The 72,089-nt window shown below is 39.2% G+C and overlaps 1 protein-coding gene across 1 annotated transcript; it reads left to right on the top strand.

Annotated features, from left to right (window-relative positions):
* Positions 1-22,794: 22,794 nt before the first annotated feature.
* On the top strand, positions 22,795-60,333 carry LOC116788088 (carnitine O-palmitoyltransferase 1, liver isoform-like). Its single transcript, XM_032690441.1, is given in 25 exon segments — positions 22,795-23,302; positions 34,567-34,656; positions 34,791-34,859; positions 34,862-34,888; positions 34,891-34,940; positions 35,941-36,080; positions 36,485-36,526; positions 36,528-36,654; positions 39,706-39,807; positions 40,487-40,624; positions 41,498-41,572; positions 42,240-42,316; positions 42,318-42,345; positions 43,379-43,466; positions 46,005-46,200; positions 47,210-47,398; positions 48,409-48,514; positions 49,650-49,766; positions 50,557-50,632; positions 50,635-50,720; positions 51,385-51,519; positions 52,170-52,319; positions 53,582-53,686; positions 55,683-55,774; positions 57,246-60,333. Coding segments are annotated over 23 exon segments (2,289 nt in total). The 5' UTR covers positions 22,795-23,302; positions 34,567-34,656; positions 34,791-34,804; the 3' UTR covers positions 57,334-60,333.
* Positions 60,334-72,089: the final 11,756 nt, after the last annotated feature.

Raw genomic sequence — 72,089 nt, 5'->3', positions numbered from 1 at the left:
TTACATATCTTTCAAAGTTTAGTGTGCTATCAATCACTTACCCAGAGTCTGTGGTAAGGAAACTCTCAGCCAGAGAAAGTTTCTCAAGGAAACTCTTGAGAGGCTCCCCTGCTCAAGGGGAGATCCTGGTGTGCAGCCTGATGATGTACAGGAGAGCTCAACTGGCCCTGGGTTGTCCACTGCTTATAAAGTAAGATTATACTCATAGTTCCATACCTGCCAGACATCTGGCTCACCATTGGAGGCAGCCCTTGGCTACCACATTGCCATCTGCCCCCAAAGCCAGAGTAAACTGGATACAGCCATCACAATCCCCACTTGTGATTATGGCTTAAGTGAGAAGTAAGGGGGATGTGGGGGGTGAGAGGTAGGGGGAATGGGGGGGCAGGAGGGAGTGACACCACCACATGTGTTCATCTCTTTCTGTGTCCCTTTCTGTGTGGCTCTGAGCACTAAGTGCCATTCTGTGTACCTCAGGGTCCTCTAAGTGCCCTTTGTCACAGCTCAGGGACCTCCACGTATTCTTTCGTTCACTTTACACCCCTCACTATCACTTTCTGTGCAGACCCAGATCTTCAAAGTGCCTCTTATTGAGACCAATGGGCTTCCTTGGGCCTTTCTATGTGTGCCAGTGTCTGTGTGCTTTTCTGGGTGGCCTTGGCTCCTGACCCTACCAACACCAAGCTTCTCCCCTTATACCTCTTCCTAACAGTTTTCCTAAACCACTGCCTCACTCTAACCGGATTCTTGGTCCAAAAGACAAAACCTTCAGCTTAGGACTCCCATAAAGAAGGGGCCGGGACTAATAGCTGTTGTTGCCCTTTGATGCTTACTCACAGCCCCAACCAACAGCAGAACTCTCTGCTTGTTCTGACACCTAGTGATTTTCCATTTTGGAGCAATGTTTGGTTCGGCGTAGTGCCAGGGTACATTGAGTTTTATAGGCAAGTGCATCACTCCATCTAGTGGTGCTATGAAACAGGGACAGTGGGAGACCAGCAAGAGCCATCTGTCCCGGCAAATTTGGAGTGGGAGCAGTGCCTGGACATTATCAATTTTGGAGCTGAGCTCTGCCCAGAGTAAATAACGTGATGGTGCGTTTAGTGGGAAGGAAAGTGCATAACTTCAGTGTCGGTTGTGCAGTTTATAGTCTTCAAGGGGAAGGTAAGGGCCAACAGTTTTCTGTCTGTGTAGTCGCTGGAGGTTTTCAATTTTGTAGCTATGCTTCTAGGTAGGTGCATTATTTCCAGAATTATTTTCTAAATAAAGCATCCCACCAACACTGGGACTGTATGCTTTCCTTCCCACTCTCATGTTTTACCACCACATACTCTCACTCTGGACAGAGCCCTGCTCTAAAATTGGAAAAGCTCATTGACTGCTCCCACACTAAAGGTGATAGGACCAAAAGCTGTTGCTGGCCCTCTGCTTCCACTTTTAATGCCCCCAACATCCCTTCCCCCTCACACTCGGCCGTGGTCCGTGTGCCCCCATCCGCTGACAGATGAACACTTGATCCAGCATCCAAAAAGGTTTTGAAGAGTGGAGAAAGTGTGCTCAGTGGTATCAGCCCACCTCACCTAAGTATAGGTGGATGATTTAGAGAAGGTGACTGGGTGTGCAGCTACAATGTGAGCTGCAGGCTGTGTCCTGGGTGAGGGAAAACAGTGAGAGATTCAGGCCAGGGACCGTGACCTGGTGCCGACCCTTAGCACAACAAAGGGCATGGGGACCTGTGGCATAGGCCAGGTGACCTGGCACTTACGGACACAGCAGGACCCAATAACACAGCAGGAAGACCTCAGACTGTTGCATACACAGACTGTAAGAGTACAAAATTCCCAGGATTCCTTTTGTGGGGTGTCCCTCCCTAGGGGTACTATCTCAAGCAGTTATTCTGTTGTTGCACAATGACTAAATTACTCAAAGGATCCAGACATCTGAGACTCTGCTATGGGAAACCGAGCATCGAGCCAATAAGGAAACTTTGTCTGATTGTGTGAGTGTGGGGTGTCCAGGGAGTCAAGTGGGGCACCCGTTGGTCACTGGAGGTGCCTGCTGTAAAGGGTCCTTGGCCCTAGCAATTACAATCCTGGAGGTGAGAGTGTAGCTGCCAGAGTGGTTCCTGGGTAGTCAGACAGGAAAGTTTCTTTACAAGTACATTTAGATGGGAAGGAAAGACCATAATGACGGAGTTTGTGGTGGAATTTATAGGCTGCAGGAGAAAGTGAAGTCCAGAAACAGCTTTCTGTCCTGGAAACTTTTATGTGGGAGCAGTCGCTGGACATTTTCTGGTTTAGAGACAGTCTCTTTCCAGAGTGATCATGTGTGATGTTTTAGTTTACAAGGAAAGTGCACAGTCCCCAGTGTTGGTGGTGCAGTTGATAGCCTGTAAGGAGAAAGTGAATGCCAGCAATAGCTTTCTGTCCCGGCAACTTCCATGTGGGAGCAGTGCCTGGTGTTTTCAGTTTCTGAGCTGGAATCTACCAAGAGTAAATAACATGATGGTATGTTTAGTTGGGAAGGAAAGCACAGTGTTGGTAGTGCAACTTACAGGCTGCATGGTGAAAGAGGAGCATCAGCTTTCTGTCCTGGCACCCTTTATTTGGGAGCAGTTGCTGAACTTTTTCAGTTTTGACATGGGCTTTGCCTGAAGCGTAAGAATGCGACAGTACTTATTTTGGGAAGGAAAGAGCGTAGCCTCTAGAGCTGGTAGTGCAGTTTGGAGGGTGCAAGGAGAAAGTGCAGATCAGCAAGAGCTGGCTTTTACCTTCCCTCGACACCTTTCAACAAAACCACTAGATGGTGGTATGTGTCTGCCTAACAATCTGAATGTACCTTGATGCTTTCTCGCTGAGCAGAAAAGTGCAGCTCCAAAACTGGAAAAGTCAGGTGAATGTTCCTGCACGAAAGGAGCCAAGACGGAAAGGTGTTGCTGACCTTCGGTTTCCCGTTGCAGCCTATAAATTGCATCACCAACACCGGAGCTACATTTCCCACTGAAATGTACTGTGATATTCACACACTCTTGACAGTTTGGTGAGAGCTCCACTTTGCAAGTACATCTTTCTTCACTCTGATGCAGTGAATCCAGGACTCGATCTCTTTTATTTTTCACAGCAGTACATGTAGTCAAAATAAGTCAATATATGGTCCTTTCCACTTTTCCTCTGGCGGCTCATCCTTCCAGGTCTGAATATAAATAATGTCTCTTGGTCAAAAGCTGTGGACAGCCACATCCAAAGGAAGGGAAGTTCCACTGGTTAAGATACCTATGCAAAGAGGACAAAACCCATGAGAAAGACAAAAGATAATTTCTCAGCATATCGTCACCTTTCACATGCATTTGATCACCTTTAGTCACCACAGTATTAATTTGATACAGTCTGCCACAGAGAATTTCAAAGGGGTTTTTTCCCCCTCTAACATGTGGGGTAATCTGGATTCATATTAAAGCAATAGATAATACATCTACCTAAATTTTTGCAATTTGTCTTTTGATAGTCTGATTCAACTTTTTCACTAGATTGTGGTTTCCAAGATGTGTGCAAATCCCATTAAACTGAAGGAATTTAGACGCTCCCCGAACCACCTCTTTGAAGAAATGTGGCCCACTGTCTGAAGATAAACCCTCTGGAATTCCAAATCTTGTAATTATTTCTTTTAGTAACATTTTTAACAACCTCACTGGTTCAACTGCTGTGGCAAGGGAAAGCCTCTGGTCATCCTGAAAAAGTATCAGCTAGAACTAGCAGATCCTTACTACATCTACGTTTAGATAACTAAGGTAAATCTATTTGCCATTATTCCCCTGAAGTTATTCCCCTTTTCAGCACTCCCACAGGGGCTTTCTTAGGATTTTAGGATTATTTACACAGCCGATTGGCATTTTACTGGTTGTGAGAACTTGTTGATCCAAAGTGTGTGATTCAAAGTTCGCAGGCAGGCAGACATAATAACCATAAACCCACACTTAAAACACAAAGAGTAAATCTATTTCTGTTATCTTGCCAACTGGGTTATCCCCAGAGCAGTGCCTGGGCAAAGGCACACAGGCAGAGACTCAGGCACTGTTAAACTTGGTCCATGCTAGAGAATCACTGGCCTGCTGTTAACTCTGCTTTATCAAGGGTTATTCCTAGCTGCAAGGTCACTTGAGCTATTGACAATCTGCCTCACCAGTCTTCTGCTTTTAACTCGTTCCTCCAAACAATGTTATCCACCAACACTCAGAACTTGTTTTCTTTTTTGAACATCTCAGTATTTCTGCCAATCAATCTTCTTTCATTCACGTATTGACACAGACTCATGTTGCTATTGTTACCTAACCATTGTTCCAGTTCTGTTGCAAATACATCACCAAACAGAGTCAAGCTGATTCATTATCCCTGTGGTTGTAACGTCCAGCATAGCTGCATCTTTCTTCCCATTGTTAGACTTCTGCTCATCCACCACATTGCAAAAGAAAGCATCTTTTAAATCCAAAACAGTCAAATAAGTGTTTGCACATTATTTGTTTGGGGTTTATTTGGTTTATTGCTGTACCAGCCTATGTTCCTGAGAACGAGGCTTCTTTACTGGTAATATAGAAGTATTAAATTCAGGTTGATGCTCTCTAAACAGCATTCAATTACCATATCCAGGATGTCATTCTCAAGCTCCTCGGTGGTCTGGTTCATTCATTAACAGATTGGAGCCTTCCATGCCTTTTTTTTTTGTGAGATTTGTAACTGTACAGAGTTTTCTGATAAAAGTTATTTGAGCATTTAACTTGCATAATAAATCACATCCTCACAATGGAATGTGTTGTTCTGGCACATATAGAAACTCATGTGTCAGTTTAGTATCTCCAATTGTATACTCCATGAGTTGCAAGAATGACTACAAAGCTCTTTTTCCCATTACCCCAACAATCAGTATTGTAACTCAGTGGGCCATTACAGCTCTTACTTACTGAATGTGTGGCTCTACTATTACCAAAAATCTATTATTTCATTCCCTAGTTTTACTGGAACTAGGGAATCTGCTGAGGATGCCCTGATGTTTTCCCCCAGTTCTGTTCACTCCTTGTCAAAAATCCTCCAGCACCATAACATTTACATTGTCTAATTTACCCTTCCTGCCTACACACACACACTGATTCAGGCCAAAAAAGTATTTGTGGGGAATGTGCCTTTCAGACCCCAGCTCCCTGCCCATTCCTCTGTTTGTCTTAAAGGTTCCTGTATCATTGGCCAAGTATGTCCTTGTCACTTCCCATATGCTCTTCATTTTTATCTGTATCCTCTTTATCTATCCCTACCCCGATGTTACATAGGGTAGAAAGGAGGGAACTAACATTTGCCTTTCCTTGCCTTCCCTTCTGGCTCATCCCTTCTGCAATGTACAGTCCCTTGCCTTTTTTCATTCCTTCTCCTCAGTATGTGGCATCAGCATAACTCCTCCCAATCCACACACAGTGGCCTGCTTCCCCCTTGTCATCTACTCAGCCACCAACGACATCATCAAAAGCTGCAGAACCCTCTTTCTGCTCCCACATAATCACAACAGAGACACCAGTGACACTGCAAACACCTGCCAAACCCATTCATATGCAAGCAGTTGTTATGTCAGCTAGGACATCACAGGATGGAAAAGCACATAGCCCCAGTGTCTGAAGTGCAGTTTATAGGCTGTATAGAGAAAGAAAAGGCAAGTAACAGCTTTCTGTCCTGGCATTTTTTGGTAGCAGATGCTGGATGTTTTCAGGTTTTATACTAGAATCTGCCAAAAGTAAATAATGTAATGGTACGCTGAGATGGAAAAGAAAGCACAAAGTGTTGGATGTGTAGTTTGTAGCCTGCAATGTGAAACGAAGGCCCGCAACTGCTTTCTTTCCAGGCACTTTTGTGTGTGAACAGTCACCAGATGTTTTCAGTTTTGGAGCTGCAATTGTGTTAGGTTAGAGAGACCCAGGGTACACTGCACTAGGCAGTTCCTTATCCCCATTGAGTTGTGTGGATGGGTGACAGGGGCAAGGCAGAACTCAGCAGCAGTTTTCTGTCCTGGTACCTTTTTTGTGGGAGCAGTCCTTGGATGTTTGCACTTTTTAGCTGGGCTCCTCTGAGTATGAAAGCATATGATGGTTCTTGTAAGTGGAATGCAATTGCATAGCCCCAGTGTTGGTGGTGTGGTATAAAAGCTGTAAGGGGACGGTGACAAGAAAACCTTTCTGTCCTAGTACCTTTCCTGTGAGAGCAGTGCTGGAGATTTACAATTTTTAGCTTTGAGTACTCAGTACAAAACACACCATAACATTTTTTCACACTCAGCAGATTACAGCTCAAAAATTGAAAGTATCCAGCTACAGCTCCCACAGAAAACCTGCCAGTACAGAAAGCTGTTGCTCACCTTCTCTTTCCCTACGCAGCCTATGTACTGGACCTCAACACTGGTTCTAGGTGCTTTTCTTCCCGATCTAAATGTACATTTTTTCACTCTTGTCAACAAATTTGAAAACATTCAGTCACTGCTCCCACACAAAAGGTGGGAGGACAGAAAGCTGTTGCTGACCTTCATCTTACCCTGGCAGCCTTTCAACATCACCTCCAATACTAGGGCCATGTACTTGTCTTGACAACTAAAGGTATGATCACATTCTTCCAATCTCACCTGAGCCCAGCTCCAAACCCAAAAATGTACAGGACCTCCTCCATACAGATGATGCCAGGTGTGTTGTTGGCCTACACCTTTCCCTGGCAGCCTTTCAACAGAGCCACCAAAAGTGGGGCTATATGCTTGCCTTCCCAAGGTTCATTCAAACTCTCTTACTCTTACCCCATCAACACTGGGGTCTTGCTCTTGCCTTACCAAATAAAGATGCCATCACATCCTTTCAATCTTGCCAGGGCCCAGCTCCAAATTTGAAAACATTGAGGGGCTGCTCCTACACAAAAGGTTTCAGGACAGAAAGCTGTTTCTGGCCTTCACCTTCCCTTTGTCAACAGCACCACAGACACTGGAGCTATGCACTTGCCTTTCCAGCTAAAGGTACCATCACATTCTTTCATTCTCCCTAGAGAAAGCTCCAAAATTGAAAACATCCAGCAATTTTTCCCACAAAAAAAGGTTCCAGGACAGAAAGTTGTTGCTGGTCTTCATCACTCTATTGCATCCTTTCAACATCTCCAATACTGGATCTATCCTTTTGCCTTCCAGACTGAGGGTTCCATTACACTCACTCTCACCAGAGCCTAGCTCTAAATTTTAAACATTCAGGAGCTGCACCTAAGCAAAAAGTGTGAGGACAGAAAGCTGTTGCTGGAATTCACTTTCCACTGTTTTCTTTCATGCAATTCTAGGATCTCCCTCTACTGCTGAAGGCAAGTGGAAACTAACCAGATATTACTTTGATCTTGTTGCCCTTTGCCTCATCCTTCTCCTTGCTTCTCTAAACATTTCTTAATATCCTCAGGGGTGAGGGGTAATTTCTTCTCAGATTACCAAAACACTGGGGGACATGAGAGGTGTCACCCAATATGAACCCTGCATGACTGGATCCCACAACTGTGTGCAGGATTACCCTGCTTGTTCTTTCAGATTTTCCTGCTCTCCACTATCTCCCATCCAAAATGGCATTTCCTATTGGAAGCCCATGTGTCATACAGTAAGGCAGTAGCGGCCCTAGTATGCATGAGCACATAAATTCTGGGAGTCCACAAGTAGAACAGACAGGTAGTCAGATGGCCATGTTGCACCCAGAAACACACTCAGAAATCCCTGGGGTGCACAGCAAGGCACTCTAAGCAAAAAAAGCTCTCAGAGGTGCCTCTGGAAAACACAAAAATTCACTCAGCAAGAAGAAAGAAGGGCAACCAGAGATCCTGAGAACAGACTGAAAAGGTCTACCCACATAAGCAATGAGAGCCAAGGATCTGCACAGAAAGACACCTGGAGGCCCTTAGGCAGCACAGAAGTGGACACAGAAGCACATGTGCTATACAGAAAGGCATCCTGAGGCTCCCTGGGTCCAACAAAATGCACTCGGGGACTTCTGCATTGCCTTCGTGTGTTGACCTGGAGCATTTGAGTTTCTTCTGAACAACTCTGGGGTCTCCATGAGCCTTCTTGTTCATGCCAGGGATCTCTGAGTACCTTTCTGTGCATTCAAGGGGACACAGCCTGTGGCCCAGGTGCCTCCAAGTACCTTTCCATACAGCCTGCTGGCCACCAGGCTGCCTTCTTGTGTGACCCTGGGTTCTCTAGGTGCCTTTCAGGATGAACCAAGCGCTTCCGTGTGCCTTTCTTTGCTCCGTAGTGGCAATGATATGTTGTGTGCACTCCAAGAGTCTTCAAATGCCTTTATTTGTATCTGAGGCCTCCAGAGGCCCAGAGTTCTTCAAGCGCCTTTCTGGCCACCTCTGCTCCTCAGTAGCACCTTCTGTGCAGCCCTAGGGATCTCCTGATGACCAGGGCCCATGTAGGCTTTTTTGTGCACCCCAGGAACCTTTGAGAGTGTTTTAATACATCTCTGAGGCTTCCAAGTAGTTTTCTTTCTGGCCCCAGGAGTTCCAAAAGCCTTTCAGATAGACCCATAAGGCACCCATGGCCTTTCTGTGTGTTCCAAGGGTCACTGTGCACATCTCAGTGAGACTTTTGGGCCTTTCATTGCTTTCTAGCAGCTCCCAAGCAATTTTCTGTATCCCAGGGCCTCTGAGTGCCTTTCCGTGTGGTCCAGGATCCTCACTGAGCAGTTCCCAGGACAATGTTGTTGAAGAGAAAGGACCAAGAGATAGGAATGCCTGGGAAGATGCCCTAGGCATGCAGCAAGTAAAGTACAACAGCCTGAGACTGCCACAGAGCTGGCTCTAGCGCTTTGCAGCACATGCCAGTCTTGCTCTTCCCATTTTTAAAGCTCGAGAGGTTTTGTCTTTAACGTGTGATATTTTCTGTGCTATAGTCAGCTTTGTTCAGTTAAAGTGAATCAAATGTTCCCGTGAACACTTAAGTACTTCCAGGAAGTAGATAACTAACCAATTCCTGTAGTCCATAAACACACCTCAGTTTAATAAGTCATCAATTAAAGGAAATTCTTGCACAATTTTTTGCCTTTGGTGCTGAGTCTGCATGTCTCACCGGAACTTTTTCAGTACCTCACACTGTTTTGCTTCTTGTCCCTGTAACTTAAATATATATATTTTTTGGAGAAAATTATTTCTGAAAATTAACTAGTGGTAGCATCTGGTAGAGAAGAGTATTTCAAATATCAGACATGCACCAAAAATATGCATTCTTTCACTTTTTGTCTCATTTGTTACTCTAATTAGTTGGGTTGGTGGCCTTTTAAGTTGAAGCACAGGTCCCACTCTCTATGGTTATATAGCAATCTAGACAAGAAAACCTAAAAGCAGACTTTAATACAAAAATTACTGCTGAAAGTACTTGTTTGAGCATGGATGTCATTTAGATGGAAAGCCTGATAATCATAAAAGTGAGAAGTTCAAATACTGTATTTTGTATTAATGCTGCTCTTATTTTTACATATCACACAGCATGTTAAGGCCTTGGTCTCCTCTGCAGCAGCCATCAAAATGAAGGTTCATCTTTAAGCACATGAACAATACCACAGAATGCACATGTAAATTATTTGAATGCTTTGTTGGATTAGAGCCAGGGACTCAATATCTCACCATATGGACTTCTCTTGGGAAGACTGAGGATCTGGAACTGGTTTTAGTTCTGTCCTTGATAAGAATCCGTCACTGAAAATGGCAAGGGCCTATCCCAAAAGTCACACAGGACTATGCTTATTTAAATGTAACCAGGATGCAGGTGTAGTAAATACAACTAAGAATTTTACTGAAATGCTGTGGATACTTTAGGCTGTGTGTCCATTATGGGCTGTAGCCTAGAAGAGCATGGATGGGCTTAAATCTGCTACTTGGCATAGTCAAGGCAATCAGCTGTCAGAGCCAGGATGTCAGTAGGTTAAATTAGCAGTCTTGCAGTGAGGGTGTGAATCTTTCTATAGCTTTTTCACCCAGCAAACTCACGCATTTCATAGAGTATCATGTGAACAGTTCACCCTGGGTTCCCAGGCCTTGCCACACTGTGTCTGTAGCTAAGAGAAATAAGTGAACTGAATTGGATTTCAAAGGAAACTCCATCAAATTGCAGATATTTCCTGTCATTTTAATGAAGATAAAATGAATCACTGCAACTTTCATTAGGCTAAATACTTCATTTAAAGATTTGTATCAGTTCTTCTCCTAATTGACTGTTTCATTTTTTCATCTGCTATATAGATAGACTGCAGATTAAAGTCAGAGGACCAGCTCTAACTCCCACAGCCTAACACTTCACTCACATTGGAATAAATGGACCTAGCTGTCCTGCAGTCATCAGTGGGAACAGTGGGAACAGGCAGGCAGTATTTGGCCATAATCAAACATCACTGGACCAACTTATCTGTGGAGGAATCCATCTCATTTAATTTTAGGTGCCTAAGAATTACTTAAGAAAGTGTAAGATAGGTGTTGGCTCCTTTCTTAGGCCTGCAGAGTCATTGTAATGCCTCTGGGCCATGTTCCAGCTGACTTGAAGAGGATATGTTGCCACTACCCACAGGGGGACCTGGGATCAGATTTCATGAATTAAGTGTCAGAGAGGCACCATGAGGTAAGACAAACTGTCATGACAGCAGATTGTGGCAACTGCCTGGATGATGGAAGATTTTCATTAAACTGAGCTGTTTGGCCTAAAGAACAACATCTTGGCTTTACATACCCTACCTTTCTAAAGTGGGACATTTCCCATTTTAGCCTTCTGAATAATCTGTGCTTTCTCTTTCTGTGGCAGAAATCATAAACTCCCCATGTACAAGAAAGGACCAGAACCCTGTTAAACCAGTGCAGGCTATGTCTAGGGCCTAGAAAAACCTAGAGACAAACCCCTGCCACCCTGGACAGCCCCCAAGAGCTGTGGCACCAGCAATGATGCTTTCTCTAGTAATTTTACCAACCAAGCAGGTTACTTCATTTTCCTTTTCCTTTAATTTGTGTGAACAGCTTAAGCAGTTGTTAAACTGCTCCCACCATGACTGGTTGGTATTTGGTGGGATTTTGCTGAACAAGATGTGATTGAGCCACACTTGTCCACCTTGTCTGTCAGCAGGCTGAAATGTAAACATCAGCGTAGGCGATAGTGTCCTAGTACCAGTATTTACAGAGAGAGAAATAAATAAGTTGCTAAACTTCCAACCATGTATCTTGTCCAGTTCAAGAGTCCATTTTGGGCAAGGATGCCAAATGTTTTTGTGCCTGTGGCCTTCTTTTGAAAAGATAGTCTGCTTGAGAAAGACTCCCTCTATTTGTCCTCACCATTTGTTTTTAAAGGCTAACTCAAAGGTCTCCACTGTCTCTTGACTGCTGCAAGAATGTGCGTGAAGCAGGGGCAGGAGTGGATAATGCGTCTACATTTTCCAAGTAAAGTCAGGTCTTATATCTGATATGTACCCTAGAAGTTCACTGCCATATGATAGCACACGTGCACTCGCACATGCCATAATAGCCATGCCTGCTTCAGGTAAGGAGTGTGGCCAACTGACGGCATCCCACACATGAAACTCCAGGAAAGGACGTCTTTGGTAGGTAATGGCCCTTTATGCAACGCTGGAATCCCATTACATTAGAGGGTGACATTTTCACCAGAAGGCTTCAGGTACAATGTGAAAGGTCAATCATGAGCTCACAGGGCTAATGATATTATCAATAGAATCACTATGTATTAGAGGAGTATTATGAAGGCATGCACCCTGTGGAAAAAACAGAGATTTTGCAAGCTCTTCTCTGTTGCATTATTATTATAGTTTCTGAAAAGTAGTGATGGATACAGTTAGAAGCCCCTCTACAGAAAGCTATAGATGAAAGGGAGTGAGGGACGTTAGCTAATCTCCAAACAGTCCAATCATATTTGCATCAATATCCATGCTGTTTGCACACTATCACAAGAAGTCCAGCAAAACTGCACACTTTTATCTCTGGAAGTCATGTCCAGCACAAATCCCACGGTAGGGGTGAGAACTGCAGATATCTGTGAGAAGCCTGCATTGCATGGGAATTTTTACAAAGATAAACATGAAAAAACAAGCAAACCCCTTCAGCTTTCAAAGGGGCTTTATAGAAGCACCTTCTGAAAAAGTATGAGAACAGAGTGACTCTGCATTTAGCTAATTTCCAAATGCAGAAATCAAGAATTTTTAAACACATCTCATGCTGGGTTTTTAAGAAGAGTGTTGACCTCCATGCAGGTATTCCTCTACTTTTATGAAAATGATGAAATAATAAAGGATCAGTTACAAAAATTATAGAATGAAAAAATTAATCCATAATTTCCTTCCTGTTTCCAAACAGATGAGCTAAAATACTTCCTCAAATGTAGAAGAGCCCAGAAAAACGAAAAAGTCAGACAACATAAGATGCACTGCTCACCTAGTCAAGTCCTGCTTGAAAGCAACAGCTTCAAAGGTAAGAAGAAAAAATTTTACAATGAAAAAAAGTAAATGTCTGTTCTGGGTAGTTTCGTTGGATTAAACCCTGAAGTGTACGTTTTCCAAGGTATTTATTTATTTATTTATCTTAGCAACAGTCACATGATGGCAGTGAGACCTATTTTCTACTGAACATGTTGCACAAAGTGCTTGTTCAATAACATATGCAGTTGATATTTGCACACTAAGGACTGACACAGTTCAGTACCTTGCCAAGTTTTCAAAGTGAGGATCACTTTGAAATCCTGAATCAAATTCAGGACTCATGAATACAAGTACATTTAGGGACCTAGTATTATGGTCTTTTTAAAATTGCTTCATTCAAGAGCATGTAATTTTCCCCCATGTATTATTTCTTCAAAGTCATTTTCACGTAATTGTTTCTAAAACCAAAATTTGACTGTATCAAATTCATTATTCAAATCATATTAGCTTCCTAGAAGCCATATAAAATTAGTCACTGGCAGAGTCATTCTCATTTTGCTACAAATATTAGGCCTGCATAAGATTTGCTGAAAAGTACCACACCACTATTTTTATAAGCTGTGCTAGAAAGCACTCTTTCCTTGCATTCTGTAACTGATGTTTTTCACTATTCTTCATTTTAAATCATTCAGAAAAGTATAGTCTTTAAAGGAGAGGTGCAATTGCAGTCCCTTCTCTGACCAATTCAATTTCTTCTATATTGTCATATAGAAGATGACAAACTTCTCAGCCCTATAGGCTTTTAATAATTCCACATACTCATGGCTTTCTTATCTTAACCATTTCCCCCTTGATCCTAAACTGCAGGTGATATTCTAGACATCCAGCAGGCCATCTGTGTGATTTTTAAATTCATTAGTTTCCCAGGCACAAGTGCAAACTAGACTTGTTCTTACAGATAATGAGACTGCGAAGCTCCAGCAGGGAGAACATGGGGCTTTTCAGTAGTCATTCCCTGGCTGACAGCATTTTGACCAGTACCCTGGCAGATATGGCTTACCTAGGAAGCTGACCTGCCTTCATGTTAGTAAATTGCCCACAGAGTCGTGTATATTATAATTCTTTAGGTCACAGAAATCTTGTTTATGAAACATGCTGATGATCTGTGCTTCCAGTCACTTTTCCTTACCTGTTCTCAGCTCTTTATGTGGTTATAATACCTATTTTAGATACATATGGGAAGCATTTGTGCTTTGTGTATGACCACAAAACTGAGCAGAATTACACTGACTAGAACTACTCAGCCACAGATATGAACAAAGTCCGCTGGATGCTCACGTCACTTCAAAGACACCGGCCAAACAGCAGCAAAGGGCTTGTGCACTTGGTTTGCTGTCTGCTGTCCATCCTGATATGAGCTGAACTTAATGTTGGCAAATGGGTTAGTCAAACATTTTGCTTTCTGTAACAATTTTTATTACTCATTAGGATGGTTTGATAAACACAAGGTCACTAAATGAGACTAAATACTTCCTTTTCTCCAGAAACTGAAAAATAATGCAGTGCTTTTCTTAGCTATTTACCACCAGAGCCAATCTTTCACCTGCTTATATTTAGGTGAAGAGTACCACAAAGTTCACTGCCTTCTGCATGAAGCGTAAACCACTTCTTCCAGACTTGCTTTGCTTTTAAGCATGTAGATACATCAATGATGTGATCAGGAAATATTAAATTATATAAACATAAAGACAACACATTTTGCCAATTAAGTGGGGAAGAAAAACAAACATGACAAATCGTTTGCTCTTGGAGAGGCTTGCTCATGCAGGAAGAATAAATACAAACAGCAGAACAGAAGACTATAGAACAAAACAACTCCCAAAGTAACTTTTGAACCTGGCATTTCTTCAGCCTTTAAGCAATTTTCCTCTTTAATAAGGCCTTAGTGGTAAAACTAGCCATTGACTTTGCTGATGTTGGTGTCAGTTTCTGATGGAGTGCAGGGAAAGGCAAAAAAACCATATCTTGCTTGATGTTAGAGATTCCATGGCAGAGGTATGGAATATTTAGGTTTCTAATTTAAGCATTTATGAGCATTTATGAGCATACTGTTTTGGCAGCTACCTATGTTTCCTCTCTTCCCAATAAGGATGAAGATTCAAAATGTCATCAGGGACATCAAAGGCATCAAGGCACAAAAGAAGCCAAAGGGGAGGAAAGTGAATGTCAGAATCCTGCAACAGCATTCATATAGGCAGAGCAAGGAACTAAAATATCTTCATGCATTAGCACCACGAATTCACAACAGAGCTGTGATATTTGCTGCTGCAACAAGCACACAGGCACACCAGAGTGTCTCATGGTGAAGAAAACCAGGTACTGAGGGTGTGGAGGGTCATGAGGCCCAACAGCCATGGCAAGAACAACACACAGAGCATCACGCCATGCTGGACACCCGCCCCCAGCAGCAGCCTGCACACCACTGCTGCAGATGAAGGGTGCCACTAGTAACCTGGATGTGAAGGGAGATTTTAAACTGCTTTCCTTCCAGTACAAACACTGTCCATACCCAAGCTGCCCCACACTTGCTTTCTCATGTCCTGATCCAATTTCTGAAGGACTTTTCCCCCTTCTAACCCACTCAGCACTCTGCTTTGCTTGAGTTGTCGGTACTATAGAAGTTAAAGGAAAAACATCACAAAAAAATTATGCTTTATTGTGGCTGCAAATATAAAAAGATTAGGAAATCCAATAGAAAAGGTACAAAGGTGGATTTTAATCATATGTGTACACGCAGCTTTGACTGAAGATGAGACTTGCATGCACTGCAAATCTATGGGTCTTTAAAATCTCTTGGTTATGCATTATACATCTGAAACAAAGTCTAAGGATTTGAGCTCATACTGCAGCCTGTTTATGGAAATCTACCCGTGTGATTTGAGAGAAACTATAGCACAGAGACTTTTTACTTTAGTATAAACATTATAATGAAAATGAGTCCTCTTTCAGAACTTTGAAGGTTAAAATATCTTTATCTTTCCTGACACAGTGGTTGGGGAACAGTCTTTATAAAGAATAGCACTGTGGATCTTAGTTTGATTGCTGTGACTATGGTGTTCAACACTGAATACTTTATCTGGTTTAGTTTGGAAATAGCTCTGAAACTGATATTAGATACTAAGAGAAGCTTGATGGGGGCAGGGTTGGTCTGATCCAAATTCCCTGTATTTTCTGGGAGGTATTCTGAAATGTAAAGCAAAAAAAATCACAATGTGCTAGGTAGAATGGAAGAATATGTCCTCACACAGCTGTACTCCTTACTAAAGAAGGTATATCTGAGTGAGCATGACAAGTAATAAGGAAAATGCCATAATGATGTGAGGATGTGCTTCAGTCACCTAGGGATGAATTGCTGACATTTGAAGGAAAAAGGCTACACTGACACAGTAATGCCATGTAACCAATAGTATTCCTAGTGAGTGTTGCAAGGCTTTGAGGTTTTGTTTTATTTTATTTGTTCAAAACCTATGAAGAAAGCGGAAGGATCTTTTAATCCACTTCAAATCTTTTAATCCACTTAGCTGGAAGCACATGGTCTTATCCTGTGCATTCTTCATTCTGTCTAAAATGGCAAAATCAGGTGAAAAAAAGGGAAGTTTTTCCTCCTTACTTCTCACTTGCACAGATAAGTTTTGCACAGCCTTCCCATGTGCTCTGCTTATCTTGAACTACGAATAGCAATGAAGAAGTCATCTGATATGCTTTGACTGGAAATTAGAGTAGCAAGAAATTGAACTCACTTCCTTCATTTTAGACTTAATCTCTAAACAGCAGTTCAATTTCCTTCAAAATCTGGGACCAGTCTGAGAATTACAGTAAAGCACATAATCGGTATAACAGAAATCAAACAAATAGACACAAATACTAAATACCAGAGACCCTGCAGACTTTGGTGGGTAGCAAATAGTTCTGCTTCTCTACAGCAGATTGCAGTAGGAAGTAGCACTTACAGTATCTGTGGCCCAAAATTCTGCAGTACAAACCCCTTCAGTTATGGCTGACATTTGAAACTGTTAAGGAAAACTATGCTATCAGTTTGAGATCAACTGTTATTCTCAGTAACAGATTTTCTATTGACAGGAGATTATTTTAAATATTTTGCAAATAGACACAACAGTATCTTTCCAAAATTATCTGCCAGATCCTCCAATGTGAACAAACAAACATCTAAATAACTTTCCAAATAATCTTTAAATAGACCTTTAGTCTTTGCCAGAAATGATGGTGCGTATTTTCAGGCCAGAGTGTTTTCTTTCTCAAAGTTTTGCAGAGTTAAGGGAGTGCCATAAACACGACCACTATTAGGTTGCAACATTCACTGTGGCTTTTTCTAATATACAGTGACCTTTAGTATTGTATTTTTTACTTGTTCCCTTACCTTAGAAAACTTCCAAACTTTCAAAGCTTGGCCAGGCTCCATGTTGCTACTGTTAACATAACCTTAGGCACATGTTGTGAGGCTTGTACATAATGTCCTTTATACCTGGGATGTCATCCATCCTCTCACCTTCAGGATGGTATCAAGAGATCCATATTCCTCACTCAATGTGACTGTGAAGGACAAAGTCAGGAGTCATAAATATGCAAAGTAAGAGATAAGAAGTGAAACACCAGAAGGAGAGAAATGAAAACCATGAGATCTAAAAATCTGCATATGGTGCAGATCTGTCACTTGCTGTGGATGTTCCTACCAAATAGCCTCTTGGGCCAAATTTCTGGGTGGAGGATCCCTTACAAACTTGCCCAGAAGGGCTATATCTTCTGCATGTCACAGCAGTACTTTCCTTTTGGTCTTCCAGGTCAATATGTATTAAAAGTAACTTGGAGAGACAGTGAATCGCCTGGAACACAGAGTATGCAGTTGTCACTTAATTTCCTTTGCACTCTTCTGCTAAAGATGTTCAGGCATTTTAGGAAATCTCAGTGGGGTGTAGTCATGGTTATTGAATTAAAAATTTAAACTTTCCAAGAAAACTCAGGTACCTGCTAAGTTGATGGATATTTTGGTCTGTAGTGTATTAGACCTATACTTATCAAATTCAAAAAGATATTCATTAGTGCTTGTGTTCTCTTGGTCCCCTGGTCATCTCTTTGGAGGCAATGTTACAGTAGATAAGACTATCTCCGTTGTTTAAAATAGTAACAGCAGACATTGGGAACATAACCGTGGCCATGGAGAATTATTAGAGCTGATTTCATTTCTAAAGCAGTAATGTATTACTTATTGGTTAAATGGCACCTGCAAGTGTTCACTTTCCAGGCAGACTGCAAAGCCTAGTTAGTTTGACAGAGCACAGAAAGGTACACTTGTTTTATTTGGATTTATAAACTCCAATCAAAACTTGTGACATGTTCTGAGTTATCATTTTGCCATTCCTTAAAAACAAAATGCTTGTCCCACTCAGGAAAAATGAATAAACTATAAGTGTTCTAAAAAGGGTATTGTTTAGAAGAAGGGCATATTTATTTTCCCAAAACATCTTTCTGCTGTTGCAATCACAGACACACACCATATGTTCTGTGCTAGGTCTGACTGCCACAGGGTAGTCTGACAGCCCTGTTGACAACTCAGTCAGGTTAGTAGTATATATTTTATCTGGTTAAAAAAAGCAGTGCAAGGAATAGCAAGACACTGTTCTGCTTAAATATCTGTTGAATTGCTCCCGTATCTTCATGAGAAAGTATTTAAGAATGCCAGCCAAAGCATTTTTAATAAAGCCTGCTCAAAGTATGAGATATTACTATGCTGACAGAATTTGGTGTTACTCAAAATAATAACACTGGATGAGATGGTTGACTCATACCAATAAGGACATGGGAGACAGGAGTGGTCTGAAACATGTAAGAAAAGAAGGATGTGGCAAGGCATGCCCAATATGGTACATGGAATCACTCAGTGATTTTCACTGGTCAGTTATGTGCACCACATAGTTTTGCAACACTGCTGACTCATATTCAACTTGCCATTGACCAGGACCCCCAAGTCCCTTTCTGCAGGACTGCTCTCCAGCCTCTTTTTCCCTACTCTGTAAACACAACCAGGATTGCCCTGTCCCAGGTACAGAATCCAGCACTTGCCCTTGTTAACCTTCATATGGTTGGTGATTGCCCAGTTCTCTAATTTTTCAAGGTCTCTCTGCAGGGCCTCTCTGCCCTTGAGGGAGTTGACCACTGCCCCCAATTTGCACAGTTTTTTGGAGAACAAATAAAATAACACTTTTCCTGCCTCATCTCTCTAAAGGTAAATGTGGCCATTTTGTGAGTCTGCACAAATGTAAGCGTGTACACTGTCAGTGCCCTGAGGATAGTCTCCCTCCATCCTTCCTGGGCTTTTGGCTGCCAGACCTCTGGGCCTCCTTAGACACAGGGTGCAGGTGTCTGGTCTTGAAATGAGCTGTTGGGAGAAGTTGCTCTGCAAGGTCCCAGTGGGACTCCCTGCTTAGCTTCGGAGTAGCTTTTAAGCAAAGGGTCTCATTCTTGGTGCACTTCTGCAGTTGACTTGCATCTGGTTGTTTTCCACCTTCACAACTTTGGACTTGCCTCATCGCTGAAGACTTGTCTAATGATGTGGTTGACCCCGTTTGCTGTCACAGGACCTGTCCTGCTCATCTTGCTCAGATGCCATGGAAAGGTGCCCTTGTCAGGGAGGGTCCTACCTGGCCTGCTTTGCTCCGCCCCGTGGGTTCCTGGCAAACAAACATGCATACACTTACCTATCTAAACAAAGTTACACTTTTGAGCTGTTCTTCATTTCACTTTCTACCAGTTTGTTTTGCCACTCAGGCTATCAGTGGCTGTGGGATGTTGACTTACCTGGCCTTACATCCTAATTATGGAAACCTTCATTTTTTAGATACCATGGGAGAAAACAGGAAGTGAAAAAAAAAAACAACCAAGTGGTTTTGGTCCTGTATAAAATGAAACTACAGCGATGTTTTCACTAGCAAGCAAATTGGGAAAATATCTGATCAAGCACATATGACTGCACCCATTAAATTTGTGCTCTGAAGGTCTTGAATAATTAAATTCCAGTAAGTAGAATAATAAGAGAATTGCTTATCTATATTAAAACTGCTCGACAAAAGCAACTTGAAAAACCAAAGTAATTAAAAAAAACAATACACCAAAACAGAGAAACACAAAATCGCACTGGAGATAACCAGGTTTCCAGACCAGATTCAGATTTAGGGTATAGTACTTTGCCAAAAAAGTACCATGACACCATGTCTTAAAAAATAGACAAAAGTAAAACCAATGAAAGATATGTACACTGAATAAGAAAAGCTGCTACAAAGATGTCATGCTGCATGTACAGAAACCAGGCAGTCTTAAAGGGATAAGATAACCAAATATATTTAGTTCAAGAATTACATATCCATTGTAGTAAACTGATATTATTTCACTCTTACAAGCCACAGATAAATGTGACCTGTCGTTGATTATTTCGATTTCTTTGGATTTTAAGGATCAGAATTAATTACTAGAAGTCTTACGGCATCAAGCACATGTGGTCTGCGCTGATGATACTCGTAATTTTCTTAGAAATTATAAATAGGTCAATTTTAGGGGAGTTAACTTTGCTGAGCAGTGCAAGATTGCTACAGAAGAACAGGCTTCTGATGCAGGCATGCAGATGACTGCACTTACAGCCATGAGAGGCAGAATCATCTTATACCCTTAGCTGAAAAAACATAGTTAGCAGAGGAGATAGAGCATTTCAGCAGTGCATGCTCTCATAATAAAAGGTGTGTTCTGATTTGGTTGTTCTTAGAGAAGTACCAAACTTTCTTCTTGTGGGTTAATGGGTGAACAGAGTCTGACCTAGATGTCACTGTCAGGATCACTGGGAACTACTCAATAGGATTATCTGTGAGGTTTACACTTGCCAGCTAAACAGAGCCAAGTCAGGTTTAGCTAAGTTGCAATCATCACAGCCTTATGTAATACAATACCTTTCATGTCTTTACTAAGGTTATCTGCAGGATACTTAATCATGTTAAAGTAAGCACTCTGTCTTGATGCTTCATAATCCATGACAGCTTGCACAATTATATGGAGAACAAACTAACTAACACCGACATATGTTCTTAGCTGATTGGTCCAGTCCTGATTTCATATGCAGTTGAAAATGTTGACTGGAGACTAAGATATATAAAAAACTACTAGTAGAATGAGCAAAAGCAGACTTGTTGTTATTTATATATACATGTATTTCAATAGTAAAAGGCACCTGTAAGATTAAATAAATATATAAATCCCTAACAAGACATTTTAGACTGCCTTTGTGCATAATGAAAAACATAGAGACGATTTTTCCTAAGTAATTAATTACCTTCTTGAAACTGTCTAAATTACATTCCTATCCACTATAGCTAAAAATATGTAGATATGAATGCTTCTACTGGGTGTAGATGGTGACTTATTCTTTGGGTTTTTTCTCCTCCTGCTAATATTAATAGATCTAAACCCCTCTTCTTTTCTAATTTTCGTCTTGAGTTTTTCTAGGCTTTATGTTTCCTTCTAAAAGAATAAAACCTTAAAATTGCATCATTAGACATACAACATTAGAAGGGGAAATTCTGACCAGAAGTGGGTTTTACTTTTCATTGACACTGCATCTTTTTAAGGGTAATGGAAAGATATAGCCTGTAGTGTCGGCGCTTCTGGATTCGGTCGTGTTTGTTTGTTTAGAAGCCTTCTGCCACATCCTGGAAATTTCAGCAGGCAGAAGTGCATGGCTGGGTGGGTTTGCACACAAGCGAAAAATGTAGGAATCCCAGCTCTTACTAGTTCGAAGGAGAGACTTCATACTGACACCACTACAGCCTGACAGGCCACAACCTCGTTTTGGGACACAGCGGTCTTCTAGCTGTTATGATGCTGAAATCAAACAGAGCATCAGATATTCCAGCTCTGAGCTCTTGGAAGGGATTAGTTTATTACAAATTCAAAAAGCAGTAATTTTCAAATTTAGTGACATTTTCCTTAGCAGTCCCTTCACAGCACTGCAAATACTGGCACTTTGCACCTGCTCTTCTATCTCCCTAATCTGAGCATTGGTTCAAAAGAGAGAACACCCAGCTAGGGCTTCTGAGTGGGAGAAACCAGGAGCAAGGGCTGTTGCGTCCCATGCCTTCCCTTGGAAACTCCACACCTACACCTGCACTTGCCCTAAGACCTAACCCTCAGCCTTCCCAGCGCCCAGGAACCTATGGGAAAGCCATTGCCTTGGGCTCAGAGAAGTAGCTTAGGGTTTCCAAATCTGTTTTCCTTGGCAGTCCATTCATAGAATCATAAAATCCGTAAAAACCTCCAGGGATGGAGAATCCACCACCTCCCTGGGCAGCGCATTCCAATGCCTGATTACGCTCTCTGTGAAGAATTACTTCCTAATATCCAACCTAAACCTCCCCTCGCACAGCTTAAGACCTCTTGTCTTACTGATAGCTGCCTGGGAGAAGAGACCGATGCCCACCTGGCTACAACCTCCTGTCAGGTAGTTGTAGAGAGTGATGAGGTCTCCCCTGAGCCTCCTCTTTTCCCGGCTAAACAGCCCCAGCTCCCTCAGCCTCTCCCCATAGGACTTGAGCTCGAGTCCCTTCACCAGCTTCGTTGCTCTTCTCTAGACCTGCTCCAGGACCTCAATATCCTTCCTGAACTGAAGGGCTCAGAACTGGACATAGTATTCGAGGTGTGGCCTCACCAGCGCTGAGTCCAGCGGAAGAATCACTTCCCTGGACCTGTTGGCCACACTCATCACCAAAGTGGTCCCCCACGCGCAATCCTCTCCCAAGGTGCACATTTCGCCCCGGGTCCTCTCCTCGCAATCCCTGGAGCTTCATTCCCGCGGACGGCTGAGAAACCATAGAGACCGTGGGACTCCGTCCCCGCTGCAACCCCAACACTACCTCCCCAGCCCGGACTTCCCCCAGGTCTGGGAATGCTTCCCTGTATCCCTGCCCCCGGCTTCCCGCCGACCGTTCGGCCCAGCCCAACCCAGCCCGGCGCTCCTCTCCGGCGGCACCTCCCGCCCGCTCTCGCTCCGCCTCCGCGGGGCGTGCAGGGGCGCGGCCGCCGTCCCATCGCTGCCTCCCGAGCGGCCGCTCCCGGCCCGCCCGCCCAGCGCCGCTCCGCGCCCGTCCCCGCCGGGCTCTGCAGGTGAGCGGGACGGGGCCCGGCCGCCGCGCTGGGGCTGCGAGCACCGGGCTCGGGCGGTGTCAGGGAGCGGGGAGGGGGCGCGGCGGGCCCCGTCCCTCCCGTGTCCGGCTGATTCACCGCGGGCCGCCGCTCCCCTCCCCCTTCAGCCGGGGCGCGCCTTCCTTGGGGCTGAGGAAGGGCCACATTGGGGCCAGGCGGACGGGCTCGGTCGGTCCGGTTTCAGCCTAATTATTGTTTCTATTAGGTCGAGCACGAAGTTGTGTGGTGCCTGCGCCAGTGTGCCGGGTGCTGCTGTTAAGCGGGGCTTGTCCTTGCTGGAGAAAAAGGTGGAAACGCAGAGAAGGTGGTGGGCGCGGTGCCGAGGCGGGCGCTGGAGAGCCGTGGAAAGGCGCGGTGTCCTTGGCATCCTGCTCGGGATTTGCCCGTGGTTTGAGGGCTAGTGCCTTAGTGCCGCAGATGAGGGAGGGGATTGGGACAGGGGAGCGGCGTGACACAGGTACACGGGGAGACTCGCTAAATCTGCGCCGCCGTGTCAACAAAGGTGACACGGGTGACCCGCAGCTTCGTGGTTGTGGCCCGTAACCCGGAGGAGTTTCACGTCTGTAGAAGTGTGCACGCGGCGCAGCATCACTGGTGGGTTTTCAAGTGTGTGGAAGCGAAATAATTGTGTGTATGTGTGTATGAGAGACTAGTCCATATTGCCCGTGCGATTCCAGCCTGTGAAACCTGTAAAAGCCGCAGTCAGTGCAAACTGCGTTCGAGCTTCACATCGAAAACGTAATACTTTGCTCAAGGCATGACAGGTTTACTGTAGGAGGACGCTAATTAGACTTCTCGTAAAAGATAGAGCAAGATTTTTGCATCATTTCAGAACTCCCTTTTCTTGCTTCATCTTTGCACAACTTCGGTCTTTTGCGCTATGTTCTCTGGTTTAAAATAGAAAACTCAACCTAAAATATTACTTCAGTTACAATCCAGTTATAACAGAGCTGTAGTAGTGTTAATGAAAGTGTAACAGGAAGTACCTTTTTTGGAAAGAGAAAAGTGCAAAGTAGGATCAAGACAAACATCTCATTCTTCCTCTTAACCTGGCAGATTGTCAGCACTTAGAGGGCAGTCGGCAGTCTAAGGGATGTTACAGTACAGAACGCTACTCATTTCCTTTTCACGTGTGTAGGAGTGTAGCACTGAAAATGGAGATCTAATGCCTTCGTTCTTCTTTCATTATGTTTTCCTGAGTGTCTGACGTGTTCAGTTTCCAGATCTGCAACCTCCTTAATGCGTTTTCTGACCATTGCAAAGGGATGTTAAATGAAACAATTCTTGTGGGCGTCAGAGGTAATTAGCAGGTTCTTTTTGTTGTTAGCATATCGATATAAACTAATAATTACCATTTTAAAATAGCACAGGTAATATTGTAGGTAAGTATTGTGTGGATCTCTGTTAGTCTAGGAAATGTAGATTTACATGATTGCACAGGTATTGGGATCTGTCATAGCCGTGACTTAGCTTGAAAGTTGATCTGAGGGCTCTTTAAAATTCCGAGGTGTTACAGCCTTGAATGAAGAGCTTTTCCCAGGAAGAAGTCATTATTCCTGGCTAAACAAAACTGTAACCTCGAACAACTGAGGCTTTATAGTGCTGAGAACCAGAATGGAAATTGTTCCGTTGCACAAGCTGAGTAACACCCTTTTTTGTTTCCCCTCCTAGCTGTGAGATGTACTCCGCTTCTTTCATTGCTCGCGGTGCTTTTCCCTGGGAACTTTTGTTTGGCGCTGGCAGCGCCTTCCCGGCGCGCGTGGAAAGGCCTGGAGCGGCCGGGGGCGCGCGGGCGGCCCGGGGCGGGGCTGCGGCGGCGCGACCTTTCACCCACTTCTCGGCAGCGGTCACGTGAGCGCGCCCGGAGCGGGGCGGGGCGGCGGGAGCGCGCCCTGCGGCGGGAGCGCGCCCTGCGGCGCTGGGGAGGGACCCCGGATCCCCGCGTTGGGAATGCAGGGGGCCGGAGACGGAGCAGCGCACGATCCCCAGCAGCTAAACCCAAACGCCGACTCTGGAGCGATCGGCGGCTCGGTGCGCACTGGACAGGGAGGGTGTTTCTGCGATAGGCAGGATGTTGAATCTCGAGCCTCTTGTTGAAAATCTTGGGTAAAAATCGACTTGGGTAAATGCTGGTATTAAAAAGACAAGCAAACAACCCTTCCCACCCCACCCCCCCCAAAACCCCAACCAAACAACAAAATTCCAAACCCGTGTATTTTTAATATTCCAAACCCATTGTCTTTGTCGTGCAGTATGCTTCATCATAGTCCCGAACTCCACATTTTCAGAAAAACAAGATCCAGATGACTGAAGAGCATCCCTCTTTCTTCAAGTCTGGGTTAACTTTAATATGAATGAGCAATTTAAATATTTTTGCGAAAGGTTTGGAACAGGTTCTTCGGTCTTTCAACCTTATACAGGGTGAAAGACCTTATTCAGGTCTTTAAACCTGGTACAGTAAAATGTCATTGAACTACTGTGAGAGCAATTAATTCAGTTTGCTTTTGGTCACCACACATTGTTGTCCATCTTCCAGGATCTCCTAAGTCCTAAAATGTGACATCTTGTATGTCTCGTAAAAGTCTTGCCATTCCAGAAATATTTGTTGTCATAGAGAATAATTCTTGTTTACTGCATAGAAGCTCATTAAGTTCAAAGGGAGAGAGAAGGGATAAAACTTGTATAATCTAAATGCCTAGGTATGTCTTTTATAGCAGTGAAAAAGAAATACCCAGATCTAGAGCCTAGTGTTTGTGGGGTGGGGGAAGTTTCTACATAGTATGATAACTGTGCAGTGTTTTAGCAGAGTATGCTTCTCTGTTACTCAGTAAGATTATTCTGGATTTCTAGAAGGTCAGAGGATGTAGTTTGCTGGGGTGTGTACAATATAACATGTAGTGCAATAGATACTAGAATGATGTAAGAGGCCTAGGAACAGTATGGTGTGTCCTACCTAGTACAGGGGAAGATCCCTAGAAATAATAAAACAGTTATACGTTTCTGTTTTGATATGAAGAATGTTGGTGGTTTGTGTTTGTTGAGGGGTTGGGGGGGGATTGTTTGTTTATTTGTTGAGGTGTACGTTTTGGAACCATCTTTTACAGGAGCGTGCTATTGGGAAGAGAAAAGAGGTCATAAGATCGAGAAACTGTAGGGATTAATATTTCTTTGGGATAGCCTAGTAATTAACACATTGTTTGCTATAGCCAGTCTCCTCTACTTTGCCTGTATTCAGTTTGATCAGGTGAGAAGACAGTTTACTAACTTTCTCCCAGAAGTGGTGCCAGTGAAAAGTCTGTTCTGTGAATATCTTTCCAAGAAACTTCGATGGCATCTGTGTTGAGTCTAATGGGAGTTTAAAGCCAGCAGGCAAACACTTGTTTGGATGTCTTAAAATGAAAGCTAAAACTAACATTGAAGTCTGGCCCCTGAGATACACTCGCTTGTCACGGTACCTAGTGGTCACAAGCTTGAGCTCTCAGAAATGACTGAGTGGGTAGCAGATGAACTTTGTCACTCCACAGTTCCTTACCATCTCAGACATGTTCAGTGTAAATGGTTTCATACAGTGTAATGGAAAATAGTGTTTGAGAACTGCTGTCCATGACTATTTTCTCCATTGGCACCAATTTTTCTGAAATCATTCCAATCTGATCTAGTCTGTCTGAGCAATTGAAAGCTGTGTGTGAATTAAAAGTTCAAACTGCTTTTCTGGACTTTCTGCTTGAGAGCTATGGCTGACTGTTTGATGTTGCTGTGTAATATCTGTTAGGAGCTAGGAGCATTGGCATGAATCTGCCTCTCAGTGTGTCCTACCTTCAAGATCCCAACTGCAATGAGCTTCTGGAACAGAAGATTTGTGTGTGACAAATAGATCTCAAGCTGGCTTTTAAGGAAGAGATCTATTCATGTATGTTTACGTTTCATTCTTTGGTCTGTTAATTATTCCCCTCTATCCACATATACCTGTTGCACCAGTTTACCACTTGGAAAGGGGATAAAGAAATGGGCCCAAGATTCCAAGGGAGATACCTGCAGAGGGTAATGAATATTCACCTGCAGGTGATCTTGGAGAACTGCTGAGGTCAGGACACAAACTGTCAGTGGGACAGCAGGTTACTGCAGACTTCTTAGCTGTTCTGATTTCAGACTGTCTGCTGTGGGTGACTTTTGCTGTACCTGGGAAAATACATGTGTTCAGTTCTCCACCTTGTCTTGAACCACAGCATTTGTTCATTTTTTTAGATGTGGGAAATCCTTAGAGACATTTGCAATTCCAAGAGACCACAGCTGTCAGGTGTAGGTGAGGGTAGGAAGGACTGGAGCCAATGATGAGCAATAAGCAAATCGGAGAACTTGTCAAAACTGAAGTGGCATGAGAACACCTGCCAGTTTAACTTTGTTTTCATCAGATCAAGTGATAATTGATTGAATGCTATGCTAATTCAACTTTTAAAGGAGGTGATTCTTTGGTTTCTGTTTTATTTCTATGCCGTAGTCATTAGGTTCACCTGAGAAGCCCTGCTGAGTGAATTTAATCCACATGACTAATTTTTGCGTGGAAATTATTTGGCTTCACTCCTTAGATTTCTCATAATGATTTTGTGTCTGTAAAATATGATTAGTCATTGTAAGATAGCTGAGTTATTGGTAAGAATTGAAAGCAGCAAGTATCCGTGTTGTCTTATATGCTGAAGCCTGATTAGATATTATTGAAGGTTATTAGGTAAGAAAGCTATTTAGAAATAGAAGCTCTCAAGTGAATAACTGTGTCTTGTTAATATTTCTAGTAAGTTCAAAAGTCAGCACCTCGTGGAATGTCACATGAGCTATGAATAAACTCTGCTCTTTCTGAGGCTTTGGTATCTCGATACCTTTTTGCGGGAGTGCAGTATATGTAAAGGTGGCATTAGCTAATAAAATATCCAAGAAATAGATATGAGAGAGACTAGACAGTCTTTTTGGTCATATGTTTAAATGTTTGAGCTGCATATTTTATACTGTTTACTGAAGATTTTGTAGGTCCAAACCTAAATTTCCTTTGGAAGTCATAAAACTCCAGACAAATTTGATGTTTGTTTAGTTTTCCATTGAACTGAATGCTTTTTCTTTAGCTTTAGTTTTAATTTTGTTCAGCTATGCATCAAAGGAGCACCAGGAGCACCGAAAGCATTTTTGGCATCGTTTTGGCATTCTCTGGTTAGCTGCCTTACTTAATCAAGCCTCTTGCATTAGAGCAGAATTGTGGCATTTGAGTGACTGCCTCCCCTCCACTGTCTGACATATGAGTGGATGGCACCTTGAGTTACTGAGTCAGCGCTGGATGCTGCTGTATAGCACATACTTTAGTGCCTGAAACTATTGCATTTGTAGCAAACTCCATGAAAACAGTTTACTGAAGTCATGTCAGTTTTATTATTGATAATACAGACATTTTTAATTTGATTGGAACAATCAATGTTTTGTCTAGGTAGGAATATACATGTAACATTAAATTTCAACCTTATTTTTTGCTAGGAGTTTGTAGAGTTTCCCACCATATCACTGCAATATACGTGGCACTTAAGGTCAGCTCCAGAAATCTACCTCCTGCCTTCAGACTAGCTATTGAATATTTGAATATTTGACTGCTACTACCAATGTAGAATTTCAAAGTATGATGTTCATTTAAAGTAACTGAAGCACAGGATTTCTTGTTCAGGCCTTAGTGCTCTGAGTTTATTTTTTAAAGCAAGTCTCTTACAGAAACTCCTATGTTAAACTTCATAAAGCATCTCTGCTATGTTAGAACTGTATAAAAAAGCAGGATTGATGGTTCAAGCCCTTAATCCTCTTAGTGGCTCTTCACTGAACTCTCTTCAGTAGTTTAATTTCTCTCATTGGGAAGCCCAGAACTGGACACAGTTCTCAAGATGGGGCATCACCAGCACTGACTAGAAGAGAAGAGTCACCTGGTGGCAACAGTGCTCCTAATGCCCTCTGGGATTCTGTTACCTGCTTTTGCTTCAAGGGCACCTTTCTGGCTCATGTGCAGCTTGCTGGAGCTTTGCTTTCCAACCAGTCAGCCTCCAGCGTGTACTAATGTGTGGGTTACTCCTCCCCAGGTGCAGGACTTTGCACTTCTTGTTGAACTTAACAAGGTTTCAGCCTGCCTGTTTCTCCAGCCTGTCAAGGTCCATCTGGGTGGCAGTGAAAACCTTTGTTTTATCAGCCATTTCTCTCAGTTTCAGTACAGGGACTGGTAAATCCATTTGCAGTTTCTTCTTTTTTTTTTTTTGCCATCTTCAAACTTTTCAATATCTTTGACAGCTGCTGCTTTTGCATCAAACATCTAAAAGGCTGTCAGATTGAGAGACTTCAGAACCTCTGCAGAATTCAGACACACTTGTTGAAGGTTACAAAGACAACTACATTTACAAAATATTTTGGAAGATTCTAACCCTTTACGTTTGTGTAATAAGAGACTCTGCTGCGTGATGTAAGTATTTGATACACTTTTGGTTTGGAGAACCTTGTTTGCATGAGTGTTTTTCAACAAAAGCAAAAATAAGCAACCTTGATCATCCATAGATTTGCATCCACTTCTGGGGTGGCTGTGTAGGTCAGTGTTGCCATTTAACTGTAGCTGGTAGCAAAGTGTGGAAGTAAAATAACATGCTAGCAAGTTACTTGAGGATGTTGGCACTGTCACTGTTGTGCTTCACTGCATATCAGTTCATTGCTAGCACATTACATAGGCAAAGTCAGCTACCATAGGGTAGTCTGAATTATTTTGTGTTGGTGGTACTGAAGGCTTGGACCAGTATATGACCATCAATAACTGAAATCTGAAAAGAAATTCAGAGTAATGCATGAGGAGATTGGATAGACATCTCAGTGTTTGGAATTCTCTTTTTATTTAGTATCTGATATGAAATCAACAGATTTGAGCATAAGCAGTTATTTACTGATTTGTATAAAACAAAACGCGTTCGTATTTTTGGCTTTTTTAGGAGAATAGAAAATACAGATTTCCATAATGATAGCTTACACAGCTGAGAGAAAATATTTGGTCACTGTCTCAGCACAAACACAGCACAGATGTCTTAATGTTTTAGTACTGGCTCTGATTTCATTAAGTCTGTCCTCAGACTCTTGGAATTCGATGATCTATCCTAAAGTGTCAAATTATTTTGTCAAATAAACATACAAAGTAAACTTTTGAGTGTCTGTTTTCTACCAAAAGCTGTAGCAAGCTCACCTTCTGAAGGGAGATCTTATCTGTGGGCAGTAAAATACTGGATAAAACTTCTTCAACGTTTTCAATTTTTAAACAGGTTTCAGAGTTGAAGTGTTTTACGAGAACTTGTGAGAACTCCAGAATTATTTTCCAGTTCTCTGTGGCTGCTTTTAACATTCAAACAGTAACTCTTACTGCTTTGCATGTTAATAGAAATAGGTTCCCTCCCTGCCCCGCTTTTCTCTTCGAAATAAACTGTTTTGGGGTCAGACCAAGAGTTTGGGATACTTGCTTGGTTTTCCAAGACCTTCTTAGTTTAAGGTGTCTAGCTTTAAATGGAAATTTTAATACGGTTTTTAAGTATGTTTGCTAATTAAAATTGGGTTTAATGTACTTTCATCTGATATTTCTCTCTCCTTCCCATCTTGAAAGCTTCCTTAAGCAATGTAACTTTAAATGATTTAGTATCATATTTCTCAGCAGTCTCTATTTCTTTTTGAAACCTGAGTGCTAAGCTAAAATTTGAAGTTTTAACTTTATTTTTATGAATGAACGAAAAATTCTTCAGGGGCAGGCTTCTGTTATGGTTTGGTTGTTTACTTGTAAGCTTGCCTCGTAGGAACTTGGCAGGAGTCAGAAGGCAGAGTCCATGTGATAAGATGCTTCTCATTGCTTTATTGGTGGTACCTTGCACCTGCATGAAGTTATGAGGACTTCCAGGTAATTGGGAATTCAGAACTGCCATATACAGGTTAATTCTGAATTCAGAGCTGCCATCGTACATGTGCTGCTGCAAGTCTACCCACCATCTATGAACACAGTGGTTTGGGTGCCAAAGACGTACGTTTGAGAGCTCTGACAGTATGAAACCTGTGTGTGGTGGTATGTAGCAGAGTGCTCAGAGAAACTGTACGCAGCAGGCATTGCTATTTGAAGAAAACTGTCAGTCCTTGATTGTCAGAGTAGAATAATTGGAGAGAATTGTTTTGTGAACTTGGTTTGGTCACTGACAGTTGTATGCCCTGCATATAAAAGCTAATCTATAAATAGATATTAAAAATCTATGAGGACAGGGTCAAACTAAATTGTCGAGGTAACTTGCAAGTGAGAGTTGTAGAATTAAGTCTCTCATCAAGGTTTTAGCTATTCTGGATCACGTGAGTAAGACTTCTCTCCAGTTTTCCTCCCTGTTAACTTACCTCCTTTCCAGGAAAAGGAGCTATAGATGTGAAAACTACATTTAAATAATATGTGTCTTTCCGGATGTTTGAACTTCTGACATGGGGAAACGGCAGGGTTCTCTCTGTTCCAGAGGAAGAGGAAATAGGGGGGAAAAGTGGATTGCATGAGGCAAGCAATGTATGGGAAGCAAGTGTTTAGGATGAATTCTGTGATAAGAGGTGACATCCTCTTAAAGCAGAGGAGTTGCTTTTTATGAAGTATAGGTGGTGACTTAACTCTTTTTAGCCCTATTACTTTATCCGTATAAAGCTTATGAAATCTACAGAAATTCATACTCAGTAGCATTTCCAAAAGTAACCACTTCAGGAATTAATACCTTGTTTTGTGCAGTGTACCATAATACATTTGTATCGTGGCTTGGTGTGTTTTAAAACGTGCATGGTAATTCTTTCACTGTCTTTTAGCCATTGTGTTCCGTATTGTGTGATTCAGAGAGACATTACCAACCAGGAGTAACTTCTTGCATGCCTGACTTAAATGGAAGCATCCTGCACATGGGGCCTCTCTTAGCTTCAGATTTCCCAGAGTTGAGGCTCTTATCTCCTTCTGTGACTGTAGGAACATGTAAGCCCTAACACAGACAGTTCAGTGTCGTAATGTCCTGAAGTCATAAGGTCTGTCAGTTAAACGTCGGGCTTTGTAGTATAAATGTCCTGAAACTGCAAAAACAGCAGCCTGAGGATGCTTTATGCATAGGAGTGTAGCAGCATAGTTTTTCAGACCATCACGACTTGGGCTTGTAGTGTGCTCTGTGTTTCTTGACTTAAAAGTGACATCCACATAGCAATAACTTGCTTACAACAATGGAAAAAAAAATTGTGCTAAGTTTTGTTTGGCTCAAGCAGAGGTATGAAAAAGGAAGAGGAGAAACATCCTGCAGCTGTTACAGCATGTTTGAATTGAAGTAAAACCAGATAAGAGCAAGGAACAGGCACCTTTCTCTTTAAATAAACAGGAAAAAAACCCCCAACGATCAATAAACCAAATTTCAGGGGCAAGGGGTGTGGTTTTTGAAGATATATTAATATTACTGGAGGACACTGAAAGGAACGAAAATAGCCATTTCAGATTACTTTTAGAATAATTGTGCTGGATTTTTTTTTTTTTCCTCTTTGAGTAAGACTTGGCCAAAACTGCTAAGAAAGTCAAAAGCTGTGTTTATGGCTCTCTGCTGGGAACGAGGTCAAGTAGCGTATGCCATACAGAAATATGTTGCAGATTAAATGCCTCGAAGTTAGAAGAAGCCATTGTTCAGTGTGTGTTAGCTGATGATGTGGGTGCTGCCTTAGGAACAGTGGCAAGGTCAAGTTTAAAAAGTCTAAGGCATGCGCCTCCGGCCTGTGCCCTTTTACCTACTTTCCTTGCAAGCACGTGGCAGCGGGAGGAATGCAGCAGAGGGGGAAGTGTACAGCGGCTTATGATTTAAATTCGCCTTGAAGGGAGGAAAACAAGTGTTCAGAGAACAAGAGACTTCAGGAAGCCTTTGGTATTCATCCATCGTAATTCAGGGCGCTCTTAAAGGCTTATGGTTTTCTTAAGTAAAGAAAAAGAATATGAAAAGAAACAGGCCATTTTATTGTTCACATCCTAAGGTCAAGCAGTGCAGTCCTAGAACTGGACTGTATTTGTTTACTGATTCGGGGATTAATTATTGCTGGATAATATTTTTTTCATTGGGAACGAGGAATATTTTCCTTACTGAAGCGTGTTTAATTTTATGAGCATGCTAAATTTTAATCATTAAAATGTCAGGTTAATTGTTCACAATTAATGCTATTTATAGTATTTTTATGTCTTCAGCAGTAAAAAGCATGTGCCTAAAAATGAGAGTTCCTGAAATTCTTTCCTTTCAGAAACAGAGAGGAGATTAATTACAAATTTCCAAGCTGAAAAGTCAGAGGGAGGTGAAGGGTAAGAAAACTAGTAGATCTGGTACTTAAGACACTGGCATTCTAAAATACAAAATTCCATGAGTGAACTGCAGAACCCCTGTTGGCCCTTCTTGAGACAAATTCAGGTGCCTGATTCTCTGTATGTGGATATGGTTGGGGTCTTATTTGTGTCTGTGGGGTTTTTTTGATCTAGTCTTAATAGTACTGCTAACATATGGTAAATTCTTAACTTTGAATACTTTCCCCTTTCACAACCCTGTTGAACCCAGGTCATACATGTATTACTGCTGCCTGTCTCTGTTTTATTGCTCTGTTGCAGTTTTGGTCTCAAGTCAGCTGGTGCTGAACAATTTAAATGAATGAATGGACAGCTGACTTTGATTTCCTCATACAGCAGGGCCCATATAAGTAGTTGTTAGTGACTGAGTCATTAAGTACTACAAATTGCAGTTGTACTAGGGCATACTGGCTTGTTTTAAAGCTTTCTAAACTGATCTTCAAAGCCGATTGGGTCTTTGTTTGTCCTAATCAGATGCTGTATGCGCATCGATCAAATTACCTACTATCTGTAGGATTACCATGAGCTTTAGCTACCCCTCTGGACACAGAGAAGCCTGATTCCCTCAGAACACGGCTTCTAAAACTTGAGCAGTGGCTGATGGATTTGGAGATCTGTGAATTACCATCAGCCAACTGTAGCAGTAGTTGTATGCTGAGGTGGATCATTGCAGGCTGGTCTAGGGATAGGCACTTTAACTATTGCAGTCCCTGTCTGTTGGTCAGCAGCCTTACTAGATGATGTGTAGCAGCACTTACTTTGTTCATATTTACCTAGTATCCTTCTCTTTTATTTATTATGCATTTGTTTCCTAAGCCTACTGTTACTGCTGCATTCCAAGTATTTATGTTCCCTAGTTGTCTACTCATACACTTTTGCACCCGTCTTTGTGTTTCAGAGGACTTTGACATAGTAGAAAATTTGCAGACTAGAGGAGCAGCACTACAGTCATAATAAACTGCTTTTGAAGTGTCCCAGCTAAACTGCGCTGGGTTAGTCCTCACATACCATTCAATAGAGGATGACAGTCTATCAGAATTTCCTCTACTCTGCATAATTTTGATTTTTGCAGTTATGTGCCAATCAGAGCTCGGAGCCATAGGAACTATATAATGTCTTATTGGTGTGAGTAATCAGCTTCAAATTAAGATATGAAAAAATTTCAGTGAAAGGTATGGCCAGAAGCAGCTTTGATTTGCTAGCTGAGGCGAAAACTTTAGATATCTTTTGTTTCAAAAGGATGAAAAAAAACCATTTGCTGAATCACCTTTATCATTAAGAGGGAGATGCTCTGTAGCCGTGATACGCTTTTTCCAAATATTACGGCTTTTTCTGCTCTGCTCTGATATTTTTTTTTTTTTTGTATTGTGTATATGCTCAATATTCAGCTTGCTGCGGTGCTGCCAAAATGCTGGAGTACAGGAGGTGTTTTTGCTTCCATTTTCAGCTGTGGTGGATAGAAGAGGGGTACCTTAATTAACAAACCGGACGGCAGACCGAAGTGCAGGCATAGTCTGTAAGGAAAGAGGCAAGTACTGTATGTAAATTTTCCTACTTGGAAATCTTCCCCAAAATTACGGTGTAGAATATATCTTTCTAGAAAGGGCTAGCTTCTAGTTTTGTTGAATGAGAAGGAAGTATTTATTTTTTTCAACTTTGTTTTTTTGACAGAACTCTCTGTGAAAATGGCGGAAGCATCAGGCTGTAGCTTTTCAATTACAGTAACTCCAGATGGGATTGACTGCGAATGAGCCATGAGGCACTCAAACAAATTACCTATCTGGTGTCTATTCAGGAAGAAAAAGTTCATCAGACTTCAAGGTATGCCAATTAGTCAAATCCACTAAACCTGAGGGTTATTTAATGCTTATAGATTTATTGGAGTTTGTTAGGCAAAACTTTTTTTTTTCCTTTATGGCAAATGAAGTTCCTCATTGTGAAAGACTTGTGTAGGTTTTAGTTAATACAAGGGATACTGAGGAAAATAGCACTGAGTAATGTTGTAAAGACTGAAAGAGTACATGTTTTGATGTATTCTGTGGAAGCAAGATGAAACATGTAGGAATTAATAATAGCTTTAATTGACTTAATTCTATTCATAATGCATCATGTAATTAATTTTCTTTTAGCTTAAGTCAAAAATACAACTAGTTGTGATTTTCAATGTCATATCTCTTAGAGGTACAAGACTACACTCTTTATTTTGGCAAAGAATATATAAAATCAAATTTGCAAATTAAGGAGAAGGTTTGCTGTTTTCAAAAAGTTACCTGAGCATCTGTCTTGTACAACTTATGCTACATAGTATTGTTTCCGATGAGGTCTTTGATATAAATCCATGTGAACTTACTGTTTTGTTCATGAGATTATAAATGATAAGTATCTGTTTTGTTACTAGCAATCTACATAAGCTACAGGCTATCTTCAACATCTCTTTCAAAAACATAAGCATGTTAACAACAGTCTTATTACAATTTTCATATAAAGCTAGCTATGAGGAGGACCATTTAAATTATATTAAAAAAATATTGATTCTGATACTCAGTGTCTTGTTCGGTAAGAGAACTTAGAAGTTCCTTTAATTCTTGTTATTAATGTGACAATTTTCTGTAGTAGTCAAACTTAACTAAATCCATTCCCTACTCCTGAGATCGCATATGTAGAAACGTTGGATGAGCTTAACTACTTGTTTAGAACTTAAAGAAAACGTTGGATGAGCTTAACTACTTGTTTAGAACTAAATGACTTAAATGTCTTTTCATGGTAATATGAAGTCAACCACTTTGGTATGAAAAAATTATGTGAAGGCTTTTCTTTCCAGAATGGAATTATCACCGGCGTTTATCCTGCTAGCCCATCTAGCTGGCTTATTGTAGTTGTGGGTGTGATGTCAACAATGTATGCCAAAATTGATCCTTCCTTAGGAATTATAGCTAAAATCAACAAAACACTTGATACAACGTAAGTAGACAGAAAAGTTACTTTTCCTCTAAAGGGAAATCGGTTTTATTTGCAGATACTGTTAAAGCTATTCCTGTTTAAAATGTATCAGTTTTGGGATCTGTGGTTGTGACAGGGTAAGCCAAATAAATAGATGTATGAAGGTATGAAATAGGTAAGTTGTTATACCAGTATTACTGCATTGTTTTCTGAGTATTTGGGAAGCACATTTGGCAACTTTTGTGGCCTTTGATCTTGATGCATGAAAAGGTGTTTGGAAAGAAGCTTATGAAAAAGGGGTAAGCAGGCATAAAGCTTGTGCAATGCCTGCCTGTAGTACCATTAAACTTAGGTTTGCCATATCAACTTCTCTTTGGAACTTAAACAGACATTAACTGGCATGTGGTGGCTTTTGTTTTAAATAGTGGCTACATGTCAAACCAAACACAGAACATCGTGAGTGGAGTATTTTGGCACTGGGCTTTGGGTTGCCCTTATTGTCACAATGCGCTACTCTCTGAAAATGCTGCTTTCCTATCATGGTTGGATGTTCTCTGAACATGGCAAGCTTACTACAGGCACCAAGTGTTGGATGGTAAGGATATGTTGTCTTCCTGTTTCATCTTAGCTTCTGTCTTATTGGTATTCAAAGCCATATTTTTTTCTCTACTTCTGTTTTCTGTATCATGGGACAGGAGGCTGTTAGGCAGCTATTTCTACTAGTTACTGTCACTCTTCTAGTGCTGTAATTAAACTATTTTTTCTGGCCTTATAGAAGGAAGAGTAAACACTTCAAGAATACTTCTAAATTTGCCAGTGCCTTGGGACCGTGTGACTGAAATACGTACTTTTTCTCTGTGTGCAAGAATTTGGCCTGCAGCACCAAAGAATCTTGTCTTCACAGAAAGTGCTACCCCAATTCTTTGTTGAAACGTTAGGATTTCTGGTCATCCATTATAAAACTATTCTTATGCTTGAAGAAAATAATATTGAGTGTCCTTTCAATTGATTTACTGGTATGCCTCCAAAACAAGTTAGAGAAGAAGCATAAGGTGGAGGTGGCTTGTTACGCAGTTTTCATACAGGGGTAAGATGAGAGTGCTGTGTCTCCTGTGGATTATCGTGGTGCTTTGGAAAAGGATTCTTAAAGGATATGATAGGAAATGTAGATATAGGTGCTGCAAGAGATGAAGTGGGGTTTTGCTGCTTGGTCTAAGTTGTTTCAACTCACTTTTGGCAGTATCGTTGTAGAAATAACTGAAGTACCATACTATGATAAAATTAGTCTCTGCAGCCTCAAAAATTAACTGGTGTGCGTTAACCTAAGCACGTGTCATGATTTACTATGAAATATGTTCAAGGACAGGTATCCAGAATGGTACACTAAAATAGAACTTAATGTTTGTCTGTTACAAACGAAATTTCTAATTGATGGTTTCTCCTGGAAGCGGTATCAGCCTCGTGACTTGAATTTGTACAGTCCAGAGGCTCGGAATGGTAAGGTTTTCTGTCAATTGCTTGAAGCTCTAGCTGCCTTGGTTTTCAGCATGTCCTACCAGATATTTTAAAGCTCTTAATATTGCCTTGTTGAACTTAAAAGAGTATGAACTGTAATGCTACTTACCATGCTTTGTTGCATATCGTATTTATAAATTTCTCCTATCATATATGTTGCATATGTATTTTGTTGTGTATTATATATGTTTTAAGAATAGAGAATGCTAAAGGTGTATGCTCAGCAGTCTCATCTATACTTACTATGAAAATTTATTTTAAGATCTTATTCTCTCTTTAACTAAAAAAAAAAGAGAAGACTGATCTTGCTAGTAAAACGGCTCCAACTACCTTAGCTTTCCATATTTTTATAATAATTTTTATAATATGGTTTTCTGTTCAAATAGTTATGCCAGTCAAAAACCTGAGCTCTGATTTCAGTCACAGTACAACATGATTTTCAGACTGTTGGAAGTCTGGGAACTTCCAATGAACGATTTCATCTTCTAAGTCAAATTTCCTGTACCAGTGGTAAGGGAAAAATGCAATTATTGTGCAGTTTTAAAAAATAAATAATATTTTAATTAATTAAAATAGTAATATCTGTGAACAGTGCAAACATATGCTAGAATGACATTATTTGCTGTGCTGTGTATGAAATCAGATGTAATGAAGTGTGTCTGTCTGTCAATCACTTTAATGGTCTCAAACTTTATAATTTTCTACTACAAGTTGCTTAAGAGGTAATACCAATGAAATCTGTTTGCTGAATTTTGTCAGTTGAGCAGGTATTCTCTGTCTGAAGGTAACTTTAGCCTTTTCTGACTTAAGAGTTCTGGAATAAAATTGTCTCCAAGTATGGAATCAGATTTTTCATATGGAAAGCTGAGCTTTTTCTTTCCCCACTGGTTTCAAATTTATCTGTCATGAAACACAAATAGATTTTATTGGGCCAATCACTGTGGTGCATCTGTGTATATCTGATGGCTCTGATACAGATCCATTTGCAGGAGGTCCTTTCTTGCTGGTAATACTCTGCAATTCTTAAGAGTTTTGTGCTGCTTGAAATAACCTCCTCTAGAAGTGCTGATCAAGGAAATTGAGAGGGAGACCAGGAGACAGAAGGGAGAAGTTTTCGGAATTTAGTAGTGAAATTACATCCTCTGTTTTCTTCTGTCTTTAGTCTGTTGGCTCATATACAATATATGATGTAATATATTGGACCAAGATTTAAAGGTTCCACTGGATTTTTGGAATAATGCTTAACCTCACTTTCATGCTGAAATAGGGTGACACTGTCAAAATCCTTTCATGTGTAACCTAGAACTTGCATGGTTTAGACTTTCAGCCTACTGTGTGCTGCAGCTGAAAAGTAGTTGTAGACAGAAATGCTGCTTCTGTTTTCAGTCTCCTGTGGAACACAGGAGGTGCTGTAATATCTGAAGCTAAGTCATCTCTGGCTTTTTTGTTTTGGGTTGTAACACAAGCATGAGTATAATGCTGGCATGCTTGCACAATTTTATATGTTCAAATCATGTAGTAGACTAGCAGAGATATACTTATGCTTGAATTAATTCCCTGTGATATCAGTCCTATTGTTGATGTTGAGCTATAACTTTGGAAAACATTAACTCATGATACCAAAGCATAATTAGTATTTTTGAAGGTGGCTATAGTTACCTGGAAACCTTGTAGAGTGACAGTCTTGATTCCTGTTTTGAAGTGCAGTACAGGTATTTTTGTAGTATCTACTATGTAGCATAGTAAAAGATCAAATGGTAGACTTGTTTTTTAATCTTTACAGAGGGGAACTATATGAAGAAAGAAGTGCTAAGTAACTGTCTTTATTTTCTACTGAGATCAAGATGTGCCATACATAAAACAGCAGTATTGTCTAATGACAAGAAATTGACCGGAAGTCAGAAATTACTATAACCGTCTTTGTCTTCCACTGACTTATTGTTTAACCTTTAGGAAGTTAGTTTCTGTCAATGCCTTTTTTATTTGTGAAACGGTGATAAATATCCTAGTCTCCTAAATTTAGTACAACATAATTTACCACTGAAGAGAACTGAGTTACATTACAGTTTTACTCTGTAATTTTTCTTTTGCTGCAGCTATAATTTGGGTGTTTATTTTTGCTTTTCTTCAGGCCCTTGTAAACTGTTCTCAGGACGTAAACCCATGTTTATACAGTTTCCAGACATCTTTTACCACGATTGCCAGTCCAGCTGTTAAAGACACAGTCAATAGGGTGTGTACATTCACTGATTTATTTTATTCAGTAACACTGAATCCATATTTAGATGGGGGGGGTTGCCATGTCTTATAGAAGTATTGCATGGCAGTGTTAATATTGTGTGATGGATTCAAACTTCTGCATAGAAATTAAAATAAAGGCTGTGACAAACCACTGAAACTGGTGACAGTTTGAAGCCAGTGTAATTCATATTGGATGGCATGAAGTCAGTTGTTGTAAGACTGTGCCACAAAGTGGGATTTCCAGGGTTTTGGAGCATACCACTTTTATTGTCTTCCACAGGTTGAACAGGTAAATGTGTGTGTTATGACACACAGCCTTACAGCAAAGTGTGTAAGTATGACAGTATGTCACAGAAACTGAAGGTTTCATTTTTAGAGATGAAAAAAAATCTGTCTGTATATCCTCCCCTCTTGAGTGGAAAATGTATCTTTAGAAAAGTAACCTCTTCCACTTGTGGTTTGCTGACAAATGTCTGGAAAAGTATCTTATTTTTTGAAGTTTGCAGCAGATGTTTAGAAGAGCATACACTCTTATTTCAGAAATGTCGTATTTGCAGCCTCGTGGGTTGAGACTGGATAATGTTTATTTGCTGTTAAAATGCTTTAGTAGAAATGGTGAGAAGCTACTTATTTGTTACTGTACTGATGCTGATTCTTTTCCTGTATTCTAGTATCTGGAATCAGTTCGGCCACTAATGGATGATGAAAAATTCAGAAGAATGGAGGGTCTGGCCAAAGACTTTGCATTTAATTTGGGACCAAGGCTTCAGTGGTATTTGAAGCTAAAATCCTGGTGGGCCACCAATTATGTGAGTGTATAAATAGAAAGCTCAATTGTTCAAATGACATTATTTGTTCCCTGTTGCCCTTTTTGGCTTAAACTTCATTATTTCTTAAATGCAAAAGAAGGAAATTGAAACTACCTAATATTTTTGTAGAGTATGTGTGAGACCACCTGATTTTGCACATAAATAATTTGTGTGATTTGGTAAACAGTGTGGTGAATGGAACTTGAAAAAACGAATCCTTATTTTGTGTTTGTTATTCTGGAGCAGATGATTTAGCTTTTGCTGTTAGGATTGCTTTTGGGGTCTGTTTATTTACTTGTTGAGCTTGATAACTCAACAATGGGTCTGGCTACCCAGATAGTTTAGAAGAGTCATTTAGGCCAATTTTGTAATATAGAGCAGCTGAATCATATAGAAGAAAAATAAAGAATTGTAATAATATTGTTGTTGCTCTGTTCTTTCTTTTTTCTTTTTTTTCTTACCAAAAAGAAGATCCAAACCCCAGCATCATAGTGAGAACTGTAACGTAATTCCTTTGTGATATATTATGAAGCATATATCTGTACCCAGTAGCCTAAGCTGTCCTGGCAAAGGCTGCAATGCATTCAGGAGATCTGATACATTTTAAAATATTATCTTGAGATCATGACTTCTTTGGAACCTTATCAGAGACCTGCAGCTGAATTTAACTTAATTCTCTCACTACTTTTTTTGCTGTTTTCCCTGAAGTTTGACAGAAATTAGGAGGGTTTCTGTTGTTTTTTTAAGTAGGGAGGCAGATTAGAAGTTTCCTTCCTGCTTCTGTACGGAGTGTTGTCTTGTGGAGCCATTAACCTAAAAACAAACTGTGGAAATTATGAGATTTTACTGCTTTTGTTTTCCTTCCTCCTTCAGGTTAGTGATTGGGGGAGAAATATCTACCTTAGAGGACGTGGACCAATTATGGTTAATAGTAACTATTTTGCAATGGTAGGTAAATACTTACAAACACCTTATGTGTCAGGCACTAACATTTCTACCAGGTGTCTTACTTTGTGATATCCTTCTGCTTAGAAATCCATTACCATTTAGTATGTAACATTCATTTTCCTTTCTTTAATATAGTCTGCAGCCAACGCCTTCACGTACATTCCGGTGCCTTGAGTACTTGAAGTACTTTAAGTACATCTGTCTTAATAACAAACCTAGCACATCTGCCACTTTGGCAAACTCATACAGTAATTTACTTACATGGTTTTGTGCTTATTGCAGCAAGCAGTCTTTCAAAAGCTCCATGTAAAACTGCATGGGTAACATAGTTCAAAGCAGATGTGTGCTCATACATGCAAATGTCTGTAAAGGAAGTGAAAAAATATGGTCTTGGATCAAGTTTTACGTAGCATTGTCTTTTCTGCTGGAATGATTAACAGCTGTCATGTATGTTTTAATCCTCATGCTGTTTACGAAGATAATGACTGCTGAACTAATTCAAGTTTCAAGTCATCAACTCGCTGCATTAGTGCATTCCATATCTTTTGAAGCCTTATATATATTTTCCAGAATAAACTTTTAAGAATGTGGATGAAAAGTACTGTCGGTGGTGTTTTCCAAATAAAGTCAGGTAATCACTAACTTATGATTCTTATATACTTCACAGGACTTCCTTTCTCTACGTCCCACAACCCTGCAGGCAGCTAGAGCTGGTAATGTTATCCATGCCATCCTGCTCTATCGGAAAAATGGACAGACAAGAACTCAAGCCAGTATGTATATCAGTTTGAATGGCTTTTGATCTCTTTCCAGTCTCTTTCCAATGACAAGTTGATCACTGTTCAGAATGGGAGAGGAGAGGAATTCTTATTGTTAGAACTGTATGTAAGATGTAACTCATTTTTGGTCCCATGTCATCTTTGTTATCTCTTCAATTACACGCAGGCACAAAATAGCAACTATCAAAAACAGGATTCTGTCATGCCAAGTAATTGCAGTATTTGAAGTTAGCATCGTCATTACCCAAAAGACAAACAGAGACTTGTATTTGCCTATGTCAAATATTCTGTATAACTGATATTACTGGTATGTGTTAAGCCTGTAATGGTACTTTTGAGCCACTGAAGGATGAAAAGTCTGTGGTACCATGTAGTGTGAGCACATGAGGTTTTGGGACAAAGGACTGGAGGCCTCTTGATGCCAAGAGTGGGCCATGGGAGCTTAAGCATAGATGGTGATAAAATTCTGTGTTGCATTAATTTCTAGGTATCAAAGATAGGCAAGGTAAATCCCATCCTGAGTTTCTGTTATGCCCAGTGGCTGTGTATTGTAGTGAACAAATGTTGTGGAAACAAGTAGTTTTGTTCAAGATCATGGCAAGGATGTGATTAGTTTATGTAACTACAAATCTGAGAAATGTGAACTTTTGTTCCTACACAGCTATAAATAGTTTTAAAATAAGAAATTAAGGGGTAATGAATGCTGCATGTGTAAGTTTTGCATCCAGACCAGCCATTGAGAGGTTTTTTGGATTTGAGATGCTAGCTAGCTTCAGTCATCCCTCCTGAAGAGCAAGCTTTTGGTAGGAAGGAAAAAAAATAGTGCTACTGGAATGTCCTTGGAATCTTCCATGTGTGGTTCAAGGAAAGAGGATAAACAGGGAGGAAAAAAACCAAAACTGAGTTGATGTATTATAAATCTTATTATTCTGCAGCCTGTCTTTAGTCAGATCCTTGCTATTTTCTTTGCTTCTTTAATTTTCTAATTATATTTGCAAAATTACATTTTAATGTACATTTGTCACAGATTCTTCTGATGGGATCTACTGTTCCACTTTGTTCAGCTCAGTGGGAAAGGATGTTTAATACTTCCCGTATCCCAGGAGAGGAATCAGGTAAGCAAGACCAGATGAGGAAAATAAATACTGTAATGGAATTCAGGGTTTGGGGTCTTTTCTGCCAAAATCCCATTTTTCCACATAAGGATCTGACTGACACAAGTATACATCAAATACTGTATTCCAAGAATCAGGAGTAGTGAATTGCTATAGAGTGCATAGATGTTTTTCATATGTTACTCCCTCTTACATTTCAAACTGCCTTTGAGCATGTTACTCCCACTCAACTACAGAATTCAAAAAAGAGTTTCTAAACAGACACAGGGATGTGCCCATTCTTTGTCCCACATTTGCTGTACTGTATGAAGTTGGACAAAGGGGAAAAGTGGCATTGGGTAGTGGATAAAGCAGTAGGTGCATGTGTTGGATAATACTTTGCTCTCAGTTCTGCTGCTGCCCTTTGCTAGTTTATTGAGAAATTTTTTTCCAGCTGTGCCTCAGCTTTCTTTTTCTGCAAAGTGAAGACAAACACATCCCTGATGTAATCCCTGTCACAAATTAGTAGTGTAAATGGACAAGCAAGGTTTTAAATCTCTGTTGGACATCTGTAGTGTATGAGCTATTATTATGTAGAGTACTTCAAGTACTGAGAGTGCACCCCTTGCCCTTCCCTATCCTCAGTAAAATACAAGGTATAAATGGTTTGCATTTAGCTTTGGATTTGGTGTTCTTTTAGTTTAAAATGAGTTTTGCATAAAAGTGTAGAAGTGGCTCATTCTAACTACGACCTGATTAAAATACATTCTGTGTGTCTTAATGATTCTCCTCAGTTTCTCCTGATTCAAGTCTTTCAAATTAACCTACAGTCAGTATCATAAAAATTAGCTTATTTTTCTCCTAAGCACTTCACATTTTCTATTTCACTTTTCCATTTTCTTTGTTTGTGTTTTTCTAAAGGGCAAAAAACTTTGTCATTCTGTATGAATATGTGAGTTGCAAGGACATTTTTCCCACATTCTCATGAGTATCTTGATTTCTTGCCCCCTGATTTCAATTTTTCTATGTATATTACAGTTCCTAAAGAAAAAAAGGAAAAATCCATAGCATGTCTTCATATTAATTGATGGTAAAATCTTATTCTGTCACTTGAGCAGTTGTTTCATCTTCATAGTTTTTAGCAAAACATACTATGGGATGACACTACTTCTAAGAAGGAAAGGACCTCCATGTCTTTCCATTCCCATTTTTTAATAGGAATTCCATGCAGCACGTTATGTACATCTTCAAATGTACCTAAATGGTTTCTTGGAGTAGCAAAACAAAAGGATTTTTTTGTTTTGCAACAAAGGTGTATTCCAGGTGCGTGAATCTGTATTTAGGCCTATATAAGTAAAGGTGTCTAAAGGTAATTGCCAGGGTTTAACAACTGTTGTGAAGTCAGTTGTTGATGTAGATGACTGGTGATCTCAGTTTTGCTTTTTACATTCAAGAGGTTGTCTTTTTTTAGTATGGACACATCAGGTACAAATAATTGCAGTGTCCTGACTCAGGTTGGGATTACGGAAAAACTTACCTCATTAGCTGATTGCTTTGCTGCTCTCCCAGCCCCCCCCATCAGGGGGATCTTCTCAATTCACAGCCCAGTGTGTTAATGCAGTTGACACTTGGAGTGATGCTTCTACCAGACCTGTAGTTGGCAGAAATGCAACATGGATAGCCAGAGGCACAATTAGCTCAGTGCTGCTTTTGATAAGTAGATTGAGCATACCTACCAAAACCTGATGGTTAACTGAGAACAGCCAAAGTAATGAACTCTTGTTTCTCAGATCTCTCAGAATCATGATTTTTAGGCTCAGCCTTTATTTTTGACATCTTTCTTCACCATCTCAGTAATGAAGCTTTTCAGATTCATAGGAATATAACAGTTCTTTTGGTGTAGTGAAGGAATTCAGTTAACAGTTTTCATCAGTTACAGGCTTTTTCTGTCTGTTTTGGAAACCTTCACCTGTGATTTGATACAATGCCTTCATGACTAAATTTTGGCTTATCCCAATTAAGCCATATAAATAATAAAACGAGGAAAAAATTGTGGTTCAGTTTTCTGCTTCACTGACATCCATAACATTAAACATTTTGACCATATATGGAGTGTTCACTCTGCCTCTACCAGGATAAATAAGGTGAACAAAACCTTATGGTACTAAATTTTGGGTCTCTTAAGACTCTTCACAGATTGTACCATGAGTTGTCTAGGACTTCAGTGGAGATGATTTAAAAGTACCTGTCCTCAGATTCATCTAGCACGTTCTTTTGCTGACTGCTTTATCAGACTACACTACTAGTGCTCAATTTTCAGATAGAAAAATGCAGGTTTTGTTGCTTAATACTAGCCTCCAGCATGGAAACTGGTGGTGCTATGTGTGCAAATGGTTGTCAGATCTGGGTATTTGACTGTTTCGTGCAGGAATATTTGTGATGAAATAACATGGGATGCTGAAATAACTAGTAGTGCATGCAGCAGGTATTTGATGTTATTTAGTGCATTAGTGTTTTGAGATCTCAGCTTTATTTTCACATAAGTGCTTGCAATTCTAGATACTCTCCAGCATGTGAAAGACAGCAAACACATTGTTGTGTATCACAAGGGCCGTTACTTCAAAGTGTGGCTGTACCATGATGGCAGACTCTTGAAACCCCGAGAAATTGAACAGCAGATGCAGAGAATTCTTGATGATGATTCAGAGCCTCAGGCTGGTGAAGAGAAACTTGCAGCTCTTACTGCAGGAGATAGGTACGGTGGTTATTTTTTAGACAAATTTAGTGCTTAGAAATAGTTACATAACATGCTAACTGAGTACTGACTTTGGAATTTTAGAATAGTCTGCAGTCAGTTGCTTGTGCATTGGTCACTTATTTGTATATTGCTAATGTGTAACAGTGCTTCAGTCATTTGTAACTACGTGGAGGTAAAGGAATTTTGCAGTGACAATAAGTAATATGGATTACTTATCTGGAGAAGTTGATTTAATTGTGGTAGTCAAAAGTGGTAACTGAAAGCTTTACAGTGCTACACATATTGAACTATTTGAGTTCAATAGCTTTATGTCTGTGCTGAGATTCATTGACATTTTAAAGAATATCTTAAAAATTATGATTGAGAATGAGAATTCATTAACTGTTATTCCATGTTCATGACTTGCACCTACACAATAAAGCAGTATGTACTCAGTTCTAGGTACAAGATCACTGAATGCAACTAAATTGTGGCAAACTGTCAAGTTGTTTCTGGACAAGCAAGAAAGAGCTGTGGATTTTAATATACTTATGTACTAGGAGTACTTCCTTTTGTTCACTTTCTTCTTTAAAACAAACAGGTTTTTTTTTCATTGGGAAAATCACATAAATTTAGAAGTAAACATGGTGCAACCATGTAGAAATTACATTGATCAGGACTTCTTTTGCTTCAGATTTGTTGGACTTATTTATTGACTTTTTTATAAGAGTCCAGACTTTTTAGGTGTTGTAACAATGGACATTAATATCTGTTAATTGCTTTCATTATGCATAGAAATGTTGAATTTCTGAGGATTAAACTTTGCACGTGTGTGATAAATTGAATTGGTTCCTAGGATTACGTTGTATGAGTATTTTCAGAACTTTTCACTGCTCATATAGCTTAAATGCATTGAAAGTAATTGTGTCAAATTCTGTAAAACTAGGAGGAATCTCACAGTGATCTTCAGGGTGAAACATTCACACGTTTATGTAATCTGGCTATAAACCAATGGTTTTTTTTACAGAGTACCATGGGCTAAAGCTCGTCAGGCTTATTTTAGCCGTGGAAAGAACAAACAGTCCTTAGATGCTGTTGAGAAAGCAGCATTCTTTGTGACATTGGATGACCTTGAGCATGGGTACAAGAAAGAAGATCCAGAGAGGTCACTGGATGCATATGCAAAATCATTAATACATGGCAGATGTTACGACAGGTGCAGTATTGCTTCTGTGGAAAATGCCTTCTCTTTTTTAGAATTTGGCTAATACATGTGAATCAGTGACTTACAAGTTGATAAATTTCAGAGTTCACAAATTGTTTGGGTTGGAATGGATTTTCAAAAATAACTGGTTCCAACCCCTCTTGGAACGGAAGGGACATCTTTCACTGCATCAGATTGCTCAAAGTCCAGTCCAACCTGATGGAACACTTCTAATGAAAAATGCACAACTTCTCTGGACAACCCATTCCAGTGTCTCACCACCCATTGTAAAAAATATTTCTGTTATGATGCATTGAAATTTACCCTCTTTCAGTTTATATCTGTTACCATGTGTCCTGCCGCTATGAGCCCTGGTAAAAAGGCTTTCTTAGCTTTTCTTTTAAGCCCTAAATAAAAGATATTGAAAGGCTGCAGAAAGTGTTCCTAGAGCCTTCTCTTCTCCAGACTGAACAACCCAACTCTCAGCCTTTCTTCATGGGAAAGTATTCCACTGCTCTTACCATTCTTATGACATTTTTCTGACCCACTCTAACTGGTCTGTGTCTGTATTTGCTGGGGACCCCAGAGCTGGAGTCAGTGGTCCAGGTGGGGTCTCACCAGAGTGGAGTAGAGGAGAATCACTTCCTTTGACCTGCTGGCCATGCTGCTTCTTAAGCACAGCAGGACATGATTGTCTTTCTGGGCTGCAAGTGCACGTTGCCAGCTCATGTAGACTTTTTCATCCACTGATATCCCCAAGACCTGCTGTCAGGGCTGCTCAATCCATTCATCCCTCAGCCTGTTGATAGTGGGCATTGCCCTGACCCAGGTGCAGGCCTCATATTTGGCCTTTGAACTTCATGAGGTTCAAATTTAGGTCTATTTATTTAAATAAAATGTTTAAAAAAAAAAAAGGTTGAGAACTAATGATTTGAATGTGAATTTTGGAGAGAGATGAAGTTACAATATAAAATGCATTTGAAATGTACAAAGCCATAAGGAAATACTGATTTCTTTTGTAGGTGGTTTGACAAAACATTCACTCTCATAATATTCAAAAATGGCAAAATGGGTCTGAATGCAGAGCACTCCTGGGCAGATGCTCCTATCGTTGGACACCTGTGGGAGGTAGGTGTTTAGTACCAAAAGGTAATGCAGAAGATAATGTGATATGTTCTGTGCAACAGTGCTGAAGATCAGCAGTTACTTTCAATCCCTTGCATTTATGTTGCTGATGAGTGATCAGGGGCCTATGTCTGTAGCAACTGTAGAATTTTAAAAATATCTCAAACCCTTGCTTAAAAGAAAGCTTTCCTTTGAAGGGCAGCATTTTAGTGAGCATAGATGTCTTCATAGAAAAGTGATACAGCTTCTAATCTACCGTGTTTATAATATTTTAAATCCATAGATTGTCGTCTCTGATATGCATTGTATTTTGTGTATATACGCTCCTGAAGCCCTTAAGCTTCCTTGTGCTGTAGAAATCTCACACTTACTTTCAAAATTTAAAGAAATTGTACAGAATTTAACTTTTCCTCTAACCCGTTGTTTGATCAGCTGCAGATTGATATGCAGTTTACATTATCTCTTGTATTTATTTGCAATGAATGGAATAAATGCACTTTGTCATATCTGTTCATCATGAGCTTAGTTTATTACTTGAATCCTATTTGAATTTTTTTTTATTTTATTTTTGAAGCTTAAACCCATAAACAGTTGCATGACTCAATCAAAACTATTTCATAAACATTAGTTCATTCTGATTTCATATGTATTTGTGCAAATAGGTCCCAGGTCTAACTTGTCCCTCCAGTAGTTTCCTAGTTTTATTGTAGAAGCACTTTCATGTCTGTAAGAACAAAAAAAAATTTTCCTTGCACTCTCTAAGGAGGGAAAAAAAGGTCAAACTTGACAATGCAGTTTAGATTGTCTCAATGAAAGAGACTTTTATTTTTTTACTTCTAGTGGGTTTTTAATTGAAACATTTTGATTAACTCAGTAGCAATTAACAAAATGCATCAGTGTAATTGAATAAATGTTTGGTGCATATCTGGTGTTCTTCCCACTCAGAACACAAATAAAAATGCCTTAAAATAAGAGGTAAAATTGAGGACTTCATTTGCAGTTGTTTTCTGTATTTGGAAGTGGCTTGTATATTGTATTTCGCTGTGTACTGAAAATAGGTTATATTGATTTCACAATGAAATCCTAATTCCACAGCAATATATATTGTGTTGCAATTCTGAAGTATCATTCTTTGCAGAATGTGATGGCAACTGAGTATCTGGAACTGGGCTATTCAGAAGATGGGCATTGCAAAGGAGATACCAATCCAAATATTCCTATCCCCACCAAACTACAGTGGGAAATTCCAGAAGAAGTAAGTACAGAAGAAGTGGTTTGAGGAAGAAGCTTCTCTTTTCCTAAGCAGTCATATCATTTATGTAATACTGGTAACCCTATAAATCAGCTATAAATTCCTATGAGTCCTGTAGGATGTGTAGGCATTACTCAGTTTACTTATGAAGTCAGGGGTTTTTTAACATCAAGCTTTCTTGGTTGGCAATATGTCAAAAAAAAAAGTGACTACCTATTTAAAATAATAACTGTATTAAAATTAAGTGTAAGTTGCTGAGATTTCGTTACTGTTGTCACAACAAATACTCATCTAATAGTTCCCTGAAACTACCTGTCTTTTTGTGTTCAAAATTCTGTATATGTGCCTAATAAGGTTTGTTTGGGTTTTTTTTTCCCTGAGTTCAGGACAAACTGCCACTGCTAGTTTTGATTTTAATTTTGAATAAAAAAAAATGGTTGATGATGTATTTAATTAGGCATGTATGGTAGCTTGGAAGTCATACAGCTTATTGCCATTCTATATCTATGGGTCATTCTTTTATGTTCTGGTGATCTAAACAGTTTTATTCTGGTGTTTTTTAAAGTGTTATTTTTGGATATACAGTGGCTTAAAACGTTTTTATTAGCTTTTTGAATTTTAACTTCCTGGCAAAAATAGCTTCTCTTCTTTCTCTAAAGGGAAATTATTTAGGTAGTGATCTTCCTGACATGCATAAAGGCAGCATTTCTTATTTATCAATTAAAAATACTTGCCATTGAATGCATGAGTGTATGCATATAGGTGTGTGTAATTATTTGTTTCTTTATTTAAGTGTCAGGAAGTGATTGAGAAGTCTCTGAGCACTGCTGTAGCTCTGGCAGACGATGTGGACTTCTGTTCATTTTATTTTGAAACTTTGGAAAAGGACTAATAAAGAAAGCAAAAACCAGCCCTGATGCCTTTGTGCAGCTTGCCCTGCAGCTTGCTCACTATCGGGTAAGAACAGACTGTTTCTGCCTTACAGAATCTCATTAAATTGGGTAAAAAATATTTGTGATTGAAACATGTGACTGGGTAGAGTAATCTTGTGCTGCTTGTGCAAGGTTATTAAAGACGTTCACTGGAAAGATAAAAACCCTAAACGGTTTACTAGCTGGAAATGACTGCTCCAAGGACACGTGGAGATTTTTTTCTTCTTCTTAGCTGGTCTATCATTGAGCATTTGGGACTTGAAAGAAGATAAGAAACTTCTAGTAGCTGTGTTTATAATCTAAACAATGTTATAGGACAACCCCTAACAGGATTAACAAAAACGCCTACCTGTGTTTTCTTCTGCTAGTTCACCTTTTCTGTAACGTGCTTTCAGGAAAAGGCCAGTATAGCAACATTCAGCTTCTGTTATAAACTGCAAAAGATTGAATATAAAATGCAAATAGTAGTCCTTGCTAGTTTGATTGTTCTATTAGTGTTTATCAGATCATGCTGCTAATCTTATTTTTGCCTTTATTAATTCAGATCGGAGGGCTAATGGTAGGCTACTAAAAACTTGAGTTTAATTTGTGGAATGATTCATATCTTGTGTGGTTAGCTTGGACTATTGATTAAGAAAGGGGGGCTTTTATTCTTAAACCTTTAAGTTCTTATTTTTCCCTTTTTCAAGGACATGGGAAAATTTTCTTTAACATATGAAGCCTCTATGACGCGCTTATTCAGAGAAGGCAGGACTGAAACTGTTCGTTCGTGTACTGTCGAGTCATGTAAATTTGTTCAAGCCATGGAAGATCCAACTGAAAGTGTAAGTCCATGGTGTTTGCCTTATACAATTGGGAGAGTAGGTTTAGATTGGATATTAGGAATAAATTATTTACTGTGAGGGTGGTGAGACAACGGAACAGGCTGCCCAGAGAGGTTGTGGATGCCCCATCCCTGGAAGTGTTCAAGCCCAGACTGAATGGGGCTCTGAGCAACCTGGTCTAGTGAAGTGTGTCCTTGCCCACAGCAGCGGGGTTGGAATGAGATGATCTTTAAGGTCCCTTCGAACCCAGTCATTCCATGATTCTGTGGTAATTCATAAGTGCATGAGTTACCACTAGACAACTAGTTACCACTAGTCCTCAAATAGTTCTTATACACTTGTAGTGATGCTTTTGTTTTTTTAGGAAGGAAGTGCAGCATAAGGTAATTGTCCACATTTTCTGTCAATACAGCAGAAATTCTAGGCCATACCAAAAGAGAATGGCAGAACTTAACCACTAGTTACAGTTCCTGAACTTTAGGAAAGTGTGATTACTTGTGAAAATTTTGTGACTTGTAAAACTCTAACATAGATTTGTAGAACAAGTAATTTCATACCAGTTAAACTTTCCTTTCTGAGAGGGAAGCAAGAATCATTCACTCAACCCGGTTCGCTTAACTGATTTTTCTTAACCTTTTTTTCATTGTTAGAATGAAAATAAGCTGAAATTCTTCCGGCTTGCTGCTGCCAAACATCAGCTCTTGTATCGTCTTGCCATGACTGGTGCTGGCATTGACCGCCATCTTTTTGCCTTTATGTGGTCCAAGTACCTTGCCGTGGATTCTCCTTTCCTTAAGGAAGTAAGTGACTTTTATTGGTAAATATTCATTACAGTAAAAAATCCTTTGTTTAATTAGTGTTTTGCTGTATCTGCTTTACGTACTTGTAGAACTCTGTTTTTTCTAAGAAAGAAGGTAGCATTTGTAGGTAGCATTTTTTCATATCTGCTGAGAGATTGTAAGTTTCATTTTGTTTGATGTATACATTTATTATATTTCAGTGAGCTTTGTAGTATAATCAGCTTGAATACCGTGTGCAGTTTTGGGCACCACAATATAAAAAAGCTATATTAAGAGAGCGTCCAAAGGAGGGCACCAAAGATGGTGAAGGGCCTTGAGGGGAAGCTGTATGAGTGGCTTAGTTTGTTCATCCTGGAGAAGGGGACACCTCACTGCAGTCTACAATTTCCTCATGAGGGGAAAAGGAGGGCCAGATACTGATCTCTTCTCTGTGGTGACCAGTGACAGGACCCGAGGGAATGACCTGAAGAAGAATTGCTAGAAAGATATAGTTAGTATTAAAAAAAATATTGTTTGCATGTGGTTTTTACATATTTTCAAGGCACACAACAGAGGCTGTGTGTTTTGTCTCAAGAACCTTTTGGAACTGTGACAAATTCACTTTAAGTTATATAAGCTAAAGGAGCTGTATATGCCATTAATGTCACAGTTTATTTCTGTGACAAATTTATTACTTAAACTAGATTTTAAGATTGGAGTTTATAAAAATAATTACATTGCACGTATTCATTTTTTCTGATTAATAAAGAATGACTTCCAGCTTGCCTCAAAATCTACTCATCTACTCACATTTGCCTGTTTGCTCTCCTAAAATGACTGGGGCTAAGTCAAGAATAAAACAACTTTCTACATATTGCACAGACTTTCAAGATACATATGTATTGTAGATATTTAGAAGCTTCTAACTTGATATAGTATCTTCTGGGAATTGAATATGGCTAGTAATGATCTTGTTAAAACAAGACCTGTTACACCTTATTTTACCAGGCTGTCGACCAGATAATCGTGTTTGAAGTAGCATTTCTATTCAAATTTATTTTTATTCTCTTTAAGAATTGGCATCACTACCTCCTATGTTATATCAGGACAAGTTTAACCCTTTCTTCTTTTAACCTTCTTAATTGTTCATTCTGTGAATGGGAACTGGAGTTATCCTTAATATTGCTTTATTGAGTGCTTTATCTTAACTAGTTTTTGAGAAGGTTGCATATTCTTAAACAGTGTGTTATACTTGTTTGCATCTCTTTTCATATCTAATGAAGGTTTTGTCAGAACCTTGGAGGCTGTCAACGAGTCAGACACCACAGCAACACATTGATCTAAAGAAGAACCCTGAGATGTTATCCTCTGGTGGAGGGTTTGGACCGGTATGTTTGCTAATATAAGTACCCATTGGAAAAGAGTTTTTAGTTTCAATATACCAGTTAAAAAATTTCAGATCTGTACTACCTTATATTGCACATCAAGGTGCAACTTACGCTTTTAAATGCATGTGTTCAATGCTTTGCCTTGATCTGGATGTGCTCAGCAAAATTTGTGTCACCTTTTTCTGGTATCTCGCTACAAAAATGGATTGTTCTTAAGGAATATGTAGTTACAAAATGTGCTGTGGGGCTCCATGGCAGAGAGATCTGATAAAAATGAGGTTTTATCATATTACCTGTGCCCAGAGCTTCTGTACATCGGACTGTCCATCACTGTGAGCACATTACAGTGACAAATGCCTCATACTTAAACTAGCTTTTAAGGTTGGTGATTGAAAAGTACTTATTCTTGACTTGTTCTCTGTATTTCCTGATGGATTAATAAATGTGTTCATCCTTTCCTTTAGATTAAAGCTGCTCACATTGTTCCTGCTTTCCTCTCCTAAGTGTGAATAGCGGCCCAAGTCAAGCATGGCAACTGTGTTCTACAACTTCTGTAGACTTTCAAGAAATTAGTGTATTGTTCGAGATATTACCAGCTGCTTACTTACTGTCATATTTTATGGGGATTTGAACTTGGCCATTGATGATCACATTGGTGTTAACAAGATCTATTAAGCAGACTTTATGGGGCTTTAAGACTGTTTTCAAAAACCATTTCTATTGAAAGAACAATGAGAGGGATCACCAGGCTGCTCTTTGTCACACAGAATTAGGGTGATAGAGTGTATTTTGGCCGATTTGTCAAGCTGGAAATGTGGGCAGTTTTTAAATTATTATTACTTATTAATCTTGTTTTTGATACAGCTTTCAGTAGTTTATGAAGTTGGAATGAGTTTGAATGCAGTATCAAGGCAGCCTAGCTATTGCAATACTGCTTATTCTTGAGAAACTGGCTTTTCCAGCAGATTATAAAGTCAGTATTCAGAATCCCCAGATGTGATCTGGCAATAGAATAAGGGTTTGGCTGCAGGAATTTCTAGCACTTTTTTCCTTTTGTTTTTGCTAAAGGTACATTATACTGATCCCTTTCTTTATTCCTTTAATTTCCTTCCTTCTGTTGTCTGCATTTCCAAATAACTCTGCTTATATTTCCCTGAATCCCTTCTTGTGTTCTTAGAAGAACTGTGCTTTTGTTTGCTGAAGTAGACAGAGATTCAGTGCATCAGCTTCTTGGTTTTAGGGGGTTTTTTAAGCATTCTGTAGAACTTATTCTGTAGTAGTAGTAGTGATGAGAAGACAATCAGACTGCTTGGCAGCAGTGGCAACAAAGAGCTGGAAGGTTGTGATCCTTTGAGTTAGGAAAGAGACAAAGAAGGGTGACAGCAGGATTAATTTGTGTTTACCAGGCGTACTTTGAATATACATCAGACTGAAACTTGGGACAATTAATGCTACTAATGGTGAAATTGGACAAGACCTCTGCTCATGATACAGGTGTTCAGAATCATATATTTACTGTAGAGTCAGATGACTTTGCCTTTGGGCAGGTTTTCATAATACAAGGCTTTTATACTCCGTATTTATGTATCTAATATTTGGTTACATTGGCAGAATGATCCCTTGTTTAGGTATACAACTGAACTATTTTATTCCTTTCTGCTTAAGCACTGAAGCTGTGTAGCTGCTTAGGACCAGACCTTGATAAGAGAACTCCTTGAACAACAAGTATTTTATTTCAAAATACCAAAGCTGGAAAATATTACAGACAACTATTCAGAAATATTAATTTCATACACTTCAGATAAGACTAGAACTATTCCTCAAGTGGAAATCAGTCTTCAAAATTATCCATTAAATATGGAGTTTTTGCTTGAGGAGAAATTGCAACTGATTTTAAAAACTACACAGTAAGACCTCTTTACTTATGTATAAGTTGATTTGGGAATGGAAGGAAAAAGAAGTTTAGAACTTGTTTTTCTCTTCTTTCTTCCCATAGGTGGCTGATGATGGTTATGGTGTTTCTTACATTATCTTGGATGAAAATTCCATTCATTTCCATGTCTCCAGCAAGTATCTTGTTCTGAGACGGTAAGGTCAGTCCTTTCCTATGGTTTAATAAATCTGTTCCGATGTCTGCTTATAAAACTGTTCTATTCATTGTCTAAAAAATTGTGGTAGAATTTGCAGCATACTGTTATGTATTCTTTCTCAACATATGCTGTTTTTCTGGGGTTTTTTGTCTCCACAAAAAATGGAACCAAATCATGAACCAAGAATATCATGTTCTCTTTCACTTATACTTTCAGCATAAAAAAACCCATATGTTTACCATGTGTAGTTCCCTGGAACTCATGTAAAATGACTTACTGTTTATGTGTCCCATAAACAGTAAGATGGGCATGTCTTGGTTTTTGTTATTACAGTTTTGCTTTGATTGTCTCTGGCTGCAGTTGTAGAGATAGAGTAAAATGTATGCTCCCTATTTAAATCTTTGTGGTTTAAATAATACTGAAAGAAGCTGGCCCATAAGTTGTAATCTGTGCTGAGAAACATAATTCCATCAAAATTTATTAGGAATAACACCCATTATTAGAATATAGTAGATGTCATCTATTCACTATCCTGCTGTTGTGGATGCCCTGCCGGAGTCAGATTCAATTCATCTTTCCCCTTTATATTTTTATGACTTTAATGAACATGTTGAGTTCGTTCAGGGTTACATAGCTGAACTAGTTTTCTTCTTTTGACCTAAACTTATCTGAGGGATCATGGTGCCTCTGGTTAATTATTAAAGATTAAGAAATACAACTTGTTTTTTTCATAGTTGACGTGTTCTTCAGATACCCGTTGACTTGTGCTTTACATTTCTCTGTATTCTTTTTACTTATTAGTCAAGTCAAGGTCCATACAGAAAGGAAGCATTTCATGTGTGTGGCCTTGATATTAGTAGGATCTTTTGTAGTAGGTCTTGTAATGTAGCTGAGAATTTATGCTTGTAATCTTAATTTCTTGTATCATTCATCTAGCATTTGGACTAAACAGAACAAGGTTCCTAGTTTGTTTACACTTAGAAACTGTTATTTTTATTTTCAATACTTTATGTACTTTTTCAGTAGCAGATGATTCATGACTCTGATAGAAACTCAAAAACGTTTTTCTGATATTTTTTTTTTTTCTATTTCTGGTCATTAGTCATACACTTTCTGAACATTCCTTTGTTTTCTGAAAATTAGCTTTTGCAAAATCTTGTATAAAAAAGCAATATCAAAACCCAGTGATTTTTAATAGTAACAGAAACCTACATATGCGTCTCATTTCAAAAGGATATTATCTCAGTTCTGTCTGTAGGAAAGTAATGCATAATGAAGAACTCATTAGTCATTAATAGAATAAACCTGGATACATTTGTATTGTATGTATGGTAAAAAAAAAGCTGAAATTCCCATGAGCTCCAAAATTACAAAATGTTAAAAAGTTTCTTCTTTTGGCCTAAAAAATAACTGTTGATTGACAGTAGAAGTATTTGATTTGGATTTTGTTTGTCTGTTTGTTTTTTAAGGATTCTCATCGTTTTGGAAAAAAACATCCAAAAAGCAATGGTTGACATCATGGGTTTATTTAACCTTGGTAAAAACTGTACAAAGTGAAACATTTCCTTGGTGCCAAGCAATCTCCTCTTGTTGGGATGAGAACTCTTCTGCACAGTGAAGTAGAGCAAGGTTTGTCAAACAGTAGCTGGCGAAGAACTGGTCAACACCTTCTTAAACATCCATTAAGACTTTAGCAGTGTATTAAATTTTTCTTTTTTTTTTCAGTAGTTTGGAAGAGTTTTTTTCCATAAAGGATGACTTTGAAATCTTGTATGTTTCTAGGGATGAAGCGTAGTATTAATGCATGAAGTCATGTATATTCTAACTTCTACAGTTTTCTCTTAATTTGTATACACTTGCTCCTTTTTGTTCTAAAATTAGTTTACTTCTTTCCAGAATCAAAGGGATAAACATACCGACCTTAAATACTAGAAAAGTTAGATTTGCTATGTATTAATAGCAGAATGTTCTTCAGTGTATCTGCTGCTTTATGTAAATGAGTGACAAACATTGTGGCTGTTGCCTTGTTTAGGTTTTTTTTTTTAAGAGGTAAATTTTGGAAAACATACCAAAAAAAATCCCTGCTGCAGCCCACCTTAACACACTAAGTACTATAAATTTTATGGTTTTTGAAAAAAACCTAAACAAACAAACAACCCAATCATTGGGTAGTAAATGTGTCACCTCATTAACAGATATCACATTTTTGATTGCTTACAGGCATGTTTGCGACACTGACCTTATTTCTGTGTAAATAAATGGACCTGTGTGCTTGTTCATGCAAGTGCCTTAGAAAAAACAAAGATCCTTAACCTAGGAAAAAAGCATATGCTGGGAGTTGATTTTACACTGTTTTAGTGGTGAAGGAAATGAAAGTAGTAGTAATGCAGATCTGGTTTTCAGATTACAAGTTAGGATGTATTTGGCATAAGGAGACTTGAATATGTTGCCATATGGTGCAGTTTGGTTTAAAAGTCTAATTAAATGCTCCCATCTTAAATATAAAGATCAGTCCCTATGAAGTGCAGGACTAACTTGTTTCAGATTTACAGATACTCACGTGTTTGTGTTGGTGAATGGTATTGATGGTCACTTGAAATAAGAGTTTGTGTCCCAGGAATTGTCAATTTAATTAAATGTCCTGTGTTGGATAGTCCTACAAAGCAAGGTTTGTCTGTGTAGGCAATTGCAATCTGCCTCCTTTCAGCCTGGGAAGGGCCACTGCTACATTGCCAAACCATCTGCATGAGAAGGGCAAACTATTAAAAACCATGGAAAAAACTCCAGAATGGGAGAATCGTGGGCGTTCTTAAACCCTTCCTGGGAGATGCCATTGATCACGTAGTTCTGACAGGATACAAGGGGAGAGGGGAAAGCTTTTCACTAAAAAAGAAGCAGTGATGTTTCCAAATGCAGAAATAAATGGCTGCTGCCAAATGGAATAACTTTGTGCATGATGCTTCTCTTCCACAGGCTTTATAGGTGTGGTAACTTTTTGCATCCCTGCGGTGTAGTAGAGTATACTTGTTAACACCACAATTTTTTTATTTTTATTATTTTATGTATAATACATGGTGGTTAGTAGTACAGTTAATGGTGCTCCAGAGCTGTGCTGAGTTTAAAAGGCCTTGGAGTGGATTTAAAACTTCTCATTAGTCTTTGAATGTTTTCTGGCCAGTATTTCTAACTTTCTGTGCATCCTCACGTTTATTTTTACTCTGATCTAGCTAATAAAATATGTGGTGGGAACCCTCAAAGATCCAAGATGCATACCTAAGCAACTGCATGCTTATAGAAATGTAGGAATCCACACAGGAATTGATCAAAGACACTCATTATTGGTTAGGGTACAGTATGTGGGAAAGGACACTTAGAAATAAGCCTTACTGTGGATGGCAGGCCTGGCATTTATCAAACTACTGCAACAATTTTACAGTGATCTGTTTTTGGAGCTGCAGAAATAATGCACTGGGGGGTTGTGGGGTTTGTGTTGTGTTTTGTTTCTGTTTTTTTTTAATTGACCAGTCTGTGCTTAAAATTACCATTAGGGCGTGATAGCTTTTAGGATTTCTTTTAAAAAGAAAGGTTTAGATTTGACTCTCAGGTTTTAAGTGTTTCTAGTCTAATTGTAGTTAGTGCAGTTATCAATGCAATTTTACATTCTTGGAGAGTAACTATAATTGGCACAGAAAGCTGTTTATTGTAACTGTTTAAAACGTTTTGTGTTGTTAAATGTATCTTTTTAAATTTTGGAATAGATCATAATTCCTAAACAGATAATATTTCATTTCTTTTTCTTTGAAATGTCAGCAGCATGTAAATAAAATATGCTTTTTGGATGTAAATCTTAGAAATCCACAGTGAATGTAGGTTATTAATAAATAATTTAAATCATGATGTTCAATATTGTGTAAATACAGTAAAACTGCTTGGGGTTTTTTTTTGCTCAAAGCCATAGGAATGTAACTGAAATTGCTTAGATTGAATGAATCTTTCTAGTACAGTGTACTTTATTGTAAAGAATATGTTCATATTCCAGTAAAACTACTAATTTGTTACTAAACCTTGAATCATTGATTCTCAATTAGTGATTTAAGAGCTCAAAGTTGAGATTGAGTTGGTGGTAAAAGTGAGGTTGGATGATAATAAATTTTTCTGTTATTAAATTGCATTCGGAATTTGTGAAATACCTAAAATGTGTATTTTTCAAAATTTATCTCAGCTATTTCATAGCAGAAATTAGGAAAGCATTAAGTCCATTTGGAGGGTACCATTCTTCAGGATTAATTCTGTTCCCAACTGAATATTCTTAAAGGCTGAGCCTTTTGAAGGACTAGGGAAGAAGTGTGTGCCTGACCTGGAAAACATGGTTCTAATTCAGCCTTTCTACCAATTGTTTTCTCATGTAAAATATATTAATTTAAGATAGAGGGTTTTTTTAATCTTGTTTAGTTACTCTACATCTGTTGTTGGTTATTTACATCCAACACTTTGTCTCTATTTTCTACTTTCTTCTGTGACTTCAAAAAATGAAATAAAATTTCACAATTACCACTACTTTGTGTTTACTGCAATGTTTAACATCTTTTGTATCTTTTTCCCAGCTCCCTTGCTGCAGTTTCTGGACTGACAAAATCATTGCTGTTAAATCCAGTTAGGAACAGTAGTAACAGACTATTGAGTTGGTTTGAGCAATGATTTAAACATGTCTTGCTAGTTAATACGGAGCGTGTTAATGAAGAATTCCTCTTTTTTGGGTTCAGTAGAAGAAGAGAAACAATGTAGGTCTTACTTTAGATGAGCTTCTTTTCATGCGATCGGGATAACTGCTGGAATGTTTCTGTGAAAGTCTGTCTGCAAGCCAGTGGATAGCTGCGGTTTGATTTTTACAGTGACTAATCCATAGAATAGGAATGGTAAGGCAGTGGACAACTAGTTCAGGCACAGAAAGTTATTATTGTGAAAACGTTATTTGTCTAGTCTATAGATTCCCAGTAACTGAAAACTCCCATGGAATTTCATTATAACTGGGGGCTACTTTGAGATGGTTGATAGGGATTTTTTTTATTACCCTTTGAAGGTTCACATGCTGATATTTAAAATGGTCTTTAATTTAAAAAATCTACAAACAAACAAGCCAACACACACACACAAACCCCACCAAATTGTTTTGTGTGATGCCCTGTTTTCACAGCCATTTAGCTTGCTGCTTTGCTGGACATTGCATCCTTTGCAATACGAAAGAACACAGTGATTTCAATTTCACACTTCATCTCTTCAATACTTTTAGTTCCTGACTGTATTTGAAACACCTTTCACCAAGACTGGATACTGAAGTTGTAAATGAGTATGTTCAATCTGAACAGAAACACCATGGGAACTTTCTAGGCACAGAAGATACTGATTTTTATTTTTTTCCCTATCTTCCCTTTGCCTGTTTTTCAGGGTGGCAAGTATAAGATGAAAGCATTAGAATAAAAAAACCTTCAACTGTTAGGTGAAACCTCTGAGACGGGAGAAGGAAGAGTAGGGATATTTTTCTTTTGTTTTGTTTTTCCCTGACTTCATTGGCTGCAGACCTGGGGCCCTTGGCTTGAAGATTGTAACAAAAAAATTGATTCTGATTTCTTCTTGGATTAATTGTGCAGCACCTTATGGATGAGAGGTAGCTTGAAATTGTTTTGGATGTCTTTAGCTGCTATGTTGTTTTTTTTTTAAACACACAATATTTCCTAAAAGTGAAAACATTTAATGCATAAAATGTAAAGTCCAGGTTCAGTTTCTGCTTTCAAGAAAAGCATCTCTTAAGTGGCCATAGGTAGTGGCCTGGTGGGTTTAGTGTGTTTTCTAACACTGAAATCTTCATGGCATCGGGGTAACAATTCCAGCATTTACACAGTGATTTGTAGAAAGGACTCTTAAGGGTAGCAACTTGAAGCCAGCTTTTTCACAGAATGGTTGAGGTTGGAAGGCACCTCTGGAGGTTATCTGGTGCAACCAGCTGGTTGCCCAGGGCCACATTCAGATGACTTTCTGAGTAACTCCAAGGATGGAGACTCCACAGGCCAGGTGAAGCCAGTGTTTATTCCTGAGTTTCAATGTTTTGTCCTGTCACTGAGCACTGTGGAAAGGACCTGGCTCCATATTCTTTTACACCACTTCTTATCTCAAGGCTGCACAGTCCCACCTCTCTCACCCTCTCCCTATAGGAGAAATTCTCCTGTTCCTTATCATTTTCCTGGCCCTGCGTTGGCCCTGAGCAGCCTGTCCGTGCCTCTCATTCTGAGAGTGCAGAGCTGGACACAGTGCTCCGAGTGTGGCCTCACCAGTGTTGCGTAGCACTTCCACATGGATTAGGACAATTACCTCTGACTCGGGACCAGGGTCCTGGTTAATCTTTGACTCCTTGCAATGTGGGATAATTTCCAAGGGAATTTAAATAAACACAGAAGGAACAGCAACAAAAAAAATCCCCCCAAACACACCCTGGTTCTTAGGCCATGCCTGCACTCTGCCATTGCCCCTGCCTGGACACAGCATTCCAGCGTGGACCCCGCTCCGTTAACATTCTGGTGCACAGCTGTCACTGCCCACCTGGGGGAAGGTGAATTGCCTGGGGTAGAACCAAGGATGTGCCCTCTGAAGTGCCTGGGATGCCCCAGGTAGGACCTGTCACCTCCCCATCTGCTCTGGACAGAGGGGTGGGGAGCGGGAGGGCATCCAAACCCTCCGTATCCCTCACTGCACAGGCCAGTAGTGGTTGATGCATATGGGCAGAGAGATCTGAATCTTTGGAGAGCTGTCGTATCCTGGCCTAGTTCAGGGCCCATGGGAACCTTGACCCTCCCAGTGTTGCCTTAGCCTAAATCCAAAAATAGTAATGATGAAAGTACAGGTGGATATTGGCCTGTCTTTTTGGTGCGACCTTGTGCTACTCTGGGTAGAGGTGCTTTGGCTTGTGTTGTTGGCAACTGGCAATAGTGACATTGAGAGTACAGATAAGGTTTGGTCTTAATGCCCTGTGTCCCCAGGGAAGTGGTCACAGCACCAAGCCTGACAGAGTTCAAGAAGCTTGGACAACACTCTCAGGCACATGGTGTGATTCTTGGGGCTGTCCTGTGCAGGGCCGGAATTGGACTTGGTGATCTCTGTGGATCCCTTCCAACTCAGGATATTCTATGATACTGACACAATTTAAAACAGTGTTATTATAGCTAAGTGTACTACATGATAGAGGGTTTTTTTGACTACTAAAGCCAAATAGCGAAATTCTGATTTAAGTCTGAATGCTGTTAATGTGTTTAACAGTTACAAAGAATGCATTCTTACGGTAAAAGCAGGGGTTTTTTATTGGTATGGTGGCCTGTATGTTCTGAAAGTTAGATTCAGAACCCAAAAGAATTCTCCCAGCGTTCTGTTTTAAAGTTTCTCAGTTACATGTTAATTAGGGTAATCTTCAGTATTATATATATATGTGTTGTTTAGTTAAGAATATTTCATTCACTTTCAGACAGAAAAACTATTCAAAATACTGAAATAGGAGATTTGTCTTTGATAAAAAGAACAAATATGACCTCTTGATAGTCTTGCCAAAGACTTTGGAGAATCAGATATTGCTTCATATAAGATCAGTAATAACAGTGGAGTCGTAACTGAAATATTTATTCAAAATAGTCCTGTTCTGAAAACTTTAATCTGAAATTGCAGTAATGAATAATTTTGTTGGGAGTAGGATTGGCATCTAGTCAAGACAATAATTTATGCACTGTAAATCTAGGAGAGACTTTGTTAGATGGCTTTAAGTATCCACTTACCATTGAAAATCAAATCACTGTCTTGAAAGTCCACAGCATAAAACTTCTTGTGGGCTCACAGGACCAAACCCACTTGCTTAATGCAGGCTATCCATGTGTGGAATACCTGTGTGTCCTTGCATCTTTGTTGATGGCCAAAGAATATCTGAAGAAATCTCCAAATTCTAAATTTGCACTGTGGCTGGCTTCTAGAGGGGCACTGAGATTTCCTTTGAGAAGCTGTCTTGAAATAATTGAGCATACCAGTTGACTTCTTTTCCATGTAAATGTTTTGACAAACTGTGCTGGTCTCAAATTTAAAAATCCAGGGCATTGAAAAAAAAAACCCCAAAACTCACAAAAATCACTTGGTTGAAAAAAAGGTCTGATTTTCCCATGCAGTATCCCCCTGAGGTGCCAGGCTGAAGCAGGTGGAAGCTTCAGGGCTGCCTGTGCAGGGAACCTTCTATCACAGAAATCATTGCTGCACTACCTAGCCCAGTGGGTCTCCTGTGTCATTTCATCCTGAGATGCTTGAAGGGTGCTGTTGACAGTTACCTTGTTTGTTTTGGTTTTGTTCCAGGTTTCTGATTATGGTTATAGTTTAAAAGTATCTCTGGCTTGGAGGTTCTTTACAACCCATGCTCAATGTTATCAGTAGTTCTTTAATAATTGAGACCTTCAATCTTTCGACTGTTATAAGATTAAAGGACTGATGGACAGCCCTAGATAATAAATATGTGATTAAGGTGTAACAGTTGCTTTCTTCAAAGTCAAGTTGAAGACAATGAAAGTTTGTTAGTCTCTGTACAAGGAGCTAATAATAAGATTTAGAAAAATCTTTCCGACCAACTCCTCCTAGTATCCTTACAGTTTATCACACTGTATGCATGTTCCCTTAATCTGACCTGTTTCTTGAAGGTATTAGAACGAAATTCTGATCAGCTTATCGTTGAAATAAAGAAAGCTGATTGCTGGCTTCTACATTGCTTGCTTGCCTTCCTAAACTGCTGCCTATATTATATAAAGAGGAAGCACAGCACACACAGGTTGGGAGCAAATTGTCAAGTTCAAACAATCTAAACTTGAAACTAGAAAATAGTTGGTTTCTGTCTTGTTCCATTTTCTGTTTGTTTGGTTTGTTTTTGAAAATACAAATGTAGGTATTAAGATCTGTACCAGGACTGTATACTGAACAGAAATAATATTCAAAGTATATAATGCTATAATGCTGAACAGGCTGGCAGCATTTATGTGCTTAATTATGTCATGAAAATGTAACTAACTTCCCATTTTCAAGGTCACTTTAAAATCGGGGGTTTTTTTTCATTCATTTGGCATTTTAAAAATGAATCATTTAATATATAGAATAGTTATAAGTAAAAAATTCTCTTCTCAAGTGTACATATCATTCATAATTCCAAATGTACATAAGAATAAATGGTTTTGTTTTGAAGACATCAAAGACTCAAACTGAAGTCTGTTTTTCCCAACAAGACTGTTACAAATAACTATTAGTATTTCTTTCACAAGAATGTAATGCTGTAGTGATGTCAAATCTTTTATTGATGGTGCAATGGAGTTCTTGATATAAAACACTAATCTCTTTCTAAATGAGACATGCTTTATTTTGTGTACTAGAATATTTTGGTGATATCTGTGGTTTACCTCAGACTAGTGCTTCTGTGTATGATGAAATAGTAAGTATGCATGTAAGATTTTGTTATTGTTGGAAGAATCCATCCGACCACTGTATATCTAAAATGGGATTTATTCGAAGTGCCAGAGGGTAAAAGGTACTTTAAAACATTGTCCTATCTGATCTCTTCACAAAAGAAAGGAAGAGAAAAATGTTACTCTGTAGATTTCCAACACTGCCACTTTATGGAGGAAGGCAAAATAGCATCTGGAATTTTTGCCTGCTTGTGTTCCTCAAGGCTCAAGTCTGCTTGGCTCCTGTCTGCCACTTGCTACTGCTGGTTCCAGTTCAGGACAGTTAGGAAGAAGTCTTCTCCTGAGGCAACCTGAACACAAACTGCCTCGTGGGACTGCACCAAATAACCTTGAGAAGCTGATTGATTTTTGAGCTTCTTTCCCATGTGCAGTGTATATAAAGGACAGAGCTGACAATGCAAATCTGGCTTTAACATTAGCATTCCCTGCCTATGGAGAGATGTTCTTTGCCACTTAATTATTCTCTTAAAATGCTTGGATTTCAAATATAAATTCTTAAATATGAGCAAAACAAATTATACAAATTCAGGTGTTTAATTAAAGACTTCTCTGAAGGTACTGGAAATTTATAAACAGGTTTTTCAAGGTTGTCCATTTGGTATTTAAAGTGTGTACCGAGAGGGGCAAGGCTTCATCTGGAAGGGTGACTTCTGTGAGGATGACACTGTAATGAGTTAATAGATTGGCACAATGGGTGAAAAATTGGTTTTCAACAAATGCCAGTGGCACCACATCTATGATGGAATGCCATAACACAGTAGTTCATTTTGGAACAATCTGATTTATAAGTATAGATGAATTTGCAGTCCAGTCTCAGATGACTGCTTCTTACTTACACTAAATCCCAGTTATCCCCCGTCAAGTTATATAATTCCAGATGAATTCTTGTTTTACATAATTTGCTGTGACTATTACCTAACTTCTTCAGGCCAGTTAGATGATGCTTGATGGTGTTGGAGACACTGAACCCCATTGTAACTGTGAAGTATGTTGCTGTTCATTGCCATTCTTCAGGAATGTTTTTACTTGAAATAGAAACAAAAGTCATTCTGCCATTGATAAGTAAATTAACTATTCTCAGTATTAGGTTTGAATGCGATCCTCACTTTAAAGTACATGATTTATGCAGATAAATTTTAAAATTTATTGTGTTTGCTTGGAGTTTAAAATACATTTTAAAGTGCGCCTGTTAAAATTTAAAACTTTTTATTTCAGGCTGAGGTAAGAGGCAGTTAGTAACATTATTGAGAATCACCAAGACACAGCAATTTTTCAGAGTTCAAATGTTGGTAAGTCTGACTGCGTTGCACAGTGTGGTGAAGGACTCCAGCTGTTCACCCAGAAATTATTCCAGCTCTGTGGTAATTATATGCTGTAACTGATAGCAAAATTATATGCTAGAGAAATTAACTAATTTGTACCACACTAGCATGGAAAGTCCCACTTAGTAAGTGCTATATTAAGAATAATAAGGCAGTCCTTTCCTTGGACTCACAATCTAAATTTATCTAGCTACTTTTCATATACATATATATATATATGTATGTATATTTATATAACATGTTGCTTTCTAGTTAACTTCTGGAAAAAAAACCACTATGTGAAGATTGAAGATTGCATCTTCCAAAGGAAAAGTCTCAATTTAAAATCACAACTAAATAAATCAAATGAAACATGAACAGTTACAATGGTACGTTGAGTAGCTACAGTGTTAGATCTCAATAGGTGCTTCAAAAAGTAGGTTAAAATTAAGGGTCAAAAAGCAAACATCTTAATGCTCAATTCTTTGAGAGATTCCAGTCTGTGACTATAAAGCTTTATAGGATAGGTGGTATTCTTATGAAAGCCTTTATATCTATATACTTAGAATTACAGTTTCTTAGATTAAAACTAATCATTATTCATTACAGGTTGTCTGCCAGTGGGAAGTAGGTACTCAAATACTGTGTATAAACAGTTGGCATACAAAACCTAAAATTAGTTCCTCTAATTCCTGAGTATCATGACCAAAATAATTATCTTCAATTAGGGTCAGTAAAAATGAAAATTATCTCTAATCTGTCATGGTATATCATAGATTCTTAATATACAATTGCATGTGTTCATGTTCTTAAGCAGCAACAGGGGGAGATGAGCCAAAGGTAATGTAGATACCACCACTTAACATTTTACTTCATTTTATAAACGAAAAATTACTAGGCCCTCCAGTGCAATAAGAATGATGTAATGGATATGTTCAAATTGTTGAAAGCTTTTAATATAGAGAATACTTTCCATATAAAACACATTTAACACAAGCTCCTGCATACATTTGCATTTACCCTCGTTTGCCACCAAGTGCCACTGTTTCTCTATAAATGAAGAGCAGCATTGAGTGTTATGGGTACACTTTGGATTTGGAATTTAGAATGTCTCCATAATATTTAGAAAACTGTGTGAACTTGAAATGCCATCGATTGTTAAAAGAAAGTGGTTTCTGAGGTCCTGAAGTTAATGCTATTTAGATTCAGTAACACATTTTCATTTTAACAGCAACAGAGAATTTGAGTGTAGTTTAGTTTTAACTTATGTAAATATTTCTTTACCTAAATATAGCTTCCACAAAATATTATTTACATGCTTATTTCATTATTTATTACTGTAATTTTATGTGGTCTTTTATTCTGATGGCAGTGCAAAACCAAAGTCTTTTAATATTAAGCACCATACAAGCACAGATACTGCTCTCAATAGCAACGGGTGCTGTGGGTGAACATCTCTGAGCAAGTGCTCCAGGTGTGCACCTTGTTTGCTTATATTTGTCAGAAAGCATCAGAAGAGTAAACCAGGCATATTCAAGTTAAAGGTCATGTTCCTGTATAAAATTCAAACTGTCATTCATGTGCTGTAATGCTAGGGAAGAATAAGCTGAGAAGGAGTGTGCTGGCATATCTTTTTCAGTTTTTATTTGCTTGAGCTTTTGTCTTTTTTAAGTAATTAAAAGTTTCTAGGGACTATTCAGCTTTAGAGTTAAGATGTCCTTTGGTTTCTTGGGGTTTTTTTTCTTTTCTTAGGTGGGAAGGAATTAAATACAAGTTTAAGATTCATCTTGTAATCTTACAATGACCGATGTTTGGTTGTTTTTGCATAAGCTTGGGTGCTCATTTATTTTCTGCAGTTCCTCACCAGGAGTTACGCAAAGACTTACTCTGACAGCTATGGTTTTTACCATGGGTTTTTAGTAATCTTTTTTCACAAGTAAAGACGTCTGTTTCAGTTTCTCTCACAGAACTATGGAAATTTGTAAAATAAAAACTCAGGATAAACATGGTTTTTTGTTTCTGATATCTCTCTTATCAAAATCTTTAAGTCTATGGCATTTGAATCTAAATGTACTTAATGTCATAGAGTAAAAGCATCCTATGCTCAGATTCCCAGCTGACAAAATGGTGGTGGATTCTTCTATTAAGGTTATTTTCCTGTGTTTAGGTTTTTATTCTTGGCTATTTTTGCAATGAGCAAAACATTTCTCATAATCGAGCCATTTTTGTTTAAGGCCTGTCTTGTTAGAAACCCAGAAGCTTTCTTACCAAAGATTGGGAAAAGGAAACTAGGAGAAATTAAACATAACCATAACAAAGGATGTAATTGCAAGTGCTCAGAATGCCTCAAGAATTATTGTGAGTGAGTCAGGTGAACTTTTGTCTTGTCAGTTACTGCCTTAACATTGACTAGATTCTGTAACTAGCAGAAGCTAAAAATAATCACTTGCCTTCCTTCTTTACATTTCTCATCATAAAACTTTTTCAACATGGGAGGCAAAGTCTTTTTCGTGTCATTTCTTTAAAGAACAGAATCTGGCTGAAGTTGATCAGCTAAAATTTTCAGGATCTGGTGCTCTCAGCCAATCCCATGTTCCAGAAGAAATGAGAAATGATTTTCTGCTGATCCTTTTTTCTGTGGTATTTTGTTATATTGCAAAGTTATCCACAAATTGATGGGAGGACTGACTTGTTCATGTACAGAACATCAACCTTCACAGAGATTCCTTGGAAAAAAACCCTGTCTTGCTTCCTTAGTTGATTGATACCGATGGTCTTGCTGAGTGCCCAAGACAAGCACATCTAGAATATGTCCCTGGTGCTATGGCTCAAATGGTTGTTCAAATGTATGTTTAATTTAAGATTTATATAAATTTTATTCTAAGTATTCTACATTTACCTGGATAAAATTATGTGTTCTCCCATTTGCAAATGAATTGGTTGCAAAAATCGTGAAGAAAGTCCAGATGAATAAAAACAGTTGAATGTGTAAAACTACATGGACCTTGGAATTAATGAAGGGAACAGCCCAGTTTTGACATCAAACATTCAAAATGTTACCAAAACTGAAGAAAGATGGGTGAATATTTGGAAATAGTGCATAATTCATTGGTCTGACTTCATTAAGTGTTTGTATAACCCTTATCATAAGTATCTAATAAATAGGGACTAAAAGGACAGAGGGCTTATAAGCAAGGAGTCGCTTCAGATAGCATTTGCCTTTTTCTTTCTATAAATTAAAAAATACCTAAGGCTGAGACTGTAACGATCCCTTAAGAGTATAATATACAGAGTTCAGAGATATATGTAGTAGTTCTGCTTACAAAACAGCAGTTACTTATGTATCGATCACATAATTCATTCAACCTTTTCCCCCCTTAACTACTTTGTTTTTCCTTCAGTTTCTCTGTTCTTGAATTTTTCCACATGCAGGAATTCATTACTAACAAAACCTTGACCAAAGAAGTATTAAGAAAAGTGTATGATTAATGTTTGTGATATTCAATTAATAAACATGTTTATATCAGTGCTTCTTTCCCGTTTCTTCTGCCTTTGGTCCAGCTCCTGTCGATTTTATTTGTCTTGGCAATTTGGATTGTAAAATATTCCAAGAAGACCAGACTGTCCTGATGTTGTTATGTGTTCTAACATAGTTGTAGCCTAAACTCTGTTTTTGGTTGGTTTATAGTAATTTACCTAATAAATAGAAGCACCTGTTAATAAACTTTTAAAATTGATTAAAATATCTCTTAATTGATTTTAGGCAATGTTGCTCCAGGCTCTAAAATTTTCAGTTTGCCTACATGATTTTCTTTCCTTCTCTGCATCAACCATTACCTTGAAATTCCTATTTTATTTCCATTTTTAAAATACTTTATAATATATTTTAATAATTTCTGCTATTGATAGTGTATTGATGGGGTAGATGGTGCCAAGTTTTACCTCTACGTGAATCGCACAATGGGATGTTATATTATTAATGTACTAGAATGAGTTAAGGTGTTAACGACTGGTAGTTTCAAGAGTTTCTTCAAAGCAAAGCTGCTGAGGTGCCATTCAGGGAATCCTTGAAGCACTTGGCACTGTGTCCTACTAATTTACATTTAGTACCTCCTAGACCCTGAGTTAGCCTTTTGAACACATTTCGTTGTACGTGAGGCAGGATCTGAATGTTGCGTGCAGATGGAGTAAGAGGCTTGTTGTTTAACCTTTCTCTGTCTGCACCCGTTGGGCAGAATTGGCATAGTTTAATTATGTGGTGAGAATACAGTCTGCTATGCGATAAATGAGAAAAAACTCAGAAGCAATCTGTTAGAAGCAGAGGCTGTTCAGTGTAGAACAGTGAAATTCCTACAGGGAGGTATCTTACTTTAACAGTGTGGCTACTCTGATTCAGCTCTGTGCATTCCAACTCTCAATGGAGTTTTGCAGTTTGTCTTTTGAATTGTTTTGTAAATTTAGAATGGAGATGTTTCATAGTAGTTTCTTTTTCTCTGTCAGGCAACCAGCTCTATGCATGTCTTGGGAAGAAGTGAAAGCAATACATGTGCTTGTCTCCTGCTGCAAGCTGAAGAGGCAGAAAAAAAAAGATTACTCCAACTGTGTAGTTGAGCAGATGATCATGGAGGAGTTTGGGAGATGTTTACCACAGATCCTCTGTGCATAATTAAAATCTAAAGGATTGAAAGTTGAATAATGTTTAATGTACTATAAAGCCAAGAAGTATTAATATTGATATGTTACCCTGCTCTCCACAGTTTTGCTATTTAATGATTTTACTTTGATCTTTCATAGGAATGATTTCATTGACTTCAGCTGAATTCTTTCTGAATTATCCTGGTGTAAGTGAAACCAGCACCATACCTAGCATTTTTCTGAGTAACTTAATGCTGTACAAAGTTTAGTATATTTTTTAGTATATTTTTTACTAAAAGATTTTCTCTGTAGTTAAGACTTTCTGGGCTGATTCTTCAGTCTTTACCGAGACTTTAAAGTAAGTTTAATTTGAAATTACTTAATTGGATATTTATGTGGGTCAAGAGGTAGTAAAAACTGAGTAAGAATTTGCTATCTTCGTTTGGTTGTTTTATGAATTGTGATGCAATTTCACTGTAGACAAATCTACTAAGTTTAGCTTTGGGTCTTCTCTGTTTTGGCAACTTATTTCTGTTGTCTTCAGGCGTTGTATTTTTTGAAAACAGAGTAATGTTGTCAGTATGCTTGGTATTTAGTGTTGGGAAAAAACCCCATACCAGGGTTTGTTCAATATTATATTTGTTAGATTTATGAGCCTCATAAAGAATAGGAAGAAGATGACCCCCTCCTAGCTCGTACTGTAAAGTACAAGAGTTTGAGATTGGAAAATCTTTTATGTACATAGCATATAGGATTGAAATTTGCTGAATCCTACATTTGCAATCCAGTTTCCCCTAAAGGCTGGAGTTATTCATTTTTCTTATGTGGACATTTTCTCCATGAAATTTCT

This window comes from Chiroxiphia lanceolata, chromosome 6 (assembly GCF_009829145.1).
Source record: "Chiroxiphia lanceolata isolate bChiLan1 chromosome 6, bChiLan1.pri, whole genome shotgun sequence".
NCBI lineage: Eukaryota > Metazoa > Chordata > Aves > Passeriformes > Pipridae > Chiroxiphia > Chiroxiphia lanceolata.
Note: the sequence above shows the minus strand (reverse complement) of the source record. Positions and strands in the feature narration are given on the sequence as shown.